Source organism: Carassius gibelio, chromosome A9 (assembly GCF_023724105.1).
Source record: "Carassius gibelio isolate Cgi1373 ecotype wild population from Czech Republic chromosome A9, carGib1.2-hapl.c, whole genome shotgun sequence".
In the NCBI taxonomy this organism is placed as follows: Eukaryota; Metazoa; Chordata; class Actinopteri; order Cypriniformes; family Cyprinidae; genus Carassius; species Carassius gibelio.
In genome coordinates, this window is record NC_068379.1 from 31,014,959 (window position 1) to 31,087,047 (window position 72,089).

Consider the following 72,089-nt stretch of genomic DNA (forward strand, 5'->3'; position numbering starts at 1 on the left):
ATTATGAAATCAGCACTTTCAGTGACAAATCTAGCTCTCACCGAGTCTTTCGACTCCTCCAGAAATCACAACAAAAGATAAACAATGTGGAGTGTCTCAAAGTTGAAACAGAGTAGAATTAAAGTAATTGAAGCAATTTCTCATAGGCTGCACATAGCTGAACAAGTGCAAACGCAATTTTCTTGAAGAATGTATTCTGTGCATTTGTCACACAACAAAGTAAGAGCTTTTGTGTTTTTTGCTTTTCTAGAATTAAAATTACCTCTAGGGATTGATGTGTAGCGAACCACTTCTGTACTAGGTAGGAGCCTCTAAATAATGTGTCTTTGTTTTCCTGATATTCATTGAGCAGTGTTGTTATAGTTAACAAAAAGTATTATAATTTGTGAATAAAAAAATAAATAAAATGATTAAATATAATATCAGTATTAGGTGAAAAAAAAATAAAGAACTGAAATAAAAATAGCGCTAAATAGAAATTATATATATTAAAAAAAATGATGAAAGCACATACTGTAACAAAATTACTAAAACTAAAATAAAAACTGAAAATATAACAGAAGAAGCTAATTCAAAATATGACTTAATGCTGCTTTCCATGGCATCATGCTAAATTTGATGATCTTGAATAAATAAATGAAGTGTAATAAATAAAGTTAATTTTTTAATGTTTACAATGCTTGTTTCTCAACAGAAATTAATACAAATGTGATGAATAGTACTACATGAATAGTAATTTATTTGTTTGTTTATAGTTATTAACTGCTTCCCTCTTTGATTTTACATCTCTTCAGTCACTCATGTGGTTGTACCAGATGTTCCCATCATGCCCTCTACCCTGACCACACTGCAGGGCATACTCAATGGCTGCTGGATCCTCCGTTTCAGCTGTAAGTAATGAATCAAAGCATTAGATTGTTGTAAATGTTTATGCTCAGGTAAGTTTACATGAATATTAGTACAATTTGAATGTTTCTGAATGCTGAGGTTTCTGGATGATGGAAATATACCGTAGTCCCCAAAGAAATAGATCCTTGCATCCAGATTTGCAAAGATATGTACAGGTGAGCAGTGTTTACTCTGTGTTGTTCTTGAACAATGGATATAAAATAACTGTTAACCTATGAGAAAAATATTAATAATATTATGTGACTCTGTGGTTTTTCTTTAAAAATGAACATGGTCATAATTTTATTCTATTTGATGCAGCTATGAATTTAGCATGTGGTTCTTGTTCTGTGTTATTTAGCACTGCATATTTCCATATGTAAGATTCAGATCAGTTTCATAGTGAAAATTAGTAGTCCATGGCTGAAGTTTCGCCCACTCATTTAGTCTTTTTATCGCTTTTATCCAAATCGACTTACAATTGGGGGATACATAAAATAAATCTTCTTAAAGGGTTAGTTCAGCCAAAAATGAAAAATTATGTCATTAATGACTCACCCTCATGTCGTTCCAAACCCGTAAGACCTCTGTTCATCTTCAGAACACAGTTTAAGATATTTTAGATTTAGTCCGAGAGCTTTCTGTCCCTCCATTGAAAATGTATGTACGGCATGGGCGTAACTTTGAGTCTACCACTGGGGGGGTTAAACTCCAGTCATATTTATTAATTTATTTATTGAATTATTTTCTTGTGTAAAACATGCTAATTTGCCGTTCCTGTATTAGAAATACAATTTGATACTTTTACTGATTAAAAAATTAACATCAAATAACAGCATTAAATACTTTCAAATAGAGAAAATGAAAGTGCAATTGTATTATCACTTCGCATGAAATAAGACTCAAAAGTAGATAAAAAAAATTGTTTTTGCATTTAGCTTCTGATAACATCAAATTCAGAAACTAAAAAATACAAGCGTTAACTAACGATAACGTTAGTTGTGCTTTGATTAATTTTGTCACTTTGCAAACTCCATGCAAAAAGGACAAAAAAATATAAAAATAATAATAATCTCAAATTGAGCCGGATGTGGTAAATTCCTAATAATGTATGTATTTTTTTTAGGTATTTTAATAAGATAGATACAGTACCTAAAATACGTTCAACTAATTAAAGGTGTTTGAACAACAAAACACATCAACTTACACATATTTGACAATAGGAATATCAGATATCTCCTGCTATAGCTAACAAATTTGTGAAATTTTGAATAAAAAGGGAAATAGAAGCAGATTGTCAGTCAATGAGCGCTATTGTGACTGCGGTGTGACAAGCAATGAATGACGCGTCTCCATGGGAACCATAAAGTGATACTATGATCAATAACGGTTGCCTTGAAAAACTTTTTAACTTATGTGTGAAAAGGTTAAGTAAGGCTTACATTTAAATGTGTCTTTGTTTTGTTTTGAGTGTATGGTCAATAAATAAAGGAATTAAAAAGATTAAAAAGAACCTGTTTGTCATGTCTCTATTGCCCAACAGGGGGCCGCACCCGCACCCCACACTTTGAGAAACGCTGAGCTAACTTAACAGCTAACTTAGCAATAGGGATACCTCCTTTTGGTCAGGATTTTGGCCGGGGGGTCGGGTGGTACATAACAGGTTATTTAAAATATGATACTATCTTTCTTGCTGGCAAATGAAATTAATAAAGAAAACGAACAAAAGTATTATATCAGAATATAAAAATAACAAAAATAACAAAAATTACGACTTTATTCAGCATTTTTTTCTCTCTTCCTGGTCTCAGCAGGGACTGTAGGTGGGGGGAGTGAATGTACAGTGATATATTGTATAACTATGTTGAATTATATTGATGTTCAAATCGTAGTTGTTTTTTCAGATTAATCGCAATGTAATTTTTGGGCCAAATTGTGCAGCAATAAATGAATTTCTCAAATGGAAGAATGAGTGCGTGAGTAGGTATACACAGTTCAGTTAAGCACTCTGTCTATGAGCTGATGATGCTGTGCCTCAGCTTTCTGTTCTTATGTATGGGTCTCCATTGCTCAGTGTAACACAGTTCAGTGCTCATGAGTGTGTGGGCTTTTAGCACAAACCGATCCACAGCCACCCACCACACACACACATACACACACACACACACACACATATACACACACACACACACACACACACATGGATCTTCGATGTCCTCTCTCATAATCGTGAATCTAATTAGCTAATATGCTAATGGCTCTTTGCTGCTCGACTAACAACCTGACCCTATCGTCCAGAGAGAGACTTGGATTAACCCCGTGATGTAGCATTTTCACCACCACCGCCCTCACGGGGTCCTGGGAAATGAACACTCTAATTAAAGAGGCAGAGGAAGTGCAATTACAGCTCATGATTACTATGGAAGGTTCCGTGCTCCTATACTTTAGGTGGTGTCGGTGTTCTTTAACCATGGGCTGGGCTGGTTATAAAGATACAGTGACACTTTGAGTGCAGGAATACTAATCCTGCTAATGGCTCAGCATCCAACACATTGGATTTTTCATTATGATAAGGGACTATGGAGGGAGGTGGACAGAAATGTTTGGTTACTCCTACTATTTGATTTTCATTCCAGGCCAGTTTGCACATAGTATTGTAATTATTGTGTAATTAAAACACACACACACACACACACCCACACACACACACATATATATATAATTAGCAATATTTTGGTAGACTAAAGTAAAATAAGTCAAGATATATTCTAATTTATATTTATTATATACAGTTTTTATTTTATATGTAATACACATAAAACACGCATTAATGTTTATAGGGATCATAAGAAGCGATTTCATGTTTTTCGATGTTTTTTTTAGCAACGTCATATGACCCCTTTAGTCTGAAAGCTGTTTGCCGCCTTACGCTTACCAAGGCTGCATTTTATTTGATAAAATAAAATAAAATAATAATAAATAAATAAACAACAGAGTAATGTTTCTTTGATGAATAAAAGGTTTACAAGAAGAACATAGTAAGAACACAATTTTTTTTTTTTTTTTTGCATTATGCCTTTACTGTCACTTTTAATACATTTTTAATCAGTTCCAAATTCACATGAAAATACATCTTATTTTGTCAATTATATATAGTATAGAATTAATCTTTTTTTTTACAAGTACATTTGGAAATAGTATTAAAATAAAAACAGGTGTTCAAACTGCTCAATATAAAGACAAATAGGACAGCCTGTCAGTTGGAGAAGCAATGAGAGATCGAGCTAGAATCTTTGCTCTCCCCTTAAACGGCTTCTTATGTATTTTTAGACACTCTACAAGGTCCCCATTTATTCCCCTTGCCCTTTTTCTGTCGTCATTCTCATTGGAACAACAGACAATAGCTTCCTGCTCTTCCAGAGCTCTTCAGTCACGAAAGGGCTATTTCAACCAGATGTACAACTAGGGCAATCTGAGCAGAACACTATCAAATAGTTGTAAACAAGTTGAGCGGGCGAAGGTGGTTTGTGATTGAGGATTTATATATATATATATATATATATATATATATATATATATATATATATATATATATATATATATATATATATTATATTTATATATGTGTGTGAAGCAGAAACTGTTTTTTAGACCACCTTGAGATCACTTGTAGTGTATTGTGCTGAAGTCCTTGTGTGAAGAATTGTACCTGACAGAAATGAACAAAAAGATTGTTTTCACCCTTGTTGAGATCCACGATCCCCTCTAGCTTTCTATCTTACCGCCCTGAAAATCTTGTCCTGCTGTGTTACTTTTCCCTAGTGAAAGTCATAAAATGCAGCATAAGACTTGCAGAATTTAAGTGTGCATTGCATCAGTGCTGTTGTACTTATTTGCTTTGAAACTGCATATTTCTTTTACGCTTAAAAATAGTTAATTCTTTCATTTTAATTCATTTTTTTAAATAAAAATAAGCAGCTAATAATATAATAAAATGAATAATATAATAAAACTGCTAATAATATAATACTAAAATTATAATAAAAATATTAGCCGCTATATGTATAATTATGTAGCCATTATTTATTTTTTGAAGGGGAATATTCTTTAAAATGTTTCCTTTTATATTCCACTGGAAAAAATAATAGCATACATGGTTTAAAATGGCATGAGGGATTTCATAAAAAAAAAAATGTTAAGTCTCATGTCATTTTGTTTTAAATCTTTAATGATTTTTATATAATAAATGCAATAACATTTATATTGTTAGAAATGTTTCGCAATTTACATTTAATGGCTTGAAGTAACTTAACATATTTGTGATCATTTTAAGCCTATGAATAAAATTTAGTTTTTTTTTCATCTTCAAGTATGAGTTCCATATTCTCATTATATCAAACTATTTGGGCCATAAAAGCCTGATGTATCAATTATGATATTCGACAAAACACATATGCAGATGTTTTTCATGTGTCAGGCTTTACAGGTTTAAAATGCAGATGTATAGCTGGTAAGTCTGGCATGTCTCGTTCTCTTACTCTCAGTCTTTCTTCCAGGGGTGAGTTGTAGCCTTCAGGCTGTCAGCTGGGTCAGCGAGAGCGAGTACGAGGCAGGTGATGGCCCCCCGCGTGCCCGTGTGAACAGAGGCAGCCTGGTGAGTGACAGGCCGACATGTGGAGGGTCTTAACAGTTATCGACACATTTTCCTCTCTAGAGAGAAGGAATAATGGCTGAGTGAAACCCTCTCCTGGTCCTGCTCTTTAATGGTCTCTCATTGTCAATCTGCCATGCTGATCTGCTCTCCTCAGGCTGGCTTGGCTTTTATTACTGACTGTGCTATGGATTGTGGCTTGTTTCGAAAGTCCCACACTTACCCGAGGACAGAGGATTTAAAGAGACTGAACACCCTTGTGACTTTATGAGAGGACTGTGCATTGTGAGACAATATAGGGCACTGGTCATTTCCCTAGGCCACGGTGTACGAATCATGCTTTGCAGTGAAGAAGCCAAGCTTGGTGTTCTGCTCTGATTGCTAAGAAGCCTCACGTCTAGTAGCAGTCTTTAACATGAATACTGCAGGATTTGGATGTGTGGTAGAATGAGGTGGTGTTTTGTAAATCAGTTCAAACTGTCTGATTCATTGAGTTCATTCAATAATCTGATTTCATGATTAATTTGCAGCATTATTCAGATAAAAATATATATCAGCCATTTTTCTTTGCATTGAATATTGTACTATTTCACAATCTATTGTATCAAAAATAAAATAACAACGATGTAAATGAAATATCATTACAATTTAAAGTAACTGTTTTCTATTAAAATGTATTTTAAAATGTAATTAATTCCTGTGTTGGCAAAGCTGAATTTTTAGCAGCTATTACTCCGGTCTTCAATGATCATGATCCTTCAGCAATCATTCTAATGTGCTGATTTGCTGCTCAAAAAAGCACTGCTTAATATACTCTCAATATTAATATAAAATATTCTCAATGGTTTCAATAGTAAGGTTTTTTCAGGATTGTGTAATGAGCTATTAGTAAAATAATAATAATAAAACATTTTAAATTTTGATCAGTCACTTTTGATCAATACTAATACATCTTTCATGGATAAGGGTATTAATTTTGTTTTTAAAAATTCTTACTGATCCCAAACATTTCAATGCTGCATATTAAGTTGTAAATGTGGATATTACTATAAATTGCTACGTTGGAATTATATTGCACTTTATAACTACATCCACCAATAAAACAATATGTGTATATTGTTTTATTGGTGGATGTAGTTATTAATTACTCATTTAGTTAAAAACAGTTTTAAAATTGTACTGTTTACTTTTTTAAAATAGTTTTTTGCTGTTTCACTAAAGTATTTTTTTAATTGAAATTTTGTCAACAGTGCATAAAAATGCATTGATTTTAAATATTAAATATTCCATATTGTGCTGATATTTATCAAAGATAACAAGTCTTATTAATGCTGTGCTGTAAATACAGTACCTCTGCAACATCTTTAGAATATAAAAATCACATTCCACAGTTGAATTCTGTATTTATGTGTGTACTATTGCAGCTATTTATTGTGAGGCTTAAATGGCCCAAGTCTAGCATGTTGACCTCTCAACAAGTGCCAGTGACTCATATAGGTAGATCTTTGCTTTGGACATCTTATGACTTCCCTGAGCTGGCATTGTTGCAGAGCTATCCAGAACAGAGCAAAAGCCTGTTACTTTAACCCCAAACATCCTTCAGCAGTTTTCATCAATGACACTGAAGTGGCTCAGACTTACGTCTTTCTTTACACTTATATCTTTGTGGAAGGTTGTTAGTTGCTCTTAGTTGTGAATGACTCTATTTAAATGTTTTTGCAGTCATGGAAAACCTGTATGGAATTATATTTGCTTAAATAATGTAACTCTATAAAACTGAACGTAACTTTTTCAGAAACTATCAAAAATATGCCATTATAAAATAAGAAAAACACAAATTTAACAGGCAGTGAACTCAGTGAAAACGAATCTTTGAAAAAAATTAACAAAGAATGAAACATATTTTAATTGTCTGTTAAATTTGTGCGACTGAGTTAATTTTTTTTCATTTTCATTGTGTTTTTCTTCTTTTGTAATGTCATATATTTGATAGTTTCTGAAAAAGTCACATTCAGTTTTAAAGTTACGTTAATTTTTTTTAAGCAAATATAATTCCATAAACCTGGAATAATCCAGGAATATTAAATGGAATTCCCTGGAAATTACCTTGAAATGGGTAAAAATATTAAAGTCATGTACATTTCTATGGCCAGTAGCTCAGCATTTCATCAGCTAGAAATATATCTATGAATGATTTAGAAATTCTGATTAAATGATCATGAAGGACTAGAAACACCATGGAAATGTATTGGTCAAAAGGGTGACCAATATTTATGTTTCACCTTGAAAAAGGCAAAAATTATTTCTCAACTGTGACTTGCAGCTAGCACACTTGTATGTTGAGCTTTGGTGCTCATGTGGGAATTGTGGGATCAAATCTGGCCTCTGTTGTGACCCAGTCTGCTTTCTCCCTCTTTTCCCATTCAATTCCAGTCATCTCCACTATCAACATGACAAACACTCAACAAACTGCCAATAAACACAGTGCAGGTCATTACAGGATGCCATAAATGATATATTCAAGTACTTTATTAATGCTTTGTGTACTAAATCACTCTCATTTTTTCGTACATTTTTAGCTGCCGCCCCTCTTTGATGGCTGCTTCTTCTTCATGCTGGGCTCCTTCTGCAAGCCACCTAAAGATGAGCTTATTTATTTAGTGAACGAAGGAGGAGGACAACTTCTGAATCGCCAGCCCAAACCTGAGAGTGATGTCACGCAAACCCTTAACGCGGCAGCATACCATGCCCAGCCTGGTTCAGACCAGGTTCTCTGCACCCAGTATATCTTGTATGATCCTCAGAGCTCCTACAAACCCCAGAAGGTCCAGGTAGGTAAGGTTTGGTCGGCTCCATCTACATGGCTTCTGGACTGTATAGCTGCCTTTCAACTCCTGCCAGTGCCTGAGCACTAGGGCATACAATTGCTGTATTATTATGTTTCAGCTTCATGACATCAAGTAAAATCTTTTTTTTTTTTTTTCTGCATAAGAGAAAATAGTTTTTATCCTTATCGAAAGATAGAGACATCTTAATTGCTGTTTTCATCATGCTTTATGTGAGGCAAAATAAAGGGTCTGAATATCCCCTGAAGATTCAAGGCACGTGGCAAGTCTTAGGAGATAGTATTTCCATGCTTTTTTTCGAGTCTATTGTGCTTAATGTTTTATTTCTGAGACAAATTATGCGCTCTGAAAGCTAGCAAATTATGAAAACATTTGCCATTGTTAGGATACATGACCTATTTTGAACAGACTCGCAACTTGCATGCAAACGATTCAGAGATCTTGTGGGAATTTGATTTATATTCACCCAGACAAAAAGTACATCTTCATCAGACATTTAAATGCAATGCTCATTGCATATACATTTTTTGTTTTAAAAATCCAAATGGTGTTCATAAAGTCCATGATAGGATAATGGGATTCTGGCTTTGCCTCTATAGATGATGAGGTGGCATTTAGATTAGATGGAAAAAAAAAATACCCAAAGAGATGAATGAAGAGAATAAAAGCAATTAAAAGTTGGCCCTTTCAAACAAATAGGTTTTTTTTGGTTTTCTTTGCTCGTTGTTTCTGCAAGGGTTAAAAAATAAAAGATTTGGCCATCTCCCAAGATGCAGCTTTCAATGGGATTAGTCAGGGATGCTCCTAATTGCTATTGATTGCTGTGAACCGCATTAAATTGCTTCGCCCTCATCCTGCAGGGACGTGGAGGGAGGCAATTAGTGGTGTGGACAGGGTTTCATGGGGTGATTAATTGGAGGGTATTGAGGGTCCTGTGGGTAGAGGGAAACATGCACCCAACTCTTAACACCCGACTTTGCAAACTTTATCATCTCCCTTCTAACAGTTAAGAGTTTTCAAATGCACTTTTACAAGGCAATGTGCTGTGTGCAGACAGATTCAATCCTGTTGGCAAAGATTCTCATTATGTATTGTTTTTTGCAATGTGTTGATTTTGGTTTACGGTATATCTGAAGATGTCATTAAGACAAATCCTGTCTTTTTATATTCATCAAAAATCTTTTATCTAGAATTCATATTAAAAAGAAAGGCTGGAGATATATATATTTCTAATTATTACCTAAACTCTACTCACTATCCAACAGAGGCTGATGAAAAATTTCACTGTAAATCTCTGAACTACTGAATAATGATCTTCTAAATGGGTTCCATCATGAAAGTGCAATGTCTCAAGCCCCATTCGGACAAGACAAGACTATTTTTCCCTTCAGGAAGATTCAGACCTGCTTGTTTATCTTGCACATCTTGGTTAAAATAACCTTTTTTTTTCTTTTTTTGGCCAGCTTAGACATCCTTGATGACAAATGATGCCAGAGATATATAAACACCATATCACATAGCCAATTTTTTTAATCCATGAAAAAATAATATAATACAAATTTTATATATATATATATATATATATATATATATATATATATATATATATATATATATATACATATACATTCAGCTTTCATAGATTGCCTTTGCCTTCAGTCAGCCTTAAATTAAAAAAATAAAACACGAATACTGTAATTTAACTGTTAAATGTAATCTTTAGTCTCAAGAATATCCATAAAAGAAAACAATTAAATTTGCATTTAAGAATATTAATAGTTAAATTTCTAGTCACAGTATTTTATTTTTATTTTTTTTTGACTTGTTTAATATAGTAACTTTGCTAAATTACTTATTTGCTACCTAGTGCACTTCATCTGATTTTAACCTTTAGTATTATTTGGGCTTCTGGCCAGTAAGCAGTTCAAATGCTTTCTGCTTATATCCTATCTGATGTTAAAATATAATGAAATCGAAGATTTAAAGAGAGTAAAATAAAAGAAGTAAAGAAAATAAAGAGAGCCCCATTCTCTGTGTCTGTATCTCATCATCCTCACCTCGGTTAATTTCTTCCCTTAATTATAAATGATCTTGTGGGCATATTTTGTTTTAGCAATCACAGACATCCAGTGTTAATGGCTGTAACTCAAAACATCTGAATAGTGCTTTCCCTTTATGTTGCAGTATTCCCGGACTGTATGTATGGAAGCAATTCAGTTCTGGCTACTGTTTCTGCTACTTATGATGAAAATTGCAGTTCTTCAGTTAGTTTTTATGGGGCTGTAGGATTTCTTTTTTTGGCGACTTCTTGTTGTATCAGCACTTTAATGCTCTCCTAGACAATGATGGATGAGTAAACCTGTGTTGGAGTTACAGTAATGGTCTGAGTTCCTCTCTTTCCTGTTTTCTGAAACTCAGTGTGGTGACGGTTTTCTTAGCAGTAGCAGAAGAAAGTGAACATGTGCTCGGCTCTCCCTGTGACAGAGGGAATGTGATGTTTGCACACTGTAAATGAATGGCTGGTTACAAAATACAGCTTTGTCAGCATTTAGGAACTGCTCAGGTCTGCAGTATCAGATACCCTGTGCATCTAGCTGAAGATGAGCTAGTTGGATATGCTTACAAAAGATGGGAAGGTAAATAAACACACACCGACTTTTTTTTTTTTTTTTTTACTGTATAACACTTTTTCGGTCTATTTAACAAAATAGTTTTGTCTTCATAAATAATACACGTTTGTAATCCTCTTTCTAACTCTGAATTCAGAATACACATTAAACGCTTCAAGATATTTACATGTTTATACATTAGAAAGGGCACCTGGGCTCTGTATTGTCCCATAAAAATAAATACAAATATTATAATGATAATATTAATAACTGTCACCTTAAATCATAGCACTGTTAAATAATACATATCAGTGAGTAAAATTAGTTTTAAATTAATAGTTCACAGACAATTTTTAATTCTGTTATTTACTCACCCTAATGTTGTTTGAAAATCGTACGACAAACTTGTTCTTCTGTTTTTATTCACTTAATATCTTCCCTTCCAGTAATATGTTTCCTGCTGCAAGCTAATCGAGAAATATTTTAACGTGACCAACTAATTAAAAAAACGGTTAAAAGATTCAAAATAAAATAATAATTTGTTCACTAATTGGACACCTACTTCTCTCCTAAAACCTCTTGTATATATTTCGGGCTGTTTCTAGCTATTTATTGTATGGCTTCAAAAGACTGGGAATGTAACGCATGTTTTGGGTTCCTTTTGAAGCTTGACAGCTACAGTTCCTCATTCGTTGTAAGAGCATGGCAATTCACAATTTGAAACTTAATACAGTTCTTCAACATTTCTCCATTTATGTCCCATAGAAACAAGTCATTTGGCTATGCAACAACATGAGGGTGAGTAAATGATGCCAGAATTGTTGTTTTTGGGTGAACTGTCCCTTTAAGTGTACTGACCCTCAGCGCCGGTCATTAAGAAAAGCTGATTGTTTAACAGTAATTTTTCCTCTTCCATTATAGATGTAGTTTGTTTGTTTTCAGGCACAAGTTCATATAACAGTTTTGATTAGAAAAAAAGAACAATCTTTCACAGCTTCCAGCTACAGTTAGTCAGTGTCTCATAAAAAGAGCAATGGTTCACTTTTTACAAAACTGACAGTGAATGGCGGAGACACTGACAGACATTGAAGGCCATTTGCACAAAAAATTGGGTCTTTTTAGAAGCATGATGCAGAACAAAATTCCTTCACAGATGAAGCCGGTCCTTCTTTCTGTGGACGTACTGTAACTTGTTATGATTCAGGGTGTTGTGGAAAAAGTACAAATGAGTTGTATTCCATGTCTTCAGGCCTGGACATTGTGAATTCCATGTGATTGTCAAAAGAGAACAGTGGAGAACAAATCATACATGAGGACAGATGGGAGTTTTAAGTGCCACAGCTGACTTTGTCAATAAATAATCAATAAATGACAGTTTTACTAATATCTCTCATGACATCCGATGATGTGCAATATGCTGCCAAAACCATAAACAGCTGTCCAGTTTAATGAATATTTAGGATTAATATATAAAAACAAACACTGTGTTTTATCCCATACAACAATACCAGGACACATTTTCTTTCGATAAAGGCTGCGACTTTGATTACTTTAGGGGCGAAAATTGTGAAAAGAGCATGTCCAGGTCATGGTTCACCCCAAAATCAAGATAAAGATTTTGCATTGAGAACATTAAACCTATTTTCAGCATCATTTAGATGTTGTGTTGTCATTTTATAAAAAAAAAAAATTTTTGTCAGTTAAGCAAGTTCCTTTCTTAAACTTGAAAAGAAAATATGCAATATAAATATTTATTCATTATGCTTATGAATAAAAAGTATATTTACTTTGTGTCATACATTAATTAAATTATGGGATCAGTTTTCTGCCAAAAGTATTGCAGTCATGGATAAAAAAAAATAATTTTTTTTTTTTGCCTGAATCCAAAACGTAAAAACCCAAATAAGCATCAATAAAAACTTTAAGCACATTTAAAATCATAATAATGCATAATAATGCAAAAGTATTATGAAATATTATTGTAAAATTACCCGACTTTTTTTTTGTGCTCTTAGACATATTCTGCTCATATTTAAATTTGTTGTATTCCATATTCTGCACTTGCTTTTCCAAATGTTACTGTTAGAGTGTCATGTAAATCAGGGTCATCATTGGTCCACTAGTCATCATTGCTCATTAAGTGTCATCATTGGTCCACTAGTTCTAGATTGACAGCTCCTCCTCTAGCCAGTCAGTTGAAGAGTGGAGTTGTTATCACTCCAATGCTCCTCATTAGCTGCAGATGCTCAGTGTTCACTTGAACAGGTGAAAATGGATAACAGTCAGCTGGGGTAACATCTCTCCATACAGGAAACTGTTATACAGTATGTGTCTCCCTGCTTTACACTTACCTGGCAATCTGTTACCATTAAATATTCAACCAGTATCATGCACAGGGGGCTAGAGCCCTTGCCCCTTTAATCGCTGACCTTAAAGTGCCCTTTCGGTCTGTCATTTCATCTGAAAGGGACCCGTTAATCAATAGTCAAGTCTAGCCTATCAATGCAAAAAAATTACATTAATTCATAATTAATTTACCAATTTTCTAATTTAGTGGTTATGGATCACCAGGTAAGTGTACAGCAGTGACAGAAAGGCACATAACAGTCCTGTATGGAAAGATGTTACCCCAGCTGATGGTTGTCCGTTTTCACCTGTACAAGTGAACACTGAGCATCTGCAGCTAATGAGGCGCATTGTAGTATCAATCTAGAACTAGTAGACCATTGGTGATGCACAACATTTGGAAAAGCAAGCGCAGAACATGGAAACAAGAGTGAAGGGGAAAAATAACAATATGAGCAGAAAATATCTTAGAAATATAACCAAGAAAAACATGATTTTGTGTGCAAGTGAGATAATTTAGCAGTTTTGTGCAATATGATTTTAAAATATTCTTATTTATTGATATTTATTTGTTGAAATATGCATTATTACATTTTTGATTTATGCTTATTTTCTGATCTGTGACTATTTTTTGCTATTCTTCAAACTTTGCTTTCATTTTTCCATTTTGTGCAATTTATTTTTACTTGCTTTTTTTAATTTTGGACTCACATTTATTATTTTTTTATCCAGTACTGCAATACTTTTGGCGGAAAATGTATCCCATATTTAAATAACTTAATTTACTGTTAAATTTATAAATTTAAAAGATTTGTTTCGGAGTAAGGGTGAACTAAAGACATTTTTAAAGTGTTTATACTGTTTCTAACCCTTTTGTCTTGTTTACCAGTGTTTTACATTTATTTTTTAATGTAATAATAAAATGTGACTTATTTCCAAAAAAAAAAAAGAAAAAAAAAAGAAAAAAAAACACACACACACACACACCAAAAAACCTTATTATAATTTTTTTTTTCCAGTGGTTAATAGGATAATTTTATGTAAAATGTGCTTGAATTTTCATAAAAAATAATTCCACAATGCAAAAAAATAAATAAACATACAAAATAAGCATACTTCCACTGTCCAATTCCACTGTTCAATTTTTTATTTTTAGGTTGAAATGTGACCTTGACATATTTTTATTTATTTTTTTTTATTTACCCACTAATGTAATTTTGTTGTTGTTGAGATCTGAGATTATATAGTAATTAAATGAATTTAATTATTCAATATATTTATAATATTAAATTAATAATTATATTAAATGAGTTTCCCAAGGGCTTTGAAGCTCATGTATTGGTGCTACAGTAGGTGTATTAATCTAGACTAGCAGAGAACAGATTAGCTCACAAATCCTCTTCTAGTCTGATTTTAGAAAGTCAAGAGCCCGGCACCCATTGGGATGGGCAGGTTTAGGACAAAAAGAGAAATAGAAGCAATGTAAAAAAAATAAAATAAAATCACCCGCTCGCATAAGCCTGAGCTTTGCTAGTAGCTGTGGGTCATGTTTGGTGCTTAGTGCTGCACATTCTCGCTTGTCACAGCTTGTGTACACATCTGCACGCTCTCTTCCTTTAGTGTCGCCCTGTCTCTGTGTTAGATGATGCTTCACAACATCTGTTTTTTTATATGCTCAGAGCTGTTATAAATGTCTGGTGTGAACAGGACTCTAGGGACTGTATAATAATCATTTGTCTTCTGCTATATGTCATTTATGGACTTTTACAGTTCATTATTTCAATCGAGACTTAATGATTTGTTGACTTATCTGACAAGCCTTTGCTTCTACATTGAGCTAAAGAGAGACAAGTGACCCTGAAGATGAAGTAAAGGCAGTGAGCGAATACGTGTATATATATATATATATATATATATATAGGTTCTAGCACCTTTGCGGGTCATTGTCGTCTCATTATCAGATCTGCAGATCTGTTATTAAGTAGCTCATCCATCAGTGCTTAGAAACTTAGAAACTTAGAGTTCGAAAGGTTAAAGGGAATGAATGCTGCTGGATGGGAAAAAATACCTATGATAAATCGCAGGTGCTTGGTGAGGTTCCCATTGAATTAATGACTGGTATTCATCATTGAGAGAGAGAGAGAAAAAAAAGCAAATCAGGCATGTGTGGGTGCCTATTTTAAAAAGGATCTATAAGCTCTGCATTAGTTAAAACTGAACGATGGTCATTGCTAACGTGCTGTAATGAGTCTGCACAGATGTGTTGTGATACAGGAAAATCTTCAGCAAATTTAGGCTGAAAGTGGCTCTGATTTTCTTTAGAGGTTCTTATTGGTTTAAGTGCTTCTCAAAGTACATCGATCAACATCTTCCTTCTAAGCATGCAAACGAAATTGCCATGAGCCAAGGTTACGGATGCGCTGAAGATCAAAAGAAATGGTTTGAGTATCGCTTTGAAGCGCCAGACTCTATGCAGATTCCTTCCTTTGTTTTAGCCCTCTGCATGCTGGGCTGTGTGTCTGCCGGGCAGTAACACAGAGGGCAGAGGCGGATCATTTATCACTGCATATTGCCTGATTAAAGGAAATTAAAGTAGGTTGCTGTAGGCTAGCTAATTGCTTAGATAACAAGTTCAAGCTGCTAGACTTTAGGAAGGCATGTTTGTTTGTGCTTGGGAGAGAAAAACAAGGGTATTACAAACAGAAAACTCTGCAGTACGGTAGTGATTTATAGCATGCACAGGTTTAACGTTCGGTGACACTTTCCATGAATGTAAAGCATATATTGAAATATAAATGGAGGCCATACTAAATATTGATGGGCGATTTTATTTATTAATTTATTGGATTTATTTTCTGTGAAATTTATTTGTAAATGTTTGCCATTTGGGATCTTAGTGCACAAAATACATTTTGTAAAGTTGTAAATATAACAATATTTTTTTACAAGAAAATTATTTTTGTCTTTCTACTTAAAAATGCAATGTTTAATTCAGTGTGCTAATTTGTACATTTCTTTGAAACTATTTTAATAACTGAATTTTTTATTAAATTAGTTATACATTTTACAGTCTGTAAATTGTATATTGTTGTTTTTGAAAATAGTATCTCATGCTGACTGAGGCTGCATTTAATTGATAAAAAAACTGCTGTATTATTTTTGATAAAATATTATTAAAATGATTTCAATTTATTTTAATATATTTTAATATATTTTAACATTTCATTCTTGTGCTGACAAAGGTAAATTTTCAGCATCATTACTCCCGTCTTCAGTGTCACATGATCCTTCAGAAGTCATTTTAATATTCTGATCTGATGCTCTAGAAACATTTATTATTATCAATATTAAGAGCAGTTGTGCTTAATATTTTTGTGGAAACCATAGTATGTTTTTTAAGGATTCAGGTAGAAAATGTAAAACAACAGTGCTCATTTGAAGTTGAATATATCTGTCATAAATGTCTATAATGTCACATTTGATCAATCTAATGCATCCTCGCTGAATCTTATTAAATATATATATATTTTTTTTTGTACTACTGTACCTTGTTCATGGAAAGTGTTTCCCACCTGTAATGCTGAATCCATCTTCATATGAGTTTTCTTACATGAGTGATGCAATCAAATCTTTTTCCAGAACAATCACTGAATCATCTTCGCTTCTCAGCTGTTTCTCTTAGGCTATTTTCCAATTATGGGGTGTAGATCTACCTTATTCCCTGTTGTTCCACTAATTCAACCATTGAAGTCAAACTTGTCATTAATCATTTTTCTTAATGAACAAGTTCATACCACCTAGCAATACTACCACTAAAAATAATTCATCAATAATCAACAAATGTGGGAACACAGAGGTATATACGGGGCTAATGGAGGTGTGGTTTTGTGTACGTAATGTTGTAATGTATGCTATATTAAAATATCTCACTGTAAGCTTAGAATAAAATGATTAATGTTATCTTTAGAGAATTGAGGTGGTATTTTAGGTAAGGTTTAAATGTTCTCATTGAGCACTTATGGTCACGTGAAATATACAAACACTGTTTAAGCAGCATAAGCAACTAATGAAACGAGTGGGTGAATCTCATGAAACCTTTCAAGAACGTGTACAGAATCAAACAAAATCAAACAAACAAAAGTAGTACTATTTTACCTAAAGACAATGAAGCCTGTTTTAGGACCATTAAGACATATTGACACTTATTCACCCTGAAATTATAATTTTAATAACTTTTATTATATAATTATAAAATTATTATAATATTAAGTTATTAAACTTACAATTTCAGGGTGAATAATATTGTATTATATTGTATTTCAATACAGAGAATCTAACGAGAATCCCTGAGAACAGTGAACAATGCCAATTAAAAAGAAAAAGAAAAAAAAGAAACACCATAATTTTGAGGGATTTTTAAGTCAAAATGCACAAAATTATAATGACTTGCTTTTGATTATGAAATAATAATATATTTGTTAGTATTTGTTGTGCTTTTATAATGATTACATTAATTTTTTTATTATTCTTTTCAAATATATCATTAGTTTATTTTAATTTATAATAACTTATTTTGATATTTTAATAAATTGTTAATGTAGTATTCTTGTATTTAATAAAGTAAAAATATTGTATTTCATTAGTGAGAATATAATGAGAAACCTTGGGAATAATGAGAGTTACAAACAACCAACCAACCAAACAAACAAAAACTTAAATCAAACCTCAAATAATTTTGAGGCAAATGTAAAATGTGAATTTGGGTTCATTTTTATGAAAAAAGGCCAAAATAAGAATATGATACATACACAAACACACACACACACACACACACACAGATATATATATAATGGATTATTTTAAATATAATTTCTAATTGTATTCTTTTGATTTTGGAGTGAAATGTTTTCATGAAGTTCACCCAACTATGAACTCATCACAGGAGAAAAATGTGGCCTCAGTTAAAGACACTTGTTATGATTCTGCCAAGGACTTTTATGCGTGTTTGTGTTTGAGTGTACAGTATGTCCCATGTATCTCAGCACGTCCAGCCCATCTCAGTTTGCCAGAGGAATTGTGCTCCTGCCAATTAGTCCGTCTCTGTCAGAAGGTGGCCCCTGCGCCGACAGTCGTGCCACACATCTCATTGTGTCCCTCCCTTCAGCTCCGGAGGGTTTCTATGATGATGTCTGGCCGTTGAGACACTCCCGACGCAAGCACTGCGCAGGCTTCCACCAGTCCCCGCTGTGGCACCGACAGATGGTGCAGTCGTCCACCTTCACTTCAATGCCAGCTGGGATGATCGTCGTTCCAGCGAAGCAATTTGGACCTGTCACATGGGGGAAAAGAGGAGATTTTAAGGAAGCAGGAATGAGCAAGAGCTCACTGGAGCTTCTTTTGGGAGGAAAAGCCAGAGTGACTCACGGGATTTCTGAAGGCGGAACAGACATGTGGAAGGTTTTCACGGCCATGCACCGATGGGCTTGTTTTTGTAACACTAAAGCTCTTTTGCTCCTCTTTCTTCCTCTCTTTTTCTTTCTCTCTAATTTTTTCCCCTCACACACCCATCCTCTCACTGGTATACTTTGCATTCTAATGCACCACAGGCTGCAGGGGCTGCTGAACAGTCATGCTGGCACTATGTGTGATCTGAGCACGCTCTACTCATTCTCTTCTATTGTGGCCTTGAAGCATTGTAGACCATGAGCTATGCAGAAAAACAGTCCATTAAAAAACATTGAACTTATTACATGGTACACTGATTTCAAAACCGAACTGATTTCAAATAATCACTTTTATCAATCACTCATTTGTGCAGTTATAATTAAGATCATCTCTTTCATTCAAAGCATGTTAAGGCCAGTTGTAGTCAGAAACAGTTCAAAACTTTGTGTTCAGTAAGTAGTATATTATAATATATTAAAATAGAAATGTATTTCTGTATTTCACTGTATCACTATATTTCTATCAAATTAATGCAGCCTCCGTAAGCATTAGAGACAAAAAAAAAAAAAAAGAATAAAATCTTACAGAACCCAAACTTATGTTAGTCTGAAACCTGACTCCGTTTACATGATGTTAAAAACACAAATTACTTATTTAGTCCGACTAAAATCAAACTTTATTTTGCACTTACTATTCACAGAGAAAGCCTGTTAATTAGTACTATGGACATCTTTGGCTGAAGTATCTTATGGTTTCTTCAGTCTCTGAAGTATTGAATGCCACTTTTATAGCTTGTATGCTAACACTGTAAATGTAATTCAGTTTTTGAAAAAAATGCTTTCTGCTCCATGGACTTGTGCTCTATCAAGCCAAAACTGCTCTTTTTTTTTTTTTTTTTTTTTTTTTTTACTTATTTAGTTTGGTCTGGTTCGGTGAGATTGTCAAAGATACAGATTAACAGTCATTAAACAATATTCAACCTCATAATCCTGTTATTGATCAGTCAGAATTAAGAATTACAAATAGCTGTGAAATGCGATTCATCAGATTGTTTTATTCAGTTAACAGCAGGACATTTTTTTTGTTTTGTTTTTTGTAATTTTAACTAAACACACAGTGTTGTTCAATTGCAAGGGCCTATTGTGATCATAATTTACAAGAACACTTATTTTTATGCAATTCCTCACTTCCTTGCCCCAATGAGCAGATGTTAGTGGCCTGCTGTGGAATAAACCCGAAGCGGTTGGTATAATTGCTTAGCAAATATCCATATTTACCCATGTAAAGTGGTAATGATCATTCCTAAATGACAGCAAATCAAAAAGTGGAGTAGGCTGACAATGTGTTTAATTAATTCCTGTGCTGAATTGGGCTGTAATGCATTCTGTAACCATAAAATTACAATTTCAACACAGCCACTATTGTCTAATGTTTTTCAAGATTATTGTATTTGTGCCTTGCAAGGAAATTTACATGAAGGTATCAGGTTATTTATTTTTAAGGTATTGAATGCAACTATGCATAGTTTACTGTTATTACTAAAGTATGTATATTTAACATGTAATAAGGACAATAAAAAAGTGTTAGCAAAGCCAACAATTATTTAAAGCAGGTAAAGCTAATATGAAAAGTAAAATAATAATAAAACGCAGGGTGTGCATTTATAAAACACATTCTTGGTTTCTCCGATCACAAATGAAGACAAATGGTTTTGTGTTTACGCGGTGTGATATGCAACGCAATGTGTAAAAAGACTGTATAAGCCATTATAATCAGTAATTATGTCCCCACTGGATGCAAAAAATGCCTCTTTGTAATGGGTTTTATTGCTTTTATGTCATTGTGCCAGGACACGACATCACAGTATGGTAATTACTGTAACATTTCCTTCACACGCTTGAGGTATTCGGCCAATCACAATGCACTGGATAGCTGGCCAATCAGAGCACACGTTGCTTTTCAGAACCATGAGCTTTATAAAAATCAATGCAATTCAGAAATTTCAGGCGGGGCATTGAGGAGCAACAAAAATGTTCAGTACATGGAAAATATATATATATATATTTACACAAATACACGAAATAATGTTCTTTTCAGCAACTTCATATGACCTCTTTGAAGGCTTGTATAAATTGCACAATGCAATTCTAATATTTATCTGTGAGTGGTGCATTTCTTTGTCTTTATACCCTATAGTCTCTGTTATAGCACTTGACCTTTGGTGACCTCACGGGGACTGAAGCTGCAATTAGTGGTTACTATAAAACAAAATCTATAACAAGAGTCAAGGTATGAGTAGAGCATATCTGCTTATTCAATCAGTGTAGTTTAGAATAGTCCAGTTTAAGTTGTATTAAATATTAATATTCTCTTGTGGATGTACAGGCTACAGTGTTCGTACTTATCAGTCTTATTTTAGTAACAGGATGCTTTCATAGATACACATCTTATGAACAAATTAGATATCAGCATAAATTTGAACCCAGATCCCTGTGGACACATAGTTCTTTAGAGATAATTGTATTAGTGTGGTAAATAAGATTATTGTGGATTTACTCTATTAAAAGGGCTTTAACAGAATACCTGCAATGTAAAATGTAGGCGTATGATAATCACAGTACAGATTTTTATTTATTTATTTTCAAATCAAGACTTTTTGTAGGTGGGATCAGATTGGAGATTCAGGCTTGGAGTGTGTGAAACATGATATCAGTGTTTTTCCACTTGCTTTGCTGATCTCCCAGTCGCAAATTATCGTGAATTATTAACAAGCGTCTTAAGGGTTGACTTTGAGCAGTGTTGTGAATTTGATGATCTGTTAAGTATTACATAATGTTTTTAATTTCCCACATTCCTATTCTTATATGACATTTATCAAATGTAATAAGAGCTGATTCAGATTGTACAAGTTTACATATCAGTGTTACGAGTTTTCTATTGGCATATACTTTCACAGAAAACCAGTAACCCAGTTAACAGGAAATGTTCTTAGTACTTTGGCTAATATTATGGAAAGGCTCTCTCAAAGTTTTAAACAAATGTTCTTCCAGTAAAATTAATAGAAAATTATTTGTTTCAAAATTATCATGGAAGCCCCCCCCCCCATTTTTCAGAACAGTCAAAGAACATTACAAACAAACATTCTCTTAATGTTAGAAAAATTATAAAACTGAATGTTGATTTATTTATTTATTTTTTACATAAGTTTCATACCTTAAGTGGAACTTCAAATAAATGTTCTTTAGAACATATTTTGTTTTTACCTTTAAGCAGAGAGGTTGTGACAAGGCAGGAGGTGGAGGATTTTAATGGGCCACTGTTAACAATTTCTTTGTAAACAGCAATTTCATCTATGTATATGGGCCAGACATAATTTTAACATATTCACTTTTTATGATTATTTGATAATGGGATCTGAATAGGTTAACCATCAGCTCTGAAGAAGTGTATTCACCATACTCGGCTTGTTAAAAATCAGCATTTACAGAAGTAACGTTTCAGCATAAGGCCATTCTTGAAGACAAACTAAGTCCTTGAAATTACTTCTGGTTTGATGCGGCAGTACTCCCTGAAATATAGTCCTCACTCTATGTCAGTAAAAGTCAGTGGTGCCGCACATTTCAAAAAGAGTTCAAGCTTCATGACCTCCCTTTTACTGTGGGGGAAAACAACTAGATTGCCTTTTAACCACATCACAGACATGTTTATAGACTTGCAACAGGGCAGCAGGGTTAGCGGTGCACAAATTGCTTTACTACCTACAATATTCTGCATGCTCCTAAGAGACCTCAAGAAGTCTTACATGTACTCAAATATTTGATTTCCATCAGTAAAAATTATGAGCTGTTGGCAAAAGTGCAAAAGTGACCGTTCAAGGGGGGTGAAACAGAGATGCGTAACTACTAGCCTAGCCAAGAGCAGTTATTCGTCATCCTATAGAAAAGAGCGTCACTAGTGCAAGGACACCTTGGCCAGGTGTACAGGTACCAAACAGATAACGGATAAGATCATGCTCAAAGCCATTGCTTATTGGCCCAGACATCTGTTTTAAGACTACTGGTTTATTAAGAAGATGAAGATTTGAATCCTTGATTACAACATAATAGCACATCGTGTAAGCAATAGGGTTTTAAGATGCATTTTTTATTAATTCAAAACTGCCAGTAAAAGGATTAGAATGAGAAAGCAATATTATGGGTAGAGGACTCATATTTTGGTTGCACTTTATTTTACAGTACATGTACTTACATGTACTTATAGTGTACTTACATTGCATTTTTCTAAGAAAGTTCTGGTAATACAAGGTAACTACAATGGAGTAGGGTTAGGTTTAGGGGTAGGTTCATGGTTAGTACCTACTTATTACATAGTTATTGTAATTACAATAACAAGTACATACATACATGTAGTGTATACATAAGGATCAGGACTGTAAAATAAAGTGCTTCCCATATTTTAGCCAGAAGCAACAAGTGAATGTTTAAAATGTCCTGAGGCATTTATCTAAAAATTTTAGTTTACAATAATAAAACTGGTTCAATAACAGTTCAGAATGTGGAAATCCTTGACTTCAATAATATTAACTTACACTTTACATTCTCTCCATTGCAATCTGGATCTCTCCCAAAAATGTATTGGATTATTTTGACACACTTTTGAGTATTGAGATTTGAACAATATGATAAACATTTGATATCTTCTGCATCATCAGTCTCAGACATCAAGGCTAAGAGAACAAAAGACATGGAATTACTTTGAAACCAGAAATTTGATGTTGAATGGGGAGTGCTAAAACCACCAAAGTAATTACTTCCGTCTCTAAACAAAGACACCTACGGGTCTTCACAGAAGGTCCCAAAAGTGAACTGAGTGAAAAAGGCAAGTACTATTTGCAGTTGGCCTTGGTTCATTTAAGCTGTAATTGACAAATATATTTACTTTCACGTTGCAATGCAGTCCAGCTAAACTCTTGAGTCTTTTTAAAGTAACTAATATTGGCAAAAGTGTGAAAATAAAGTGAACCTGGAGGACTTTACTCTGACAATGCAAAGAAGAAGAGAACCAAACAATGGGCTTAAACTGAATGAATCTCAGAGCACTAACTGAAATGGATTCTGCATGGAGATTTATTAATTGCATGGTTTATTATGTGAATACAGACATAACAGTGTATTGTAGCTCCTTCATCCAGGCATGGGATGCATACAAACTGTATATGTACAGTAGTAAATATATTGTAGTTTATGCAATTTTGATTTTATTTTTATTAATTGTGCACCTTTAAATTTTCAGATCATAGTCATCATCATAGGTGAAGTTACTCTGTTGCAGTGTAGGCCCACGTCATTGCTCCTCAAATTAGCCTGCAACCTACAAGTAAACAGTTACTATGGTAATCACTGAAGCTACTGAGAGATGGTTGCCCACGACTGGCTCACTTAGATAGAAACATGGCTAGTTGTCTTTCCAGTAGTGCAGCTGAGCTTGGTATTGATGGACAAAGTTCTTGTTAAAATGGATTTTTAAAGGCTGCATCATGTGCCAAGGTTTAGAGGCATATTTTGGTAATTAGCAATCAGTAGCAACCCAGCACACTTTTCCTTGAGGCTATTTTTGAGTTTTTGAGGTTCAATTTCACATCAGCAAAAAAGTACTGGATTCCTGCGAGGTTCATTAAGAGAGGATCCGAAACAGAGTGATACCTCACAGTCTTTCTTTTTATTTTGACATGACATGGGACAGAGTCAGATGTGAGCTATATGCTGATGGATGTTGAGAATTGTGCTATAAAAAAAAAGAATGCAGCCATGTCTGAATTTTGATTGACTGAGACTTGGCATTCCCAATGTCATTGTTGATCCTCTGCCAGCTCCGTCTGTGTTGGGATAAGTGTCTCTTGACATTTACCGTCTCAGTATGTCTATGTGGAACAATCTGAGAGAGATTACATGACAGACTGTTTAGAACAGCTCTTGACCAACGCTATTAGAATTGATTGAACTGAGATAAAGTCTCTCAAACTAATTATTTTCTTCCTCCTAATTGCAACCAAATATAGCCAAGCGAGTTCTTAGATAATATATTATCTTTAAGATGTCATTTCAAACCAAAGCCTTTCATTAAAATGAACAGGAATAGGAAGTTCTCTTATGAATTTTGAGGACAGTCATAAACATTATGGTGCAAATACCAAAAAAGTGCTCGTATCGAATTTGTTATTGATATTATACAAATTTTCTCTCTGAGGACCACTTAAAACGATCACATTGAATTGTATTATTTTGAGGTAGCAAACAGGTAAATTTAAAAAGAAATTAATTTAACAGATCTGTCATTTCTAACTAGAAAAGTTTGCCAATGTTTGTATTTGATTAACATTGCCATACACAAGTTTTGGATTGTTAAAACCAATTTTAATTAATTCATTTATTTTTAAATGTTTTTTAAAGACTCTTATGCTCACTTAGACTGAATATATTTGATCCAGAAAACAGTAAAAATAGTAATACTGTTACAGTTTTATATACCTGTTTTCCTTGTTTATCATTTAAAAAAAATTAATTTATTCATGTGTAAAGCCGAGGTTCAAAAACCATTATTCCTTAATTGTCACTTGATCCTTCAGAAAGCCTTCTAATATTTAATACATCCCTATTTAATAAAGGACTTTTTATTTTATTCGTATTTTTTTGTTTGTATATTTATTTTATACCTTTTAAAGAAATCTTTACGTGACCAGAATGCATTTCTTTTTTCCAGAATGCATTTATTTTATATTTCTTTGATTTACAATTTACTAAATTTCTTTTTCTGTTATTCTGTCTCAGCTTCCTGTAGTATGTGGCCAAATGAATTGAAATGAAGCCACGTCTTAAGTTCTGCATATTGCCTGACCCTGATATATATACTATATCTTTGAGTAAGAAGCACATTACTTAAATACAGTACTGGCACAGAAAGTATATATATATATATATATATATATATATATATATATATATATATATATATATATATATATATATATATATATATATATATATATATATACATACATACATACATTGAACACTTTTATCTCAAAGTATCAAGTAGAAATTGAATCCTCCTGATATGACCCCTTTAAAGATCTCGGAAGCAGAGTTAGTTATTTCCTCCAGGGGACGGGCTCCACCACAGCCTCCCTAAAATGCCAGCACCACAAGCTCGTCACCGTGCCATGTCTGCCTGGATTAGTTCTCTTCCAGGCTGTAGGCGAGGTTTGTGTATCCATGCGTGCATATCTCTGGCTGTCTTTCTGCACTAGTAAAGCAGAAAGTCACAGCCAGTCTCTATTTAGCAACTATACCTTACACCACATTTCTGATTGTAATGTGGATCCTGGAGAATGTAGGTCAATATGTGCCAGAAGGGGAAAAAAGAGGGAATTGCATAGATTTTAAAGTTGCACTTAGAAGATTAGATATGATTTTTCTTTACAAATGTATTTTCAAACATGTCTCCTGAGGCGCTCTACAGAGCGGCAAGATTTCTTTAAAACTGACGACTCTGAAACTTGATGTAGTTATTTCTTGTTCAAATCTATACCCTTCAATTTTTTTATTGTCAACAATGGCTGTCTGATATATATTTTTATATTTTTAAATTCTAATAGTTTTTATAAGTAAACTTAAATGTTCTTTTAAAACCAACACTTAATTAAAGACAATATTTTATATAATATCAGTGTTGAAACATAATGTTGAAATTCACAGGTATTATTATTTTAGATCGTTGATTTGGCCCTCATTTTATGGATTTTCCTTTTCCAAAAAATGCTAGTTAATTTGATTGCATTAGACTAAAACTTTTTTTTCTTTCATTATGCTCAGTTTTTAAGTATATACTGGCAAAATGATCCAAACATAATATATATATTTATATATATATTTTTTTCCACTCAAAAACCGAGGTACTGTACATAAGCTCATATCAGTGAGGCCTACAGTCAGTTTCGATACAAAATCTGTGCTAACTGAAAGTATAAAAAGATTGCATCAGAGATTTGGCATAATGAGAAATTTACAAGTAATTTTTAAAAGGCTGGTAATTTTTGACCTGGTATACCAAATTAAGTAAAGGATTTTTTTCAGCACAACACAATGGTTAAATCTATGTCCTCTACATGTTGTTGATCATGTATTTATGTATTTATCCCACTGATTCACAGAGCTTACACTTTTTGTGTTTGTGCCTCTGTATCGGACTGACTCAGGGATATCTCTTGCCCTTGGCCATCCAGTGAGCCATTGGAATCCAATAATTGTAATTTTGGAATCGGGCCTTGCTGATGAGTGCATCAAGACACAGGAGATAGAGGAGTCCCCATTGGCCAATTAATCCTTCTTAGCATGGTCTTAATCAATGGGAGACTGTTTATCTGAACCAAATTTCACCTCTAATCGAGCAGAGGATTGGTAATCAGAACTCACTAACTGGTGATACTGAAATCTAATAGAAAGTTTTAGTGGGTTTTAAACAACCTGTGCATAGAGTCTTCTGTTTATATCACATTCACCTCACTGCTATTTCTTGAGCCCCGATACATGCCAGTCAGCGAAACAAATTCCTTTCCTTTGGGATTGTGGAGAGAGTCCTCTGAGGAATGCTCTAAAGTACACCTTGCAGGTATTTTCGTCTTCTCCATAAAGTTATAATAGGAAATAGGCCGTTCTTACCGCTTTTACAGATGGGGCAGCACTGTTCTGGCTCATACACTGGGTTGACGCACTCCGGTACTGCACAGTCAGCGACCACACAATGCACCTCGTTATTTGGCTCACAGCGGCACCATTCACAGGGCGAAGGCTAGAGAGACAGGGAAATGATACTGTGAGAGACTGTTACAGGTAAGACATCACAGTTAAAGTCAACATGAAATTCAAAATGACCCTATTTTTATATATATACTGTATAAATGCATGTTATTCCAAATAAAAACAGTGTATGAAAGTACCTGCTCCATGTCTAACTCATCCCTCCAACCTTCTGGCTACTTTGTACACTACCGTTCAAAAGTTTGGGGTCGGTAAGAACTTAGAATGCTTTTGAAAGAAATCTCTTATGATCTAAGAAATATCTGATGTCAAATTTACACTGCAAAGATGGCACAAAAGCACTTCTGAACTGGCATTTAGGTGCTGCACACAGACTGTTTAATGCTATTGAAGTTTGGCATAAATGCATAAATGCATTTACACAGCAACTGCACCTTTATACAGTACTTTGATTTAGGGGACTGAAGGAATAATTTAGTCTGGCTTTTAAGGAGCATTAGATCTTTACACAGAATTTTGAGCAGGCACAGAGTAGCCTTAACTTGGCTGTGTAAAGATGCCTCAGTTACTCTCTTATGCCAATTTATTTGATCAAAATACAGTAAAACCGTGAAATATTATTGCAATTTACCATTTTAAAATGTAATTTATGAATTTTCAGCAGTCAGTACTTCAGTCTTTAATGCCACGGGATTGTTCATATACAGTGCTCAAGAAAACCCTCAATGTTGAAAACAGCTGGGCTGCGAAATATTTTTCAAGATTCTTTAATGAATAGAAAGTTCAAAAGAACAGCATTGTTTTGAAGTAGAAATATTTTGTGACATTAGAATGTCTGTCACTTTTGATCAATTTAATGCACCCTTGCAGTCTGCTCTAAATCTAATCATTCATCCAATTTTAAAATCAGATTTAAAAATAGTTGCAGTATCTAACCAGTGGACAACAACAGATGTAAGTGGAGACCATCCTGTTTAGGGCATTCTTCTTGGTGAAGAAAGCCCAGATTAATATGTGATTAGTCCTATACTGGATGTCTGTAATAAAATACACTATTCCAACTGCTGAATATTACATGTTCTCCAAAAGGCCATAAAATATTAAATTTTAAATCCACATAGCCTACTGTGCCTTCTAAAAACTATTTAGAACAGTTCTCTCTTGCAGAATTGCAAATCCTAAAGTGAAGTGACATGCAGCCAAGTATGGTGACCGATACTCAGAATTCGTACTCTGCCTTTAACCCATCCAAAGTGCACACACACAGCTGTGAACACACACTCGGAGCAATGGGCAGCCATTTTTATGCTGCGGCGCCCAGGGAGCAGTTGGGGTTTCAGTGTCTTGCTCAAGGGTACCTCAGTCACGGTTTTGCCGGCCCGAGACTCAGACCCACAACCTTAGGGTTAGCAGTCAAACTCCCTAACCATTAGGCCATGACTTCTCACACTGATCCACAAATCCTACACTGAAATTTGGTTTTATGTGATCATTTCAAAAACTCGACATGTATTACTTTTACAACCCAGATTCCAAAAAAGTTGGGACACTGTGCAAATTGTGAGTAAAAAAGGAATAGAATAATTTACAAATCTCATAAACTTATATTTTGTTCACAATAGAATATAGCTAAAATATCAAATGTTAAAAGTGAGACATTTTGAAATGTCACGCCAAATATTGGCTCATTTTGGATTTCATGAGAGCTACACATTCCCAAAAAGTTGGGACAGGTAGTAATAAGAGGCCGAAAAAGGAAAATGTACATATAAGGAACAGCTGGAGGACCAATTTGCAACTTATTAGGTAAATTGGCAAAATGAGTGGGTATAAAAAGAGCCTCTCAGAGTGGCAATGTCTCTCAGAAGTCAAGATGGGCAGAGGATCACCAATTCCCCCAATGCTGCAGTGAAAAATAGTGGAGCAATATCAGAAAGGAGATTCTCAGAGAAAAATTGCAAAGAGTTTGAATTTCATCATCTACAGTACATAATATCATCCAAAGATTCAGAGAACCCTAGTTGTTATCAGCGCTCAGTTCAGAAGCCTGCATCTCTGATGGTATGGGGTTGCATGAGTGCATCTGGCATGGGCAGCTTACACATCTGGAAAGGCACCATCAATGGTGAAAGGTATATCCAAGTTCTAGAACAACATATGCTTCCATCCAGACGTCGTCTCTTTCAGGGAAGACCTTGCATTTTCCAACATGACAATGCCAGACCACATACTGCATAAATGACAACATCATGGCTGCGTAGAAGAAGGATCTGGGTACTGAAATGGCAAGCCTGCAGTCCAGATCTTTCACCCATAGAAAACATTTGCCGCATCATAAAGAGGAAGATGCGAAAAAGAAGACCTAAGACAGTTGATCTACTAGAAGCCTGCATTAGACAAGAATTGGACAACATTCCAATTCCTAAATTTGAGCAACTTGTCTCATCAGTCCCCAGACATTTGCAGACTGTTATAAAAAGAAGAGAGGATGCCACACAGTGGTAAACTTGGCCTTGTCCCAACTTTTTTGAGATGTGTTGATGCCATGACATTTAAAATCAACTTATTTTTCCCTTAAAATTATAAATTTTCTCAGTTTAAACATTTGATATGTCATCTATGTTGTATTCTGAATAAAATATTGAAATTTGAAACTTCCACATCATTGCATTGTGTTTTTATTCTCAATCTGTACAGTGTCCCAACTTTTTTGGAATCAGATTTATACATTCCACAGATTTTAATATTCTGCAGAGGCATCTTTTGCAGCAGTGCCAGCTTTAATTCTTTTGGACTAAGTATGTACCAGCTTCCCACACAGTTCAGGTATGTTTTTAGTCTATTCTCTTTGGCTGTTGAGTCAAACGATGCTACTTCACAGTTGGTATGATAATGTTGGTGGTGAGCAGTGTTAAATTTGCATTTCCCACATAGTTTTGAAATTTGGCTGAAATTTTACCATAAAAGATAGTTGGTATGGTTTTTAAAATATTGTTTTCGTGTTTGTTTTGTGGGTGAGCTAGTCTTTATTCATCCATAAACTCGGTATTCATCCATAAACTCTTTATTTTATTTTATTTATTTATTTCTTTGCTTAATGGGTACTTGTTTCCCATTTGTGTACACCAGTGTTGTGCCGATTTAGTTGACCAATTCACCTTTACTCCTTTCTCAGCTCCTGAACTCTGCAGCTTCTTCAAAGTGACCGATATGCTCTTTTTGGTTTCTCTCACCGGTTTCCTTTATGTTCGCAAAGAGAGTTTTGAGGTATGACCTTTTCAAGGAAGTGTCTAGGTGGTTTGATGTTCTGTATCTTCCACATCCTGACAATTGAACCAGCAATGTCCACTGGGACAAATTGCACAATTTTGTTTTAATTTATGCACTTATTTCAACTCCAAAAAGTAGTATTTTTGAAATATTCTCTCGTCTTTATTTTCACAGCAGTCCTTTAGAATAATGGTTCCTTAACTGTGGGGTTCCTCTCCAGAGAGCGTGGAAGTTATTTTAATGATTCACAGGTAGGGGCCAATTGTGAGGCAACTTTGTCATCGTTATGCAAATGTTGAAATTATGCAGCATGGGGATAGAAAATGTATGCAAACAGCATATATATGGATTTGTATATTATAAAACATATCTAATTTAGAATTTCAGTAGTGAAAACGAGAAAGTTTTAATAAAAAGGATATATATGCCTATGTCATAGTCCGCTTATCTTATATACATACAGTACTGTGCAAAAGTCTTAGGCCACTAGTATTTTTACACCCCCCCCCCCAACAAAAATGGTTTTAAGTCAGTTATTTATATCTTTGCTGTAGTGTGTCAGTAGTAAATAGCAGTTTATATTTCCAACCATTATTTTTGCCATTAAAGCTGCGGTAGGGAACTTTTGACACTCTAGTGGTTAATAAACAGAACTGCTTGCGTCTTGCGGAAGAACATCGTAGCCGGAACTACTTCTCTCTGTTTATGTCTATGAAGAATCACAAAGGTACTGGGTTTCTCCGCCGCGGTACCTCCGAAGCAATCTAAAATAGTCTGAATATAAACACTTATTAAAGGTGCACCCTAGTGATTCAGAACAAGCTAAAAACACGGTTTGGAAAATGGATTCATGGTGTACTCGCTTATTATGTTAATTTTTCTACATTTTGAACACAAACAAAGTTACGGACCGCAGCTCTGATTGGTTGTTTTTTACCGGGAGCGCATGACTTTCTGCAAATGGCAATAGGACCACTGGGAGGAGCCAGGGGAGTTTGATTGTTTTCACAGATTATCTGTCTCGTATTCTACGGTCAGGACATAATGACAGGTTTAATAAATATGTAAAAAATATATTTTTTTACAAAAGTTCCCTACAGCACCTTTAATTGTAATAATCCAGTGAGATTTTTGTTTGCACAAGAAGTCTGACAGCTACCAGTTCTCCACACAGAGATCTGATCTCATCATCATCAGTCCATCTGAAATAACATGAAGAAACAAACTGAGACAGACCAAATCCAGAAAAACTGTGGCAATGTCTCCTAAACACTTCAATATGTAAATGTAAATATAAAACATGTTGTTTTGAACTTTCTATTCATCAAATAATACAGCGAATATCACTGTTTCTGCAAAAATATTAGGCAGCACGACAGTTTTCAACACTGATAATAGAAATAAATGTTTCTTAAGCAACAAATAAGCATATTAAAATGGTTCCTGAAGGATCATGTGACAAAGACTGGAGTAATAGCTGGAAAATTCAGCTTTGCTATCATAGGAATAAATTACATTTTACTATAAATTATTGTATAAAAGTGTTATTTTAAATTGTACTAATAAATTACAATATTATATTAATTACAAATAGACTTATTTCAAGAACATGTTACTAATTATTACATAATTATTACTATGAATACAATTGGGAATGTAATACTAAATTAAAATCTTCAATTCTTGATCCTTGTATTTCAATGTACACATTGTGATGTATTATATTGTTGCACTCTAGTGTTTCATTCATGAATTTCTTGTATTCACAGAGGTGACACTGACTGTAAATGCCAGCCTGGATCATGGCTGAAGGTCTCAAGGACAGACAAGAGATCAGTACCCCTGTCCTGGCAGCGGTCATGCCCTTCAGTCTCTGCACACTGTGTAAGTGGCACGGACACTAATAATCCTCTGTTCTCCATTGATAACAGCATCTGGTCCATTGGGGCAGGAGCTTGTGAACTTGCCCATACTAATCATTTGTAATTGTGCCAAACTCCTTGTAGAGCCAACACATGGCAAAAAAGGATACAATGGGCAGCAGTGGGTATAAGCATCTAGTTTTCATAGCTTGTCTTCTAGAGAATGCTGAGATTAACATTTTCACTCAAAAACTGACAATGAACTTGAACCTTTTACTTTAATAAAGACACTTGAGCAAAGTCTTAAATGGGTATTATGAGATTCAAAGTGTACATGCAGTACTACCGAAAAAAAACATCCGTACAATGTATTCATTGCATTCATTCAGTACAGGACAAGATGGTCACAAAAAAGACTGAAAAGACTCTTTGTGTAGTTAGGTTAAGATCACTCTAATTGTAAAGGCTTTACTCTTCTCAGAATTATCTACGTATAATATTATGTATTATTCTGCTACATGGATCCAACAAAAATGTAAGCAAAACAACTGAAAGGAAAATTGTATTTTCCTGCTGAAAAAATACACATTAAGAAGAATAAGGCTGGGCTAGCTTGTCTCAAAGCCTGGCCAAGCAGATGTTCAGCTGGTGTACCTGCTAGATGTAGATTTCTTAAGCTGATATACTGACACATGCCTAAAATCTCTTAAAAACCAGCAAACCAGGCCAGGATCAGACTGGTTTTAGTTGTTTCTTCAAAAAGATTTCAAATGCACTAAACACAAAAGTCAAGGTTTAATACATTAATTCAAAATGAATGATTACTTTTGTATGTAGAGTAGAATAGCTATTTTATATATTGCCTATAATATAATTGCATTGGAATAAAACTTACTGACGTGTCTCACAGGGGGTATATAACAACTTCCCCAAAAAGTTTTGATAATATATGTACTTTTTGTGGAGCCCCCCTCCCCCCCCCACCAACACACACACACATACACCTTGTTACACTTGTGGTATTCCCAGTCAATTCCTCATAGTCTACAAAAAAATTGCTTAGACATTTTTCATTATGCAACATTATTAAAAATATATTGGAATTAGTGGTGGGCATAGATACATTTTTTAAATCTAGATTAATCTCACTGTAATCTTGGAATTAATCTACATTAATCTAGATTAAAATGGCTCATTTGAATTCTGCCGAAGGCCTTCAGAATATGTGTGCTACCCAAATAAAATAATGACTAAAATTAACGTTAAGTCTTTGAGAAGGGGTTTCTCAAGCCAGGTGGTGCATTAGACCAGGGGCTCATCTCCAGTTTCCAAAATGCATCACAAACTGCTTGAGAAAGCTGTAAACGAATTCCACATTGCACAAGGTGCAAACAACCGTATGCCTGTTTCACACATAATCCATCTGCAGTGCGTAAGCATTGCATCCTTTTTTACGCACCCATGTTAACGGATTACAGCATTCACGCAGTTGTGGTCTGTCAGTGCATTCCAGGAGAGTCGCGTCTGCAGCAGTGCAGCGATCGTTTACGTACCGAGTAGTGGACTGCAAACACGTCCTGTGTTAAAGCACAATGAGTATGAGTCCGTGCTGCTTCTGCACCACATACGAAACGCACACGGACTGCATATGCACTGCAGATGGAGTATGTGTGAAACAGGCGTGCATCTTGTCGAGGTTTCCATTGGGAAGCTTCTTTAAAAATATATATAATGGCCTGAAGCAAACCTGGCGGCATCTTAGCTGCATCCATGTTAGCACATCACATTTGATGTGGTAATTTTACAGTAGGCATACACACAGGTTTAAAGATTCATTCTCGCCCCCTACAGATTCGGCAAGGTATACATCCGCGTTAAAATATCAAGGTGAAAGTCATCATAGCTCGCGTAGTATAGACCCAGCTCCCAACCCAACTTTGAGAATAGATTAACGCAAATATTTCTTATCACTAATTATTCAAAATGTTTCCGTTCACTTCATTTGTACTGCTTCTAAGGCTATTGGTGATTTGTTTTTGTGTGTAACCAATAGTGAATTAATTTACTTTTTTTCTGGTCTCCTATTAACATGCAAACCAAAGCAAGCATATCCTGCACATGGTGATGAGGTCCCTGTTCTAGCGATTACAACATTGCTACTGTACATGCATCAGTCTAATACATTATATACTGTGGGTGTGTGTGTGTACAGTATATATACATAGAGCAGTTCACTTATAGGAAAAAGATATATGAGAAGTCATGCTTCCCATGTTGTCTTAAAGCAGTTGTTCCTGGTGAAGAAAGAGTGTTGAATGATGTATTTGGCATTCTGCAGGTAGCAATCTCAGTCTGAACATTTATTGAATGGCAGCATGAGCACAATATTCTGTAACTGCACAGGGTTACACGTGTAAAAGGACGTCTGTGACATTTTTGGTCTGTGTCCGATTACATTGATTACTTCACGGTTCATGTGATTAAAAAGATTCAATTTCTGAGGAAACGCCTCTAGTATTAGGAGGAGTTAGCTCATTTTACACCTGACCAGTTACATTTAGATTCATCAATGCTGTATGAAACAGTTTAACACTGATGGTTTTATCTCGTCATGCTGCAGAGAATGAGGAAGCATACTCTTTTCTACTCCAGCAGAAAATGACTCCTTCAGCCTGGACCTGCACTGTTTCAGAATCACCCAAGAGTCAAGAGCTTTTCAGCAGCCATTACTCCAGTCTTCAGTGTCACATGATCCTTCAGAAATCATTCTAAAAGGCTGATTTGGTGCTCAAGAAACATTTGATAACAATCATGCTGCTTGATACATTTGTGGAAACTGCGATCATTTTTTTATTTTTCAGGATTCTTTGATTAATAGAACAGCATTTATTTGAAATCGTGTACCATTATATAATTTTTAAGGTAACATTTGAACAATTTATTGTGTCCCTGTTGAATAAAAGTATTAATTTACTTTTGAGTGGTAGTGTATGTGACTTTTAGATGAATGGTTGTGAAGCATGAGAAGTTTGATGATCAAATGTCTAAAATGCTTGTTAGTTTGTTTAATCAGTCTGTGTAAAAAAAAAAAAAAAAAAAAAAACTGTCGCAATTACAAGAATAAATATAAATACTTTATCATTTATGATATTATTTTCTCACCCAGTCAAGTTCAAAATTAGACCAAAAAATAAATAAAGAGACCAAATGACTCATGATGACCGGTGGCTAGAAGTAGTTATTAACTGATAATACCAGTCTATCATATGGCTTAAGAAGACAACTCTCAAGTCATAAGAACAATCACTTTCTTTTTTTTTTTCTTTTTTTTATTATTTATTCTATTGTGTTCAGCAGAAATTCTCATTTTATGTATGAGGGTGAGTAAATAATGACAGAGTTTCCTCTATGGGGCGTCACCACAGAATTGTGTGGGCATACTGGCTCTGAAGTGTTAAAAATATGTTAAAAACATTTATATTCACTAATGGTGCCACTGATGGCTCATATGCACTAAGCTTGAGTCATCAGATCCTCATGAGTTTAAGCACAGATGTTGAGCTGCATTTTTTGACAGCATTCTGGGAAATGTAGTTCCAGACATAGGGGTGACTTAAAGGCTCATGCAAAATGCATTCAGAAAATGTTAAAGATCACGGTGGGTTGCAAAGGTTGCATTATGATAAGACTTTTTTAAAACAACACCAGGATCGGGGAATACAAGATGGAGAGGATGGTGGGAAAATGAAGATACTGAAGTGACCACTGATTTCAATTTGAAGCAACTTGGAAATGAGATTAAACTTGCTGAAACCATTTCATAGTTCCAGTTTCTGCCGGCCTACTTGTTAGCTTTTAATCAGTTTTTTAAATTAAAACCATGATGTTCCTCAGGCAGTTGGATCAGAAAATCAATTTAAGCTATTTATTTCAGGTGCTTTTTATAGCTATTTCCTCTCACAGGTGTCAGAGTTTGCAAGTACAGTCACTAATTACTGCTCACTGTAGCATATGCAGATGAGAGGGCAACTTTGTCTGTATGTATTTGCATCTGAGAGAGAAAAGAGAGATACATGTTATAGCTGAAATATTTCTAAGCAATTACAATTTATCTCACAATTCAGACTTTTTCTTGCAATTCTGAATTAATTTATCACAATTTGTACTATGTTTCTTGCAATTCTGAGGATTAAAAAGTGAGAATTATGAGACATAACATAGAATAAACTCTCACAATCCCAAGTATTTCTTGCAATTCTGACTTTTTGTCCACATAATTTTTTTAGTTTATTTATTTTTTACCATGGAATAAATAAAAATAATTCTGACTTTTTATCTCAAAATTCTTTTTCTCGATATTTTGTGTTTGTATCTTACCATTCTTCTCAGATTTGTCAATTGTGTGAAGAAAATTCACAATTACCTTTTTCATTCTTCTGTCCTGTGGTGGAAATAAGCTTCCATACTAAAACCGATTACTCTACATATCTATTTTAATAAAGTTGCTGCCTCTCGACATTGATAGACACTGCCTTGTATTTGATGGAATTTAAATGGACATTTCCTCATTAAATATTCAGCATGAGAAATGCACCGCTGCCTTTTCTGAGATGCTGGATGTTTTGTTGAAGCTTTGAGTGATATTTGTGACAAGACAATTCTAAACCTTGAAGAGCCAAAAGTGTTATCTAATTAATTTACAAAAAAATGTTTTCTCTGAATGCTTGAGGATTCAGCATGAAAAATTCAATGAAAGTGTCTACATATGAGACCTTATAAAATTATAGGTCTAATTTTATTTTGCGTATTTTATTATCTATAAGCCATTTCCTCAGATCTTAATTTTTTCACTGTCTCTCAAAGGTTTTCCCCTTTCTGGTGATCCCAGAGCTCATATCCCAGCCCTAGTCTATCTGCCTGGGATCTGAACTCACCCTATAGCTCCGGCCTCTTGCTTGCAGCGGTGAAGTGACTCTCTTCCATGGCTGCTGGGGAACCCTGTAGGTGAAACACCTACTAAGGATAAATTTCAGAGCTCTTAGGGAATATAACACAACAGCAGAAAAGGAACCACTACATTATTTCCAAGCAGCAACTGCTCCTAAAATTAGCTAAATTAACCACTTACCATATCTTTTATATGTTCTTACACTGCCAGTACAATACTGTGTATGTTGTTCTTGTGTCAAATTGCCCCAAAATGTATTTGGACACTTTTAGATTAAACTATGATCTGATAAAGCAAGTATTATCTGTAAACAATTTTTTCAGAACTAACTACATTTTATGCAGTTATTAATCAGCTGGTCCAACTACTGTGGGAAAAAGGATCTTATGCTCACAGAGACTTCATTCAGATGATCAAAAATACAATAAATCAGTAATATTGTGAAATGTATTTCTGTGATAGCAAAGCTGGATTTTCAGCAGCCATTACTTCAGTCATCATGATCCTTCAGAAATCATTTTAATATGCTGATTTTGTGCTCAAGGTTTACTTTTGTGTAAACCACAAAAAAGAACAGGATTTATCTGAAATATCGATATTTGTGAGACTTCATCACCTCTTGGCTAACTAAAACTAGTAGACACAGTCACATCTTACTGACCCCACATTTTTTTAACCATAATGTGTTTGTGTATGCGCTTGTGCTTGTGCTTGCTTGTGTATTTTTCTTAACTTAATTTTTATTTCACAATGATCTATTCCAATTACTGTATATACACTTTTAAGTGATGCATAAATGTCTAAATACTTTTTGTAAGCACTGTGCTTGTATTTGATATATACATTTATTAAATCATTAAAACAATTAAAAAATTAATTTTAATATAATCTAAAATAGCTGGTTTGGACTCCTAATGCACTGTTACTCCAGAAAGCACAGAGTGAGAAGGTGCAGAAACAGAGCAGAGAAGTAATTGGCCATTATAGTTTATTCTCTCAAGGTTTCGATTGACATGATTATACGAACATGCTCTTCCTGAGCTTTCATTGGAACATTGTAAAAATCAAGACGTATCGGTAAGAGCTATCGCCATGCTTTAGAAGTAATGTGATTAACTCTGTTGTGTCGGTATAAATCCTATAGCTCTTTCAATCACCCTGAGTCTGGAAATCGTGACATTTAAAAAGCCACATAACTGTCTGGGTCAAGCTGGGTTACACATGGGTCAGTGTGCATGGCTTTGATAATGCACTTCAAGTCTTTCACTTCAAAATCTGTCACTTGGCTGTCATTTGCAGCAAAAAAGCAAAAAAAAAGCAAAAAAAAAAAAAATAAAAAAATAAAAAACAAAGGCTCTGCTGACTGATTGGTCTGCCTCATTCTACAGTGAAAAGTCTTCTCCACGTGTAAGATTCATATCTCTGTGGGGCTCCTCCCACTCCTGCTGAGCCAAGTAAATACAGTCATAGCTAAAGAACGGCTGAGGAAATGCCAGTGTAGCCCACACCAAAGGTTACCCTGTCAGCTTCTCTTAATTGGATCGGCTATCAATGCCCTTTGATTCCCATTCGCAGCTGGACGTCAGTACTTGCTTTTTAATTCAAAGAGATCTCTCTGGACACTATTGAGTGATGATGCCTCGTTTGCTTAATGCACACGTCAAATTCAGAGCGGAAAACTGATCAAAAAGAGACTTCTGCTAGTTAAGATTTACTTGGCTTTGTTTATTGGTTTTCAACCAGGGTATCTTATGAATGGAGGTAATCAATAGAGCCAGAAAAAAAATATTTTAGAGATAAAAGATCGTTTTTCCATTCAAAGTTGAGGAGAACAAGCTGTATTGATGGACCTGATCTTTTGACTTACATGGGCAAATATGTCTAGCTGAAGTATGCGTTGGTTAATCGGGCACCTAACAAAGATGGATTTGATTTAAAAGTCTCTGAGACCCTAATGCCAATTATGTAATTTAACCTTCTTGTTAGTCACAAAAAGTTTCCTTAGATGTTGGTGCCTAAATGAAGTGCTCTAATCTTGCCAGCTTTAGATTCTAAATTGATTGGCATTAGCTGGGCTTCTAAAAAAGTCTTTGTTTACTGAGGGACATGGCCAACTTATGTGGAACTGAATATGGCTTGACACCTCAAAGAAAACACTGTGCACTGCAATAAAATGCTGATTTTGTCTAAAAGCAGCTCTGAAGCTTGCCAGCCCCATGTTGATACAACAGAACTGGTGAGTGATAATGTAGCAGATGTTGCTGGATGGGAAATTCATCACTCAGAGAGTGATGAGAGTGAACTGCATAGACTTTCCACTGTAATCCTGATATTAATCATTGTTCTGGTTTTGATCTTCTGGTGAATTAGTTTTGAGATAATAATCTTTGCAATACATTTAGTGTTGGGAGACAGGTTGCCTTAAAAGGCCTGAATTTACATGATCTCAAGATCACAGTAAATGAATCAGATGTAAGAATGAGATGAATGCTAATGATATCTTGTTCTCTGGAGAGAGAAGTTTCAAGATAAATGCTGTGCAAAGCCAAGAAAAAGATCCAAAGCATTACAGATAAGATTAAATACATAATTACCAGTGTGGCCAGTGAATAATAAAATATCAGAAACATCAAAGAACATTTCCTGTGGTCTGTTCCTTTTCCTTAATATGTTATGTTTATCTTAAAATATCTTTTTGAAAAGAGGATTTTGTTCAGCCATTGATCTTTAAAACTAAATATTGCATTTTAATACAAAAATATTAAATTAATATTTATTTTAAAATGATTCATTAAAAAATATGTTAAACCACAATGGATTAAATGAATATGAATATATTTTAAACAATACTTATATTAAGATTTAAATTACTGTGACAAAATCTGAAAATGCCGAAGGGTACAGGATTTGAGTTTTCAAGAGATGAAATCCATAAATGGATAAGTGCAGGAAACAATCCTGCCCACTCCCACCTCACAAGGTGCACTTGTGAGGTGGAGTCCAAAGACTGATTTTGTGTGTGATGATTTATTGCTTTGCCCTTTGTTGATACCTAAAACTTATATTAGAGTTTGCACTTGCTGAAACAGCCCACTTTAATCCTGGAAATGAGCTTTGTGGGTGAAAGTAATTTTTTTTTTACTGTTATCTCATCAATCGCTTTCCTGGTGTTGCAGATTCAATTCTCTGACATTGTATCTTAAACTCATTACGTGTTTAGAGAATTAATACTTCTAAAAGTCTTTCCATTATGTGAAAATTAAATATGTATGACCTTCTATTTGCAACCCTGCCATTGGAAATGGACCAAAGTAAACAAGGGTCCTGTTGATGTTAGTCAGGATTTATTTGCAGTATATTACATAATATTAGATAAATATCTAGTATTTTCAACTGCTTAATAGACTATTTATGTTAAATATGTGCTCTGCTGACATGAGGCATAACACCAAAGAGCCAACAACATGTTAGGTCTAATAAAGTGGTCATGAAATACCAAAAAAACAAACAAAAAAAATCATTTATTTGTCAGTCCAATGTCTTTTGAATCTCAAATTGGCCAAATGGTTCATCAAGCAGCACAACATTCATTTTTCTATCTATGGCTGATGTGTCTTTTAAGAATGCTTCGGTGCTTTGTTGTATGATTGATGGGTTTACTGATCAATAAAAATAACTTGAACTAAAATCAAGAGAAAATGCACAGTAGTTTTAAATGGATTGCTTTGTCAAGTAGATTGTTTCTATAGCACAGCTCTAATCAAATTACAGTTGATAGAGATGGATAGGGCTTGTCATGATGAGCCTCTAAAAGTAAAACAAGCACAAAACTATCCCACAATATCCAATACTCCACTCATGCAGGGACACATCTACACAAACACATAAAACAGCCTAATTTTCTTGCATATATTTGAGGACATAGTGGTGCAATAGTGTATATGTGGTCTTGAAACTGTCCATATGTCTCATGATTTTGACATATGATGAGATAATTTCAGTGATGTTGTCATGTATGCTGTGTTGAGGTTGATTTGTTTAACTTGCAGGCTTGATTATTAATTTCAAACAGTATAAAGTACAATCCACCCACAATTTGAGAATAATGGAAGGCGTATTCCCTTTATACCCCTGTGATTTTCCACTGTACATGGTTGAAATTTCAGTTGGAGTGCAAGACACACTTATTAATTAACCACAGGCATGTGTGATAAAACAGCCTCATATTCCTTCATAGACTTATTATTTTGGTAATTGGCAGCATGATCCTACCTTGAACTCCTCCAGGATTTTATAAGTCTTCCCTTTGTATTCACAAAAGTTTTTGACCTCCTTGCATTCGGGGCAACACCCGTTGTGTTCCACCTTGGTGCACTTGGGGTGTATTTTAGGGCACACGGGTTGGTCACAGACAGGTCCATCCTCCGTGCACATGCACGGGCAGTTCGAGTGGCCCGGGAAGAAGCGTTCCCCGAGCTTGTACACGAAACCACTGTCATCCACGCAACCTTTCCCTCGGTAGTCATCGAAAATGATGTCATTGTTGGCAGTTCTCTCGGCCTCGTCCGTGGCGGGATAGTCCTCATGGCCGACAGAGGCCAGCGAGACAGCGGCGGTCAGGGCGAGCAGCACGATGCAAATCGCCCGGAAAAAAGGGCCCATCCTTTGCCGCGGCAATCTGACGCATTCAAGGAGAGTGTCTCAGGTCCCTTAAGTTGTAAGTCTCCATGCTGCAAATATGATACTGAAAGAAATGTAAACAACCCGTAGCTTAATAATTTGACATGCATTTTCGTTATCTTAACTAATAAAAAAATCCTCACACTATACGTTAATGATCAAAGTACATTTCGCTGACAGAAGTAACCATATATAGGGATGAATAGGGAGTTTTGTAAAAATGTTATTCTATAATTGTTTGTTAGTTTAAAAATATATGACAAAACTACAGTAAACTGTATAAACAAGTGTCAGTCTCACACTACTAGTGTGAGTTTTAAAGGCTCTGTATGAGTTTGTTGTGGTAGTCAAATCTACTTTTAGTCATAAGCATTTCTTTTGCAAATGTTAAGTATAGGAATTACTTTAACATAACAATATTGGAATGCTAGTTCTACAAATAGAAATACATTTTATACAAATACTTTTTTTACAAATATAAAATACTAACATTTCTTAAAGATCAGAATGTATGTGTGTGTGTGGGGGGGGGGGTGGGGGGGGATGTATGACACACACACACACACACTGTATCTAGTTAAACATCTGGTCAGTCGTGATATATACATGTAGAAAGCAAAATAGAAATGTTGTATGTTAAATTAAATAATCCGAGTGAGCTGGTTCATGGTTACAAAAATCTGCAAATCAATTTGTAATCCAGAGAAGAACTACTGCTTTCTAACTACTTTTCCCCCTTGCTGTTGTCTTCTCGAAAGAATCGTGATAATGTATGTCAGTGATTTCATTCGTGTCGCTCATTTCTAGTTGGTTAAGCTGATGGTGTTAAAAACGCACCCAGTGTAACAGCACTCCATACAAATTGAGCTCTGGTAAAGATCTGCCATTTGTTTCCATACATAACGCACTGAAGATACCCATAGACTGATGAAGAGTCAGTTCATATAAACGAGGTGTGTTTTCCACCTACAGTATGTAATGATTGGTATTAGTAAGCTCTGGATCAGGAGGTGGTGAGGATATTACTACAAAAGAAAGCCGTGTGTACGGGAAATCAATCACCGGAGAACAAAGTCGGTAAATCAACACAAACAAAAACCCAGTTAATCACAGGCATCATAGACAGGGCTCAACAAAGTTAGCAAGGATATCTGTTTACCAAAAACAACAGGTCTCCACCTTCTAATCCCTCATAGCACTGCAGAAACGTGTGCAGTGACCACGTACATTCCTCCAAGAGCCCTTAAGAAACGACTCGGTTTCTGTGTCATTAGCAAGTGCTTAATATGCTTTGGTCCAAATGCTTCTTCACTCGTGAAAGCACGAGAAATTAACCATAAAACGGCATGAGATTTCTGGTCTTGGAAAAAAAAAAAAAAAAAAACGGAGCGGCCAGGATAAAGCCCTGTAAAGAAAGAGTTTCTTTTTACACTGAAAGATAGTCTAGTATTGAAAATACGTCTAGTCTATAATAAATTGACTGCTTCTGTCTTTCTGAATGCATCTGTGCAGCTTGCCTTAAATGTAGAGAGAAATGCATTTAAAGTAATTAACATTATCATGGTCATAATTATTATTGCATTGAAATATTGCAATGAGCACGAATACATTTTAACCTAGCGGCTGAATAGACTTACCGCGTTGAAATGTCTGGTTCCACTTTGTTGGAATCGTAATCAAGCGAGCAAGTGCACCTTGGAGATGATAAGACCAGATAAATCATTCCAATTCGAATTGGTGCAGAAATTTGCTTACTCCAACAGAAAAGATAATCCGAATGTCTATAATATTTACAAATGAATGCTGATCATGCCCACTTCAGAAATAATATATCCAGAAACGCAGTTATCCTTCCCCGATCATTAAGTGAATTTCAGAATATGCAAAAAGGAAGGAAAAAAGATCCAAAACATCTGTACAAATGTACTTCCTTCTCGTGATCATTTAGTCATCCGCGGCATTTATATTAACTCCCAAATACTGCAGGTGAAACAGTATAACGCCATTTGGTCTTCGGCACCTCCACCGAGAAAACAATTTCATGTCAAGTTAATGAACGAGAATAGATTCGAATCATTACGTTTACCCAGTGCGAAAGTAAGTTTATCTACATTGGCGATGCTCGCGCCGCCAGAGCAGAGAGAAAAGAGTCGTCAGAGACAGCGCTACTAAGTTGAGTGCGGAGAGGAATGAGAACAGAGGAGCGTTACATCTTCAATAGGTCGCCTCAGTGAGTTCAGCACCATCGAGCGGACAGCACCGAATCCGGAGTTCAGCACCACGGACAGCACTTGATTCTGCACTGATTCGAGCTCCAATCGTCTTATTGCTTCTCTATTCATGTACGATTTAGCAAAACGTGCAACAGGACAGTCCCTTTGGACCATAGGAAATACTTTACTACTTTTCTCAGCTTTTTTATTAGTGCATAGAAAGAAGTAATTGAATCGAGACCAGTCGCTAACAATGGATCTCATCAACACTTTAATGGTAATTGTAAACCGACAGCGTAGAAAAATGCAAAAATGTTGTGCAGATGGTAACCTATAGGGGCCACTGCATTACTGTATTTGATAGCGATCTGAGGGTGGACAAAGCAGGCATTGTTTATAGTGCCTTCTGTGTCCTTTGTGCACACGTGTAAATAATGAAAAGCTGATACTAACTTTAACTGTGTGTTATCATAGACCTATCGTCTTTACACATAAATGCAGGGTATTTATTTATTTTTGAGTGTTTGTATGTATGTTCTTTTCCACTAGGATGAAAAAAATCTATCTATCTATCTATCTATCTATCTATCTATCTATCTATCTATCTATCTATCTATCTATCTATCTATCTATCTATCTATCTATCTATCTATCTATCTATCTATCTATCTATATATCTATCTATCTATCTACACACACACACACACACACTTGAAATTGTGTTTCTTGGTCAGGTAATGTGGCATAGCCCACAATATGTAAAATTTTACATATTTTCAGCAGAAAGTATCTACTCTTTTTTTATCACGTTATCATATACATAATTTTTCAGTAGGGGGCGATCTTAAAATATCCACTATGTTACTAGGACAGCAAACGACTGACAATTGAAAACTGTATATTAATAGAAATATCAGCATTAAATTGTCTTTCTAATAAACACCTCTTATAGTTTCATTATCTAGCGATAGCTAAATGAACTGCAAAACTGTTAACCTTGTTGTTTTCTAAAAAAAAGCATTAACTCATATTAAATAAAAAAATGACACAAGTCCAATTTATTATCATGCAATTTATTTCAAGACATTCTTTGTCTAATAGAACATTTGAAAATCTAAAAATACTTAAAAACTGTCTTTTCATAATAGAAGAAGGTCACATTTTATGAAATGACCAATTAAGCGTATGTGCTCACTGTTTCATTACATTAGTGGTCTCCAGGACCAAAAAAATTACAGCTTCTGCATTATCGTTGTTCTCATGGTAACATAGCAATCAAATGGTGACACTGGCAGCTATTATTGAATAATCACACTCAGTTTGTGTTTTCCTCCAACACTGAAACCACTAAGCACCCAAGTTCTGCAGTTAAATTCAGTTTGTTTCAAAAGTGCTCCCATGGGCCAGCTCAATCACCTAATTTTCTTCATGAATGGAACATTCAATATAATTTCCAAGGCCAATAAAATGGGTCCAAACAAAAACAAACAATGACATTGCAGAATTAGCTATTGACATATCCATAGCAACTGACAAAACAATACCAGTGGGTTATGTAACATCACATTGTAGATCAACAGGTGAACTTGGTGAGGTTGGCTTCTGTGAGTTTCACCCTTGATTACAAACATCTTCTAAACCCACAGATGGCAGCCCATCTTAGATACATGTTGTTCACATAGTAGAACAAATCGATAGAAAGGTATCTAAAAGCAAGGACACACGCTTTGCTTTTAAATGTGAAATTTCTGCTAGGTTATCTGCCCCTGAAGATACATTAGTCCTGTTTCGGGAGAGTATGTTTGGGCAAAGCCAAACATGAAAAACTATCGCTTAAAGTCTTCATCCCAGTGTGACTCTAATCAAATAAGCATACCTCGGGGGGAGACAGAGTCTAGTGTGCCTTTGGCTTAACCTTCACTCTCTTTTCCTTTGCTAAATCCCTCTTTGGAGAAAATATAAGTTTGCTACACTGATGGCTAATGAATAAAACTAAATACTTTATCCATATCTAAATATGAAATGCAATGTGGAAATCATTGGTCAGAGCCAGTGAATGAGTGTTGTGTCATGAAGCGTATGCCTCCTCTCTGTTATTAACTTGCTCGGCATGTTTCTCACAGAATCACCAGGGCTCTCAGCACACCCGTCACATCATGTAGGAATCAAGTGTGTCTGACCGCGACTGATGACCGCTCACTGGTAATTGGGGCATGTTTTCTCACTTTATTGTTCAGAGGGTGTCATCCCCTATAAACAATCTCACCCTAATTGGCCTCAGCCTTTCCTGCCTTATGAAGGGTTCACAGACAGGGTCAGATTAGGGTCATCACTCTCATTACAGAAATCATAACACTAGTGAACGAGCTCTTATTAAACAGTCTGCCAGGAGCTGTTGAGATATTATGTGATTTTAATACAACTGATGTTTGTGAAATCAAGTGTGAGAATCTAATGTTTTCAAGCTTCAGTTGTGAGATAAAAGAAATCAGGTTTTCACAATTACATTTGTCAGTGCAGAGGCTGTATGAGTTCACAGTTTGTAAGAGAGACTGTTTTTAAATATTATTGGATGCCACTGTTCCCACCAATCCTTGCACAAGTTAAGGTTACACATGATGACGATGATGACGAAAGCATGTTAGTGCGAGCCCTTCCGGAACTCATTGAGATTGGATTGCAGTGCCTGCAGTTAGAAAAAAATGATCTTTGAATGGAAGTCAATGAGAGCACTCGGGGCGATTCTCAGTCTGACAGAAATCATCCAAAAAGGGGCGGTACTACACAAAGCGAGACTCGACGCTGATTGGACTATTTAGAGGCAGCACAAACAGTCTAGAATCAGACTGTGGTTTAATGTGAAAGAGAAAAAATCCCTCCCTTTCGCGCTTTGGTGGTGCATTGCCCAATCCCCCTAATGGAGAATCCGCCCCCCTGGGCAAACATAGAAACTAACTCATAGCAGTGGGCCTTAGTCTCACTTAGCCAGACCTTCAGACTGTATATCTGGAATTCATGGCAGCTTTCATTGGCCAAAGCCCGCCCATGAGGCCATTTGACTGACATGTCAAACAACCAATCAGTTCATTTCTTTCATAGTCACGTTTCGAGGAGTAGAAATGTTGCCACAATAACAGAACCGGTGTGTAAAACTCGGATATATTTGAAAGATTCTATGCCACAAACTTAAACCATTTCACTTACATTTGAAAATCCAGCATTTAGTTGATCCTGATAAGCACTCGTTGTCACAGTTGTAAACACGGTGGCTTTCTTCTTTCGTGAGGGGGTTTGGTGCCCCAATATCTCTGTTTCCAGGCAGAACATTAAAGAACAAGACACACACTTCTTGCGGACACTTTTGTGTCTCATATGCATCAGACGTTTAGCCAACGGTCCGTGGGCATGACGTCTGAGGCAGAGACTAAGCGGGCCTTTACTTCCGATACTACAATCCATGAAGCCTATTTAAACAGAGCGTTCAGATGATGGGGTTAAAACAGGACAGAAAATAGCCTATTACATCTAAATTATTATTTTCTGTAAAAATCCTCAGAGAACAGTACAAAATAATAAACGAGGCAGTTCATTACCCCTTTTAAATATGAAGATTGTAAGATTTTTTTTTTTTTTTTAAGAAAACTAAAATAAAAAATACATTCTCTTAACCAAGTTCATTGTCCATTGACTGCTGTAAACAATCATTGAACCACCCAGATTCCATCAAATAATTTAGAGTGGTTCAATCAGATCCATCAGTCTCTTTCCAGCTCAACCAATAGCGGGAGTTTGGGGCGTGGCTACTGAAGCAGGCTGCGCCAGAGGGTGATAAGCTGGTGTGGGATGATTTCTGACGTGTTGCCTGGAGAAAGGACATTCAGATTCGATTACAGAAGTGCAAGCCAAAATTCGAAAACGTCACAAAACACATGGAGACATACAGTGGGGTAGAATAAGGGTAAACATTGAGCTGTGCTTGTGCAGAGTTTCTTCTCAACAGGTAAGCTTACCTTAAGTTTTTCCACACACGTTGGCTCTTTACTGTCAAAATTAATACAGTAAATGCCTTATTTTTGTAATTACGCTTATAGCGCATATTGACAATCTGAATTTGTATAAAGCACAATATAAATAATGGTGACTTGACTTGAAGCTTTCGAAACCTTTGCGAATAATTTTGTCTATGGGTTCTTCTACCTGATCTCAGATCGGTTTTAATAATTTGTAGACATTCTAAATGACACATTTGTATAATAAAAAGGAAGAGTGGTAGTTAATGGTCTCTTATTGGCCTGTTAAGCTCTCTAAACAAAACAAGCACTGCAAATTATTAAAAGAACAAATACTATACAAACACTTCAAAATTAATAGTATTTGATGATTTGTTAACTGCATGTAAATAGTTATGTTATGTATGGCCCGAGTTTTTTTGTTGCACTTACACAGTTCTGACTTGCAGGTGTCACCAGTGTGTGGTGTTTTGAAGCTTCGAAATAGTGAAACTTTTTACATAGTTTCGAAATGGTTAATTTTTCCCATCACTATTGTATACTTCACGTGTAATCCACTTTATATTTGGCCTGATTCTAAATACATGACAAACTGTATATAAATGGTCATACTTTCTTCATGTCAACTGCATTCCACTCGCCAACTCGAAACAACTTGATTTTTGTAGGGTATGTCACACATACTGTTTATACTGAGATCTTGCACAGCCTGAAAGGTCATCACACTCACCAATTAAGGATGGGAGAGGGGTGACAGACTAAAGGACTGCGACTGACATTTCACTTCAATTCCCTGTCATGTACTGCAGTGGCCCATTTTGGTGGCAAATCAGTGTTGAAGATTGCGAATTGAAAAATAAGGCAGACAGAGAGAATACAAGCAGTTGTGAAACAAAAAAATGAGTGGAGCAACTTTACCTTGTCATTGTGTGTCTTTTCAAGCTTTAGAGTAACAAAAGGTTAATCATCTACTGTAATTTTGCCAGTTTTTCTGTTGCTCTCCCATCACAATAGTAACATCACAGCCATTTCAAACCACTATGACTCAGACTGATCCATTTGCTCTGCAACTATTCCTGAATGATCCATTAGCTTTGCTTCCAAACCCTATAAAATTAGAAATGACTGTATTCACAGAACAACAAACAATAAAAAAAAACCACAAAGACATATCATTCATTAGGGTGTTTTCATATTCAACTTTAATATGTATATCTGAGGCTCAGGAGAGTTTAGACTCTTCTCTTGTTTGCTGTCATCAGAGTGCTAAACAGAGACTATTTGGGTCTGATCAAATCACTGGGAAAATCATCAGGGGGCATCCACAGAAACCATTCAGATTCAATTAGCTAATGGAAGAGCAGCTTATTTCTTAAAGCCCTTTTTGGCTTTGGCAATGCATTTCACAGTGAGGACTTCAACATCGTTGTAATGGTTTAGCCATTAGGGCTCCATTAATAGACTACTCACAACTTCTCAGCATTATATTTAGTTCATACGGTTCATAGTTCCACGATATAAATAGCGCAGCAAGACAGGGCCACCTCAAAAATAGCTATTCATCGTCTCATTTCTATATATGTGGCTGTTGTCTTGCATATCTTATGTGGAGTTTTAGCTCCACCTTTTATAATCAAAGTAGAATAGAAGGATACTCATGGTTGAGAAAAAAATATGGCCTCTCCAAAAATGCCATAGTCCCATGTCTCCCTTCCGTCGCAAATCCAATCCTGCATCAAAGGTGTGCACTCCCCTGGAGAGCAATAAAATGAATTCATCACACTGTCCATTATTCACTCGTTTTCTGGGAGTAAATTTTTTTTTTGCTTCAGTCCAAGTTCACCTTCTGTTGACTGCTTGTTCTAGCTTGGAAAAGATTCAGAGAAATGAGACATTATGCACTATAATTTACACTGTAATGCACCAAATGTGCAGCAAAATGTATATTCTTTAGTGCAATATACTCTACAGTCTACACATTACTGTGTATACTTTAGAATATGGACGTTTATTGACGTGACTGCAGTTATAACATGCGTTTATTTGTTTTAAGCTTAATGATATTAAAACAATTGAAAGAAAAATATGAAAAACAATTAAACTGATAATGTTTCATCAATTAATGAATGACTAATGCACATAACTTAGATTTATGTAATGTAAATATATATTTACAAGTAAAACTCGTACAACAGTTTATTAAATGAGAGGTAAATCCTGGACACATTTTGTGGTTCCAGTGCTGTGAAGGAAACGGGTTCACTTGTAACAAGGTAACACACTTTGAATAAAGAATTCAAATAAATAATTTTAATGAAATGTCATTATTTTGTCACCCTTATTTAATTTTAATTTAAACTTGTATGCTGTTTATTTTTTCTGTTCTTGCTCTTTTTTTTTCTGAGCAAGATTGCCAACTTAAGTGATCAAGAATAATATAGGAATCTTGTGTTATGTTAATGTATATTTTTGAAGCCATGTTTTTGTTGGGAATGTTAGTCATTACTGAAAATACTCCATATACTCCAGGCAAAAATCTCTTTCTCCATTCTGCATATTCACACATGTGCTTTGCGTTTGGTTAGTAATGGCATTTTATCTTTTAATGCAAATATGAGATTATAAAGTTTCAGTGGAGCTAAAGTTTTACAGATATCTTTCTTTTTATATTTAGCCTACATTTATGATTCTTTTATGAGGTTTGTTTTGATTTTTTTTTGTGTAGTTTCTTAAAAATGTACCTGTTTATGTTCTACAGAAAGGATCACACTTTGGGTTCATAATGTCATAAAGGTAAGTAAATTGTGACCAAATCTTTATTTTTAGGAAAATAATGTTCTTGGGAATTGTGGTCTAAAGTGCACTGTACAAAGTATAGCGAGCAGAGAGAGATTGCATTCAATCAGTTAGATTCATAAAGCCAGTACCGAAGGTCATTTGTTATGGGTATAATGTAGTCAATGTAATCAGCTCCAATTACAGGCCTCCTGGTGGATATGCATAGAAAGCCTTCTAGACCCTCCCCTGACAACAGGCTTCCTGCTGTCAGCACATTGCCTAACCTGCAAAAAGGAGTGTTTTACTGACAGAAACCACAGGGTTCTTTACTAAATGATGCCAGGTATGTTTCTGTGTCAAAGGTCTTATAATTCAGCATCTTGACTTTAAATATCCCCTTGTTGAATGTCAGTATTTTACAAATGATTGTGAGGGCGAGTGACTGGTGATTGCAATTACACTGGAGACTTCTGCCATTTTAATCCTCTTCTCTATGAATATTCTGTTAGATTAACTACAGGAATACATGTAAATGATGTATATGATGTCAAATTGACATCTGAAGGGTACAACTGAATTGAAGGTCCCCCTTACGTAAGAGCTTAAGACCCAAACATTTGACTGGTAGGTGATACAGTATATGTATTTCTATATTTGGGACCTGAGACTAGCTCTTACTTAAAGGGGCCCTTCAGCTCAGTTGTACCCTTCAAATGTCAATTTGACATCATATACATCATTTACATGTATTCCTATATTTACCTAGATCATCCACAGTGCTCATATTTTTGCTAGGATAGGTTTAAAAGAGCACTTTATATCAAATTTTAGTCACTCATAGCCCAGACCCTATAAAAGGTCTAATGGGAACAAATGCATCAACTAGTTTCTGTTTTCATCAAATCCAGCTTGCAGACAGTGAGTCCATCCTTCCTCTCCAATAATGTACTATCAGACTGCCTGACTGCCGCAGACGTAATGGGGCGAGCATACAGAGCGATAATTTATGGTGTCGTAGTTGTGACTGGAGATGTGATTTTCTTAGTGCAACGGCAGAGTGCATTCAAAGTGATGTTTTGCATGCTGAGGCGGACCCGATGACCTCATTAAAACCTGTCAGAGATAGATCTGATGGAGGAAGGTTACCGTGGATACGGTGACGCAGTTTGCCTCAAAAGGCCCTGTGATTACTGAGTGAAATATAGCTAAGCACCCTTCCCATTCTTCTCCTACAATGGCACAAAATGAAAATCTGTTGAGAAAAAAGGGGGCGAATTTGTGATTAAGGAGAAATTCTCTCTCAGAGATAGTGATTTTCTTTTTTTTTTAGCTGATAAAACATGGGCAATTTACAACATGTTCTTAACGGAATAGTTCTCCCCAAAATTACTATTTATTCACCCTCAGGCCACACAAGATATAGATAACATTCAGTTTTTTTCTTCATTGGAACAGATTTGGAGAAATGTTGCATTACATCACTTCAGTGGAGCCTCTGCAGTGAATGGGTGCCATCAGAGTAAGAGTACAAACAGCTGATAAAAACATCACAATGATCCATAAGTAATCGTCACAATTCCAGTCTATCATTTAATGTCTTGTGAAGTAAAAGAACTTTGTGTTTGTAAGAACCAAATTCATTGAGGTGTTTTAAATTTAAACTGTTGCTTTAGCCAAAATACAAGTCCATTATATCTAATAACGCTTCATCCAGTAAAAAGTTTATCCCTTGTTGTTCATTTATAGTAACGAAAATGTCTTAATGTTGGATTTGTTTATTACAAACGTGCAGTTTTTTCATTTCAGAAGATGTTAATTGATAGACTGTAGTTGTGTGGACTACTTGTGGATTACTGTGATTGTTTTTATCAGCTGTTTGAACTCTCATTCTTATGGCACCCATTCACTGCAGATTATCTATTGGTGAGCAAGTGATATAAAGTTTATCCAAATTTCTTAAAGTGCAGAAAACTCTCAACAACATGTGGCTCTTTAATCTGTTGTCAACATATTCTCTCTTTTTCTTGTGTCTAGCACTGTGCCATGTGATCTCTCCCCATAGCAACACTCTCTCTGTGTTTATCTGTATCTTTCAAAATAGCATTCTCTAAACACTTAACTGGTCTGTAGCAGTGGTTCTTGACTTTTCTCAAGTGGTGACCCAACATAGTACCAAAAGTGTTTATTAAAGGGATATTTATCCAATTATTATTATTTTTTTATTGATTTTTTTTTTTTACATTTGGGCATTATTTACTCATGCTCAGGTTATTCCAAATATATGCATTTCTTTTTTCTGTTGAGAAAAAAAAGAAGATATTTTGAATGTGAGTAATCAAACAGTTGATGGTCCCCACTGATTGGAAGGTGTCTTTGTTATTGTTTTTTAACCACACTATGGAATTCAAGGCATTTTGTGATCCTTTTTTTTTTGTTTCTGCTAGAACATTGTGATGTGGCCCTCTACTTCTCCATCCATCTCTTACTCCAGCTGAGATCATTCACTGGACATTAACCTTTCATTTGCTCTTCACTTACCATGTTCTCTTCTATGCAGCTATCTGTTTCTTCACGGTTGTCTGTGAGTCATGCTTACCTCAGGGATGGACTGGCTTGGTATGAGTCGACCTGACAACAGGATGCCTTAAGAACCATGTGGCCTATCTATCCATTAGCACTATTGTACCTGTGCCAGTTGCTAGTGTGAAGCATATACTTTTTCTTTGGATAAAGCATCTGCTAAATCAATAAATGTTAATATAATAGACATGGTTTCAAACATGATACATGTTGGCAACGTGAAATCAAATATATAATTTGTTGCTTTAAGAATACATGTTCCTGGCCTGACTGCAAATAATTCACTGGTTCATGTTAGTTATGGCACCTATCAGAGGCTAACTGCTAAAACTAGCAATGATGCTTTGGATGCCATTAAGACCTCTTTCGAACACTGTGGGTCGCACAAAGTCACTTGGCTGCAGCTAAATTTGCATGACACACACACTCACACGGTTCAGTCTAGGGCTGCACTAACGTAACGAGTGGGGCGGGGTCGAGAGCCATGGGAACGGAGTGAGGCCGATGGAGTGATTGGAAATGAGCGACACCTGCGACACTCACTGGTCTCCAGTCCGCGCGCGTTGCGTGTTTTGAAGCGCGGGCGCGCACGAGTTGTCATAACAGTGAAGTTAAGTCTGCATTATTAAAAGAGAAAAAAACTTGCTCACTTCAATACACTATATTCTGCATGAGATTGCATACACCAGATTATTCAATTGTTACGAAAAACGGTTTCAGGTAGGCCATGTTCATTCATTTCTATCGTCCGTTTGAACTCTGCACTTTTTTCGTGTGGGAAACGGTTTGTAAAAAGCATTTCACATGTACAGGGTGAGCAGGGCACACACTGCAGGGATAATTGTAACACTACAAGATTTAAACATTTCCACATTTCCACAAAATGTAAAAAATAGCTATACTCCTTGACTTATCCTGTCTTTTTAGAGAAAATTTGCCAAAGTTCAGAATTATTTTGAATATATTGCTGAACACTTATTTAACCATTGCAAAAACAAATTTCTGCCTGAACTTAATGTCATCCAGTTTTTTGTTTGTTTGTTTATTTAAAACGAGACACATCTTTTTATTATAATTTTATTTTTCATTTTTCAATCTCCGAACTGTTTTAGATAGTTCTGCTTTGCTTCTTATGCTTTTCAAAAAAAAAAAAAGTGTTGGATTGTGCTCCGTCCTCGCTGACACACACGGAAGGATCATGAATGCATTTTCTGCAACAAAACACAGCAGCGCAGATTACAGTTCACTGGAGTGAGCCCATTTCACGTTTTTAGTTACATTACATTTTTTAACGTCTGCAAACAAAAATTAAAACTTTAAAGGGGGGGTGAAATGCTATTTCATGCATACTGAGTTTTTTACACTGTTAAAGAGTTGGATTCCCATGCTAAACATGGACAAAGTTTCAAAAATTAAGCTGTACGTTTGAAGGAGTATTTCTGTTCCAAAAATACTCCTTCCGGTTTGTCACAAGTTTCAGAAATTTTTTTCGAGTATGGCTCTGTGTGACGTTAGATGGAGCGGAATTTCCTTATATGGGTCCTAAGGCACTTCTGCCGGAAGAGCGCGCGCTCCCGTATAGCAGAGCACTGAGAGCACAACAGACGTTCACTGATCAGAGCGAGAGCGTCGCGAAATGTCACAAAAGGAGTGTGTTTTTGGTTGCCAGGGCAAGACAACCCTGCACAGATTACCAAAGAAAAAACAGCATTAAGGGACCAGTGGATGGAGTTTATTTTTACAGAACATCAACGGAGTTGTGCAAGTGTTGTGTTCCCTGCATTTCGAAGATGCTTGTTTTACAAACAAGGCCCAGTTTGATGACGGATTTGCGTATTGTTTATATCTTAAGGATGATGCAATCCCAACGAAAAAGGGTCACGATCGTGTGTTGGAACCGCAGGACTGTTAGCCATGGTTTGTTTTGGATGATGGTTTTTCCCTCAAGGTAAAGTCACAGCTTCCAAACGCTCTCAACGCAAAAGCCTACTGGCGCTTTGATTCTTTAGTTCCGCCCACACGTCATGCCTCCAGTCGGCCGTGTTTTTCTGGGGAAAATCGCATAGACAGTAAAAGAAATGGACACAGCGACCCCATTGGAACTCAATTGAGACAAGTGAAGCCCATTTTTAGCGTTTTTTAGCACTTCCGTTTCTGACGCGCAGACTCAAACGAAGCTTGACGACGTCAGCAACCTGTCTGACAGATGTAAATCTTCTAAGTGGCTGTGCGTGCAAACTTCCATCGTTAATCTTGCAGAGACGGCGAGCTTAAGCGGGGAGTTCTTTGGCGTGAGTGAGCAGGAGTAAGTATTCTGATTAATTATTTTGTATAGTATTTTAAAATGTAACGCCAGTACGCTATATTAAGTTAATTGCCTGCGAGCTTCTCCTCCTGCCTGTACGGTCATTTCTCTACCGTGCGACAGAGAGTCGAGTGGTTATGACACAATCGTTAGCCTATTTTTTACAAAAACTGTTTATACGGGGCCATAATGTAACATAGAAGGTAATGGAGCCCTTTATACATTGTCGTGTATCTTTTAGAAATAAATAATGGACAAACGGAGTCTTTAAACGCCTCAGATGTAAAGTTATTCGCTGTCAAAGTGACGCCAAAATGAATGGGAGTCAATGGGAATGCTAACACAAGTGAAGTTCTGCTAAAAGATGGCAGCCCCCACCCGACTTCAACTTCCGGTCGAGTTCCTTGCCCCCTGGAAAATCGGTACAGACTATCTTTCTCTTATGAATATAATAAAACTAAAGACTTTTTGGAGTTATGAAGGATGCAGTACTATTCTATAGGTACCCAAGATTAACAGGATATTGAGTGAAAACGAGCATTTCACCCCCCCCCCCCCCCTTTAATATTAGTAGTGTAGTAGTAGTTTTTAAGGGGTACTCTAAAATAAAATGGTTATTTTTCTTAAATACTTAATTTCTGTCATCAAACTTAAGTAAGATTAGGCTTAAAGTAATATCAACCATTTTTTTTTTTCTCAAACATTTTGGTAGGTCCTGAAATAGATTGTCTAGGTGAGTCGTGGAATGGAAAAGTCTGGGAACCACTGTGTTAGGTCATGCAAATAATATGGCTTGTGAAAGCCGTTTTTATTCTTGACCTTAAAAGTAGAATGAATAAACCAAGATCATTATTCTAAATTTAAAATATCTAAATCAAATAATTATTAGATATGAGAATAACTTGTTGGCAAAGAAAACCCCATGACCAAGAAGGTGTTTACAATACAGAATTGTTCATCCTATTTAAAAATAAAGATTCTATATTGGGATTGATGGTTCCATGAAGAACCTGCAACATTCATGTAATATTTACATTACATACAAGGTTCTTTATTGTGGAAAAATAATTATTATTATAACTGAAAGGTTCTTTGGAAAACCAAAAATTTCATTTTTGTGGTATTACTGCTTGCTTGCTTTAAGAGTGTACTTTTTATTTCTCACCGAATATCCAATATCAGTCCCTAATATATGTTAATAAAATGGGTTATGAAAGCTGTTTCTTGTTGATTTTGTAGTTAGAGGAAATAACCAAAAATGTTGCAATTTGAAATAATCCAAAATCAACCATTTACTTGATAAAGGTTTAATTTGTTGGCAAAAAAAAAAAAAAAAAAAAAAAAACTCATGACCAAGAAGCTGTTTACAGTATGAAATTTCTCATCTTATTCCATATTAATACACTAAATGTGACTCAACCCTGGGCCACCTCACCCCTGAGATCGTTTTGTTACATTCTTAGCCTGGCAGATGATCCTGTAATTTTCTGTGCTAAACTGAGACCTGCAGGCATTAAGCAGTTCTTCATAAGCCCACTCTGCTCTTTCTCAGGGGGCTTGTCCTTTAGTCCTCATGGTCCACTGCCTCCTCTCATTAAGGCCTGCAAAGTGCTCAGCATCTGTCTTGTTTTGCCCTTATAAAGACTTCCGCCTACTGCTTGCCAGACCAAAAGCATACTTGCATGTCAGATGGAGTGCATGGATGTTAGTTTGAGTGGCTATGGGTTATTCATAAATAGCTTGTCATTTTCTCCGACCTCTAAAGCGTGCTTAATTCTTAGACCCAGTGAAGGGGAAACTGAAATATTTCGTGCTTACGGGATGTTTGAGTAACTGGACATGCACAAAGCTTGTAAGTCTAACCAGGCATTGTATGGCAAAACCATGTAAGCACAACGTGTGTCGTCCGACTAAATGTTCAGGCGGTATAAACTCTGTTTGAGATCCGTAAGACATCCGGAAACATGAATAATTCCGCAGCCATGATGCATTTAATTTAACAAACAAAGCATATTAAATATTTTCCACCTAAAATAATCCTACTCATTTTAATCAGTGCTACCCTCATTTAGATTTGGTAAACTGCCATGCTGTCATACAAATGTGTCATACTTGGCTAATGAGACAGAATGAATACTTAACATTCTGAAAATCAATTACAAGCTGGAACAGTTGCATTCGGTAGGAGCTGTTTATGTGCTGGTATAATGCTAAAAACAACTTTTACTGCAATTCCCTGTTAGTTTGCTTAAGTGTGCGGAATCTGAGAATGATGTTTATTTGGGTTAAAAATAGAAACGCCTCCTGTTTTTTGGTGATGCTAATACCACAGTCTTATAGGTGACATTAAGGCAGACTGAATACAACATCTTGAGTCACTCTTTCAACTGAAGAGACTCTTTTTACACATTAATAATACATGGGATTTAGGTTCAGCTAATGAAAACTTACCCGTGGCCCATGGCATACATTTTTCGAACACTGTCCAAAGAAATATTACATTTGTAGAAATGAGATTGAACATACTCAGGTTATGAAAGTATTTTTTTCCCCAGTGAAATTCAGTGCAACAAAGTCTGTATCTGCATATTATGATGGTAGAAGCTTTCAATCAGCTGTACAATTGGCCATATGCATGGAGCACTATTTAGAACTTCTGGGTAAAGATAAGCAAGCTCGTAATCTTACGGTGAAGCTCATTTTATGTGTGCTATATATAGGTAGAGACTCTAACAGAAACCTCTCCTGCCTCATTCTTATCAGAAACAGAGGAGAAAAATAATTGCAAAACCGTAAATAATTATAGCAGAATTAACCAGTAGTGTATAAAGTACCTGAAAGTCATACTCAAGTAAAAAGTACAGAAAATGACTTTGGTAGAAGTTGAAGTCCCCATTTAGAATATTACTTGAGTAAAAGTCTAAAAAAGAATGTGATATGTATTGTACTTTAGTACGAAGACTATATGTAATAGACGCTGAAAATGAACGTGGATTTGCGCATCTTCTTAGTTAACAATGGCTTTGTGTAGTAACAGCTGCTCTATGTGAAATCACGCACCTGAAGGAATTTACCTCTGATTAGAGAACCGGCTTTACTGACGAGATGCCCATAACGATTGGAGCAGCCCTAGAAATTACGGAATTTAAAAAAAATTCTAATGGAATTTCTGAAAAAATGTAAAAGATTTTGTGGCAATTTCAACATTTAGTGTTATTATTACTTTTTATTATTGTTACTACTACTAGTATGATTTAGTACTGTGTTTTTTTTTTTTTTTTTTGTGTAAATAAGGTACTTTTTTAGTTTTGATTCAGTATCCATTTTAAAATCTATCAGTTAATTAATCGGTATCGGCCAGTGTGGTCCAACCTAGCTATCGGTATTGGCAAAATCCACTATCAGTGGACCTCTAATTTAAAAATAATTGAAAACAAAAATAGTCTATGTGAAATTAAAACCACCAGGTGACAGCAAGTGAATGTTAATGAGTGAGTCATTAAGATTCAAATTATTCATTCAAACGTCTGATTCATTCAGAAACAAAGCATTTCACCGTGTAAATGAGTGGATCACTGAATCATTTATTCAACCGATTCGTTCAAAATAGCTGATTCATTCAATAAGTAAACACCGTCCATTGCTCAGAGACACAAAACAGTGCTGTGATCTTTGTTCGGAACTATTTTCGTTAGCAAAATTGAGGGAAAAAAAAGCAATATTATGTCTAAAATATAAGTCACTTATTGCTTTACTGAACTTTATCAAATGAATATTAAATGTGTTTGCACTGTACATCAGTACGAAAACAAAAACATTGTTACTCTTTGTGTGGTATAGATTAAGTTAACTAAGCCTACATTATATAAATATAAAAAGCATGCAGAAGTATTTTTGCCATCTACAATTTAGAATGCCTAGAATAATTAGTTTTAATAGACTAAATCAATGGTGCACAAGGTGTGTGATTTGGTGATTTAGCCTCCTTGATAATGTCAGATTACACATCATTGCAACAACACTTACCATATTATCACAGACGATGTTGTATCGCACACCCAAATCTTGACTGGAGTGGGAAATTAAATGAGTAACAGTTGTGCATGGCGTGCACTTGTTTGCACATGAGCAAAGGTGTTTTTATGAGTCTAATTTGCAAACGCCAGACCATTGATTCATCAAACCTGCTTTCCTGCAGTCCGTGTTCTTCAGACTATTTTGTAGTAAGTAACGAATATGCTTTGGGGATGTGTATCAGAGTAAAAGTATATATTTTAATTAGGAAATTTAGTGGAGAAAAAGTTGGCTGAAATATAAAAACTCAAGTAAAGTACAGATGCTCCCAAAAATTTGTAATCTGGTCTGGTAATCCCAGGAAAGTACCCAGACACGTAACTGTACATTTTAAATGCTGACAATTAAACACTAACAGTTTAGGCAGTTAGGCTAAGCTCTTAAACGACATTGTAATGGTATTCTCGATAATCAGTATCTTACTTTATAGCCATGAACACATTCTAAAAATCTTACAATTAAAGCCTTTATTATTTCTCAACTTGGTGCAGTAAAATTCACTTTATTAAAGGTTGATTTTTTTTCATTCATGAAGATGACATGAAGAAATGTGCCAAAAACGTGTCTCTTGGTAAAAAATAAAAGAGTTAAGATAAAAATGAAATTACTGTTATAATAAGGAGATGGCAGCAGAAGATCACTCATTGGCTGCAGCTGCCATTTCAACTCCCTAGTTTTTTCACAACTTTTGATTTATTATAAAATTAAATATTATAACAAATGTAGTGTTTCATCGCACTGAAGTATAAAGTACAGCAAGTGCAGGAAGTCACAAAGACACTCATCATTTAAAACATAAATAAATAAGGCCAGACAACAGGCTATAATGCTGAATTATTTATATACCTATATAGTCAAATACAAATTAAATACGTTTGGTATAACGATTAAATTATGCATTCAATAATTTGAAATTATTAGATTTAGTTTAATAACTACATTGTTTAAGTTTTATCCAACACAGAATTGTTGTTGCTGTAGTTTTGTTAGTCTGAATTTAGTCTAAATCGCTTAATGCACAGCTCTATTTTGACATCTGCTCATCAGATGATTTATTCCGTTGCCACTGTCAGTCATAGAAATGACTCTCGGCATGATTTAACGGATTCACTTGCGTAAATTTTACTGTATATGTGGATGTTTGGTCCTCTTAGACAAAAAAAGCCTCTAAATTTATCCAAATTGTGAGTGGATTATGTAGAGAAACCGAGGAAAGGATGCTCTCCTTATGGTACAGTACAATTGACCAGAAATGACAGCGCTGGCTTATCTAAAACCAGGAAGTAATCATGCATAGGGTCAATAGCATTATAGACTTTCATGCTTAATGCACTCTTTTGTTTTGTCTACTTATTTACTGATTACTGAATACTGAATAGACTCACTAATGGGAGCAGATGATTATTTTTAATCATTTATTTTTAAAGTAAATACTTAAAGGCATAGTGGTAACACTTTAGTATAGGCTCCAGTTCACACTAATAAGTAGTTGCTTATTAGCATGTCTATTATTAACATATTGGCTGTTTATTAGTGCTTATAAAATACATATAATGCATGACATCCATAATCCTACTCAATACCCTAAACTTAACAACTATTAATAAGCAGCAAATAAGGAGTTAATTGAGGCAAAAGTCATAGTTAATGGTTAGTTAATAGTGAGAATTGGACCCTAAAATAAAGTGTGACCGGCATAGTTTATGAAAAAATGATAATAATTCTAAAACAACAAATTCTGTAATATTTATATGATTTGTTTGTAGTTATTATTAATGATTAATATGAATTATTATTAATAATAATTGTTGTTAATTTATTAATTCAGAATTATTCAACACCGCCGTTTTTAAATCACTTATTAATATGACATGTATGTGCATAGATGGATGGATAGATAGATAGATAGATAGATAGATAGATAGATAGATAGATAGAGACCCCCAATTTGTAATTCTTCAAAGGTCTTTTTGGTTTGTTTATTTGAGGCATAGAGGTTTGTTAAAAAATCACAATGGTGCTTTTTGTTATTTTGAAACGACTGACCCAATCCCCTTTCAAATAATTGCATTTTGTATACCACAGAAGAGAGAAAATCTCAGAGGAACAACATGAGAGTGAATGAATGGCAGAATTTGTTTATTTGTTGGTGAACTATTCCTTTAAACAGGGTATCCTGTTTTTTCTCGCTTCATAATAGCCTAGATCCCCACTGTACAAATATTTTCTGCTTTCAAAATGCCAAATATCTTACATGCAGTGAATTTCTCAAGGGAGACTTTATCCTTATAGGAAGGATTCTGCTAAGCACATGGCAGAATAGGATGGATTTATTCTACATGGATTCAATTCAGAGCCCACTAGATTAATTCATACATCTTCTCCACTTTCTCAGTTTGCAGAATTGCAACAGGTGCATTTGACCACAACTCTCAATCATTCAAACCTGCTGTATTGCACGCACTCTCTCTCTCCATGCACATGGAAATACCTGCTGCTGGTTTCAAGCAGAACATGCTCTGAACCACAGTGGTTCCTCCCTCCAAGCCTCGTAGAACTTATTTTTGAGAAAAAAAAAGAAAAGAAAAAAGAAGCAGACCGTAGAAAGAGTTCAGCTGCAATTAATTCATGACTACTGCAGACCGATCACTCATGTATTACAGGCTCCTGGGGTTTGGCCTTCAAAGACGCAGCATTACACAGTGGGAAAGCTTTTGATAATGCAAGCTGAAAAATTATCTGTAAAGATGGATAATTGAAAATGTTTTGATATTGTGCTCACTACGTCTGCCCTTATAATAACTTGAGTTTGATGCTTTGTTTAATTGTGCATGTTTTAGTTTAGTGCTCCACCCACATGCTATTACTTTTAAAGCATTTAGACGTGTGACATTGACAGTCGAATTCTTGGATATTTAAAATGCAAAGGTGAGTTATGTTTTGCTTTACAGAGCTTTAATCATGATGATTCAACTGTCTCTGTGATTGTAAGAGTATAAAGTAGGTTAAGGATAAAGTTAATAAATTATTGTATGTTGCAGGTTGCATTATGCACAGTTCAGCAGTGCATGCCCTTATGCAAAGAAAATGTATTTCCCTATATTTTCCCTACATGTTTTTTTGTAAACACTCGCATCTTTTTGTATATGAATTATGTAAATGTACAACTAATAAAGCGAGTTAAGTTTGATCAAGTGGTCAACTTTATGTACAGTACAGACCAAAAGTTTGGAAACATTACTATTTTTAATGTTTTTGAAAGAAGTGTCTTCTGCTCATCAAGTCTGCATTTATTTGATCAAAAATACAGAAAAAAAATGTAATATTGTGATCTATTATTACAATTTAAAATAATTGTTTTTAAATGTATTATACTTTAAATTGTCATTTATTTCTGTGATGCAAAGCTGAATTTTTAGGATCATTATCACATGATCCTTTAGAAATTATTCTAATATGATGATTCATTATCAAAGTTGGAAACAGTTCTGCTGCTTAATATTTTTTCAGAACATGTGTTACTTTTTTAAGATACTTTGATGAATAAGTAAAAAAAGAAAAAAAGAAGCTATGTTTTTTAAATATAAATATTTTTTAATAACAATATACACTACTGTTCAGTAATTTGGGGTCAGTAATTTTTTTTTTCATTTCTTTTTTTTTAAATAAAATCTATGCTTTTATTCAGCAAGGATGTGTTAAATTGATAAAAAGTGATAGTAAAGAAAATATATTATTAGAATATATATAAATAGATTTTTTTTTTTAATAAATGCAGTTCTTTTTAACCTTTTATTCATCAAATATATTAGACAGCAGAACTGTTTCCATAATAAATCCGAATATTAGAATGATTTCTAAATGATCATGTGATAGACTGCATGTTACATGTGACACTGAAGGCTGGAGTAATGATGCTGAAAATTCAGCTTTGCATCACAGGATTAAATTATTAGTTATTATTAAATTATTATATTCAAATAGAAAACTATCATTTTAAGTTGTAATAATATTTCACAATATTACCTTTTTTCTGTATTCTTGATCAAATAAATGCAGGCTTGATGAGCAGAAGAAACTTCTTTCAAAAACATTAAAAATGTTTCCATACTTTTGGTCTGTACTGTATACCCATGATTTAACTCATGAAAGAGAAAAGTAGTCAATGCTAATAACTTTAAAATTGACTATAAAGTCTTCATTAAGAATAGGTAACAGATATAACCCCCAAAATAGCATCTTCATAAATTATCTTCCATTCAGCTCTGTTTTCAAAGTTTATGGCTTCATAGCTTTGTGCACATAACTTGATAGTACATGGAAATTGACTTTTGTAGCCATAGTTATATTAATTTTTTATTATCCTAATCCAGTGACATATTATATCAAGCCCATAAAATGTTGCCATCTGTTCATAATACATTTGTATACCACTGGCTGGTATATATAGCAGTACTAAAATGGTTTTATTCTGTAGGCTACTGGTTAAATTTTATGACTTGAGTATTAAATTCTGAACTGATAAATGATTTGTCATTACGAATTTTAGAACAAGCGTTAAGTAAGACACTGCCATAATGCTGGGCATTTGAGAAATCAAGTCACGTATCAAAACAGTTCCACACTTCCATTTGAAATAATGCAAATCCCAATGCTGGTATCAAAAATAAGTGTCATTATGAAAGTAGACATTGTGGTCTGTCAGCTAATGAAGCCTCTAAAACATTAAATGGGATTTATAATAGCAATTAACAAAATATCCACAGTATGATCAGCCTGTCTAATGTCCCTTCTGTTGCCATACATACATCCTTTAGGAGGAACAGAAACTTCTGTGCTCTGGGATATTCCTCAGATTTGCTTAATCAGATAAAGTTATTCGTCCTGATAACATCACATCCTGACTGCACTGGCAGCCGACATTGAATTGTGAGGCCAGCCAGCTAAAATGAGCCTCAAGATTTTATTTTATACACACCCAGCCTTTGAAGAGATTATGGTAAGTAGAATGTAGTAATACATTTAACACAATGTGAATCACAATGCCTGGTGCTGAGTAGTACATGCACAATGTGTATTATTCATTAATCTGAAAGTTGGATGTTCCCATGGGGAAATATATGCTGAACACCTTCCTGTAACAAATGCAAGACGTTTCTTCTCCACCATCAGTTTTTGGGTTAATGCATTACATAGCTAATATATATAACATAAACAGATAAGAACATTAATTGTATACCGCAGTTAACAATTTAAAAAAAAAAGAAATGCATTGGTTTTATTTTAAAGAATTTTTCAAATGCAAACAATAATAATAAGGATTTCTAGGAGTAGGTGTAAATGCACTCACTTGCTATCTTTTCTGATAGTAATATGGTGCTATTGTTGAGGCACAGAGTGTATACCTGTTGGCGTGACATATACATATATTTTTTTACTTATTTTTCAATTTAATTGAACTTTAATAGCAATAATAATACTAATTGTATTATTTTTACAAATACTATATATATATATATATATATATATATATATATTTATATATACTTTGTAACATAATTAGTGTTATTTTTTTGTGAATAACTGCATGATAATAACATAATGAGGGTTCAAGCACTTATTCATGCCTCTAGGTTTAGAAACATGAATATAAATGTTCAATTGCTATCTTTTCTGATAGCCATATGGAGCTATTGTTGGGGTACAGAGTGTATACCTGCTGGCGTGACATATCTCTAATGTATGGGAAGCAATTCAATTAAGAGGTTTCTTCAGCTGACCTGCCATGAGCTGCGTGTTTTGTTTGCTGATGTCTAGAGCAATTACACATCAGCGGTTAGTGTCACAGACAGCAAGGAAAAAAGAATGCTAAATGTAAATAGCCTTCCTGTAGCTCAAACAGTAGGGCATAGGGCTAACAACATGAAGGTTGTATTCATAGCCAATTGAAACATTTTAACACTTTTATCTAAAGCAACTTCTATAGTACTTAGGTTGTTCATTATTATTATAATTATTATTATAATTTCTTGCTTTCCATGGGAATCAGACCCATGATCTGGGCATTGCTAATGCAGTGCTCTAAGATTCGAGCAATCTATCAGTTTGTAGACTCTAGCCAAATTATGCAGAAAAACAGGTTGTGTGATATGCACTTATTCTTTAAAACAGTAAATAAAACTTTGCAAGATAACCAGATTACCAGACTACATAGTTGCTTACTATGTTTATGTATATAAATATAGTTTCTGTCGAGCACAATGTGTTTTGTGAGTTTTGTGCAATGAATTATTGGCTTAAAGGTGCTGGAAGCGATTTATTTGTAATACTACACAGAAAATGTCCCTACTTGACAGATACCTCTGAAATGGGTGTCCTGAGAAATCACACGTGTCTCTGCATTTTCAGCAGTCATTACTATCAGTCTTCAGTATCACATGACCATTCAGAAATCATTTTATGATGTTTCTGCTCAAGAATGATTTCTTATTAGTATTAATGTTGAAAAGAGTCGTACTGCTTAATATACTGTTTTCCCCAGGATTCTTTGAAGTTTGAAAAGCACAGCATTTATTTTGCAATTGAAATCATTATACATGTCTTTACTGTCACTTTTGTCCATCAGTTTAATATATCCATGCTGAATAAAAGTATGAATATCTAATAAATAAATAAATAAATAAATTACGTAAACTTTTGAATAATAGTGTAAGTAATAAATATATAGTCTATAAATTTTGGTACTGTGTTGGTTTACAACTTGACTTCTAGAGGGTTGTTGAAAGGAAATCATTTCATGTTGTATTTTACATGAACTCAAGACATTATGGCTCATTACTGTATACACAGAGCACATGGACAACAATTTATCCTGTTCCTCAACTAGATGTGTTTCTGTAGAGAAGACAAACACTGAACACCAAATGTCATCTAGTTGGACTATATCTAGAAAGCAACAAATCAACAGTTAATATTTGAACAGAATTTTGCATGTGAAGGTGAAAGACCAGCAGATAACGTTACCCAAGGTGTTCTGTGCTGCAGCCAGGGAACATCAGGAAGTTAGATGAAAGGTGATTACCCTGTGCCTCCTGTGGACTTTTGAATATACCCCAGACTTTAGAACATCTAGACAAACTAAGAACTCTTTCAATATGTTTCAGCCTCAAATGCATTACCCTCCAGCCCACCATTATCACAGCAACAAAAAGAAAAGAAGAGCAGAGAATATAACCGAGCAGAATAGAACAAATAACTGAAAAGAGCTCAGCAGGAACACTATTCTTGGCTAGACTTCATGTCGCCAAAATGGGTCCATGATAAATGCATTTCAGCACAAGAAAAGCATTGATCCATGAGAAATTACCCATACAAAGGAATTAGACTGAAAATGTTCAAACTTCATCTCAGCTGTGTAAGTGCTTTTTCAATTGTCCAGAGATAACTTGCCAAGAGAAGTTGTATAGAAATGTCATGGAACCAAGACAATACCTGCTTAGTAGAGAAAGGTTGAGCAGCTTACTTCACAGTGACTTCAACCCCTTCCCGCTGGATACGTTCTGGCTCTACATTCCAAAATTTCCCACACACACCGAACATCTTGTGTGAGTGCCAGATTACTGTTTTGTCAGTTGCTGGAAAGGCTCCAAAACAGCAGATTTGCTGTTTTTACTTTCTGAACCCATCAGCATTCCCAGTTCTTCCATGTGGAGTATGAGATTACTGAAACCTCCCATACTGGGTGCACAGGGGCATCTCCTCCTTCACACCTCCTACTGTCACTGAGCACAAGAATAGTGTAGTTGAGGGATGTCATCATCAGTGTTTAATTACAAGCCACAGCTATACATCTTATAGCCGCAGATATACAGTTTATTAGCGGTGTGAGAGCTCCATTAGTTCTGCTCCCATAAGAAAGTAAATTGTCACTGTTATAAGCAACTAGACTTTGTTTTTACATGGATGAAGTAAATTTCACGAGTTCACATCTACGTATATTAATACCGTAAGTTTATGCGTATTTGGCGTGCTGTCCGGGTGGAGGGCTCCGAGCTCGGGATGTGGCCCGAACCCAGAGTACTCCCCCCGGTTGTGGTAAGAGTAGATGGATCTATAAGTGAGGAGAAATGGGGTGGAGGAGGGATGCTGAAAACTGTCAATGAACAGAGATAGGTTCTGCTGTTATTTATACCTTGTCATGAGTTGATTACTGATTGGTCTCCACTTGTGTTAATCAGGTTAATGAACTGCGACTGTTCCTCCCGAACTTTGTTATAAAACAGCATGTTATTAAGGATTATGGACTTGTATTTTGGACATAAGTTAAAATGGTTAAATGATGGATTTCTTCCTTTCAAACACACGGATATTCACATCACAAGATGTTAATTGATGGACTGGATTTGTGTGGATTACTTGTGGATTATTTTGATATTTTTTCATTCTCATTCTTACGGCACCCATTCACTCCAGAGGATCCGCTGATGATCAGATGATGTAATGCTAAATTTCTCCAAATCTGTTTTGGTTAAGAAATAAACGCATCTACATCTTGGATGGCCTGAGGGTGAGTAAAGTAGATGTTCATCAAATTAAAATTTTTGGGTGAACCATTCCTTTAAAGTTACATGAGACTTTCACAGCCCCACAGTTTTATTTCCTTTGTAAACACAGGATGCTAGCAGTGATAATCAGCACACTGTTGGATAATGCATATCCTTGCTTGACTGTCAGGGAAGATTGTAAGTGATAGCTCCAGAATATTGCATAATTTTCCATAAGATTTATTTCATAAGTTTGCAAATGTAATCTCACACTTACAACCTTTTCAAATATTTCATGCTAGTATGTGGTGACTGGCGATCCCAGTGAATGGAAGGATAAAAAAATAAGGTTTTATATTGTCTTTTAGTCTTCTGCTTGTTGGAATGTAATTTTCCATATGCTGGCTGACTGAGAAGGTCAAGAGAGTTGCTATATACCGCAGCTGATCAAAGGCTAATGTCTCTCCTTGTCTCTCTCCTTATTGTCACCACTGTTCAGAGGTTGGCCTTTCTCTTTCCCAGTCCACATGCATCTAAACTTTGCTCTGTCTACAGCAATACAGCTTTTGTAGAGAACAAGGCTCATTTGTCAAACACTGTTAGCGGCTTCCTGGCAAATGTTTTACCCTTTTATCTTTGTTCAAAAGGAGATTTTGCTGTCGCACTTCCATATTTAAGCTGTCATGGCGTTCCTTTTTTTGTAGCTTGCACTTTGTAAGCTAAGTTTAAATAAGAGTGGTGGCTTAGAAAAATAAGAACGCAATTTGCTGTTCCAACAAATGGCTGAATTACGAAGATCCACACTGCAGGCGTGTACAATGCTTTGAAGTGTCAGGCAGTTGACAATGCTCTCTAGAGCCCTTTTTTTCTGCTCTTCTTTTTTCCTCTGAGAGAGTTTGAAGCATCTCAAGTGATAATCCAGCTGCATGCCATTGTATGAATCTCTAATGACCCAAGGATGTTTTCTATTAGCAGTCTGTGCTAGCTGTATTGATGCTGCCGCATTTATTTAAAGCCTTTTAACCACTGGACACATTTTTACTGATGTTTACAATAACTGCCATTCAGTTGTTAGTTATTCATTGTGAGGATTGTGCTGTTTAACATTGCTGTCAATGTGCATTCAAATATGGTTAAAGTCTCAAAGAAAATGGCAAAATTGTGTTAGTGTTCTGAATAATACAATTAATATTTTAAATTAAACACCTATTAGCAGAATGTAATGACATTTCTGTCATTTCAGGGGCTATTTAGCAAAGCAGTGCTTTATATAAAGCTTGTTTTGCATAATGTAAATTAATTTTTGTACCGAATTGTCTAATATGGTTATTGAAAAAGATTAATGTTAAAACAGAACTAAGAACCTTTTAGTCATATTTCATGTCATATACATATTACTATTGTTTTAAATTTATATAGTCTTCATAGGAAACGCTACTTGGAAAACAATTGGTTGGCCAACATATAATATGTTCAGTATCAAGATAATGCCTTGTAGCAGAATTTAATCAGTATAATAACACTAGCAGAGACTAGAAATGGTTATATATGGGAATCTACATTTTTATCCCTCTTATCTGTCTTGTCATATATGTTGGGAGCACAGGAAGAACCGTGGCTAATTTTTTCTTTTTTGTAAGAAGATACCAGCCATGACAGCTTCTGATACTGTGAGTGTGTTTCAAATCAGTTTTCACATGTCTGGTTATTGTAGCAGATGTCGTACATATGGGGTTTATACCATGTGAAGTTTCAAACAAATGTATGACATGCTACTCTTTATGTGCAGCAATGAGAGAGAGAGAGAGAGAGAGAGAGAGAGAGAGAGAGAGAGAGAAATCAGGGCTATCAATTTAATGCTTTTATTAATATAAATAATTATAAATTATGATAATGATGATCCTTTATGAAAAAGAGAGAGACACCAACAATCTTTCAAATATTTCATGCTAGTATGTGGTGACTGGCGATCCCCGTGAATGGAAGGATAAAAAAATAAGGTTTTATATTGTCTTTTAGTCTTCTGCTTGTTGGAGAAAAACACTGGCTCTCGATACGGTAGGTTGGCCCTAGCTGTCCTCAGGCCCACCTCATCTCCAGCTCTGAAGGCAGCATTCCGATCCTTCAGGAGTTTGTAGAATTCCCCTGTCATCCACGGCTTCTGGTTGGCCCGGACAATGATGGTCTTTGTGACCGTTACATCATCAATACACTTGGTGTTGTAGGCAGTGACAGTCTCTGAGTACTCTAGGAGGTCTGTGGTGTTAATTTATTTGGCAGCCTGCTTAAACATATTCCACTTGTATCTGTTTGTGAACTGGTTTGGCGACTTTAACGAGCGGTTTGTAGCTTCTCTGTGTGGTGTAAACAAAGTCCAGAGTGTTGTTACCCCATGTTGGAAAGTCAATGTGTTGGTGTGTTTTTGAGAACACCCTATATGTCTGTGTGGTTGAAATCCCCAGATAATGTGAGAAAAGCATCAGGGTGGACTGTCTGCTGCTCACTGATGTGCAGGTATAGTTCATTTAGTGCCTCACTCCTGTTGCTGTTGTTGGAGCTGGGAGGGATGTATACCGCAACGAGCAGTTTGGCTATGTATTCCCTCGGTAGATAGAATGGCCGGCACTTAATAATCATAAACTCCACCAGGGGTGAGCAGTTTTTGCAGACCGCAACAGCATCACGGCCCCATGCATCATTGATGTAAACACAAAGCCTGCCGCTGTGAGATTTACCTCCCTCAATGAGAACTCTGTCCGCTTGGTAGCATGTCAGCTGATCGAGCTGAATAGCACAGTCTGGAACACTGCTGCTGAGCCATGTTTCTGTGAACACAAAAGCACAACAGTCTCTTACAGTCCTTTGAGTTGAGAGTAGTAGTCAGATGTAATCCAGTTTATTGTCTACAGCATACGTTAGCCAGTACGATGGTGGGGATAGCTGGCTTGTGTAGGTTAGCCATTAGCCTAGCCCCGATATATATGCGCTTACCCCTCACACTACTTGTGGCGCCTCCGCTGTGGGCGAGATGCAGTAGTGGTGGTCGATGATGGTGTAGGCCTCCGGAGCAGACCGAGATCACGCAGTTATTCCACTTTCACAGAGTTTAACTCTAAAAATGTGGTTCTGCCAACATCGAGCAGAAACTCATGACTGTATGCACGCTTTAAAGACAGTTAGACGCGATGTAGACGTACAAAAACACTGACAAAACACCGTTCTGAC

General features: G+C 35.3%; 1 protein-coding gene and 1 pseudogene across 1 annotated transcript; one reads left to right on the top strand and one right to left on the bottom strand.

Annotated features, from left to right (window-relative positions):
• LOC128020191 (BRCA1-associated RING domain protein 1-like) overlaps nt 1-8,634 on the top strand; it is a 20,893-nt pseudogene extending 12,259 nt beyond the window's left edge.
• A 9,505-nt stretch (nt 8,635-18,139) lies between these two features.
• On the bottom strand, nt 18,140-42,347 carry LOC128020180 (von Willebrand factor C domain-containing protein 2-like). The gene is made up of 3 exons (XM_052606885.1): nt 41,954-42,347; nt 27,503-27,632; nt 18,140-18,669 (listed from the first exon to the last, which is right to left on the bottom strand). The coding sequence occupies exons 1-3, from the start codon at nt 42,341-42,343 to the stop codon at nt 18,518-18,520; spliced, it is 672 nt and encodes a 223-aa protein (XP_052462845.1). The 5' UTR covers nt 42,344-42,347; the 3' UTR covers nt 18,140-18,517.
• Nucleotides 42,348-72,089: the final 29,742 nt, after the last annotated feature.

Coding starts and splice junctions, on each gene's coding strand:
- LOC128020180 (XM_052606885.1), bottom strand. CDS start 42,343: ATGGGCCCTTTTTTCCGGGCGATTTGCATCGTGCTGCTCGCCCTGACC. Junction 27,633..41,953: donor AAATCCTGGAGGAGTTCAAG/GTAGGATCATGC, acceptor CTGTCTCTCTAG/CCTTCGCCCTGTGAATGGTG. Junction 18,670..27,502: donor CTGCCCCATCTGTAAAAGCG/GTAAGAACGGCC, acceptor CCCATGTGACAG/GTCCAAATTGCTTCGCTGGA.